At 59.3% G+C, this 68,593-nt stretch overlaps 2 protein-coding genes across 2 annotated transcripts; both read right to left on the bottom strand.

The window, feature by feature from the left end:
• Window positions 1–6,588: 6,588 nt before the first annotated feature.
• Window positions 6,589–21,618, bottom strand: LOC133764114 (solute carrier family 22 member 20). The gene is made up of 10 exons (XM_062197767.1): window positions 21,253–21,618; window positions 21,080–21,183; window positions 19,639–19,793; window positions 16,710–16,878; window positions 15,941–16,064; window positions 14,669–14,784; window positions 12,494–12,708; window positions 10,922–11,030; window positions 10,612–10,818; window positions 6,589–6,685 (listed from the first exon to the last, which is right to left on the bottom strand). The coding sequence occupies exons 1-10, from the start codon at window positions 21,616–21,618 to the stop codon at window positions 6,589–6,591; spliced, it is 1,662 nt and encodes a 553-aa protein (XP_062053751.1).
• Window positions 21,619–22,911: 1,293 nt separating this feature from the next.
• On the bottom strand, window positions 22,912–45,995 carry CAPN1 (calpain 1). The gene is made up of 22 exons (XM_062195859.1): window positions 45,877–45,995; window positions 45,069–45,336; window positions 44,874–44,943; window positions 44,476–44,594; window positions 42,228–42,361; window positions 41,985–42,153; window positions 41,322–41,405; window positions 40,965–41,050; window positions 40,684–40,758; window positions 40,435–40,595; window positions 27,655–27,830; window positions 27,063–27,074; window positions 26,288–26,499; window positions 26,158–26,197; window positions 25,727–25,792; window positions 25,564–25,621; window positions 25,257–25,321; window positions 24,899–24,967; window positions 24,583–24,661; window positions 24,078–24,194; window positions 23,741–23,799; window positions 22,912–23,518 (listed from the first exon to the last, which is right to left on the bottom strand). The coding sequence occupies exons 2-22, from the start codon at window positions 45,333–45,335 to the stop codon at window positions 23,492–23,494; spliced, it is 2,145 nt and encodes a 714-aa protein (XP_062051843.1). The 5' UTR covers window position 45,336; window positions 45,877–45,995; the 3' UTR covers window positions 22,912–23,491.
• Between the last annotated feature and the right edge of the window lie 22,598 nt (window positions 45,996–68,593).

Below are 68,593 nucleotides of genomic sequence, written 5' to 3' on the forward strand. Positions count from 1 at the left end.
GAAAGAGATCTTCCATCTGCTGGTTCACTCCCCAAATGGCTGGGACTTTGCCAAGCCAAAGCCAGGAGCCAGGAGCTTGTTCCAGGTCTCCCACACAGGTGCAGGGGCCCAAGGACTTGAGCCACCTTCTGCTGTTTTCCCAGACCATGGCAGAGAGCTGGATCGGAAGTGGAGCAGCCGGGACTCAAAGCGGTACCCATATGGGATGCTGGCACTGCTGGCGGTGGCTTTACCTGCTACGTCACAGCGCTGTTCCCTGGCTCTGTCATTTTGAGCAAGCTCCTGCATTGGTTAGTGCTCAGATTGAGGGTATTCTGAGCTAGACGGGCCAGATGTCCCATGGACAGGGCCTGAGAGCCTAAGGCCAGAGGTCCCTGTCTCCCCGGCCTCCCCGGGCTAGGGCGCGGCCTTGCCTTCAGCCCTGGCTGCTGCTGTCTTTCCACAGCCAGCATCCTCCTGCCACTTCCGACAGTTCTGCCCCCTCCCTAGTCCTCCCCGTGTCTTCCCCGCACCGTTTGCCTGGACTTGTCCCTGGGAGGCACAGCAGCTTCTTCCTTTAACACCTGCTGCCCAGTCCACCTTAGGAGCTGCCCTAGAGTGTGTTCATTATCATCAAAATGCATCACTGCCCAGTCCAGCCAGCAAAGCCCAGCAAAAGAAGCCCGGGTTAGATCCCCTGCACTCCCTCTCCCCACTCTGCTTTGCAACATAGAATCAGGTTAGCTGAGTTTCCTGGGCCAGACAGGAAATGAAACAATGCAGGGATCCGGGTTAATTACAAAGTTTCATCTCTTGCAGCTGGTCAGGGCCTCCTCACCCCTCCCAACCTCATCATTAAATTCGGTTTGCGTGGGATACTCTGGGGGCACTGGAAATGTGTGCTGAGCTGAGCCCTAAGCCCTGCCGCCCAGTTGTCTTCCTGGCTCCCTACGCCTGGCCACCCAGCCTGACCCCCTACGTCTGACCGCCCAGCCTGATCCCCATGATTGTGTTTTGTTTTGTTTTTTGAAAGATGGAGTCACACACAGAGAGAGATCTTCCACCTGCTGGTTCACTCCCCAAATGGCTAGGACTTTGCCAAGCCAAAGCCAGGAGGCTGGAGCTTCATCTGGGTCTCCGATGTGCGTGCAGGGTCCTAAGCACTTGGGCCATCTTCCGCTGCTCTCCCAGGCACATCAGCAGGGAGCTGGATCGGAAATGGGGCAGCCGGGACTTGAACCAGCATCGTTACGGGATGTGGCTTTGTAGGTGGTGGCTTTACCCACGGAGCCACAATGCCGACCCCACGCATGATTGTTGTAGGACTCAACACAGGCTGCTCGTGACTTGCAGAGTGAGCCGATCACTGGCGGGGGTGGTGGAGGAAAACAGGTGTTTACTTGCAAAGTGCAGATTGAGGAGGAGCTGGCAAATCACTGCTTAAGTCCCAGGCTCTGCACGGGGTTGGGGTAAATGTTCCTCTCTACAACTCTGATTTTCAAATAAATTAATAAATGTTTAAAAAAAAAAGACAAAAGCAAACATCAAGATGTTATCGATTGAGGAGATAAGATGACCTCATGGGCCTCGGGATCAGCGCGGGGCCAACTGCGCCACTCCGGGGCTACTTCTAGGAAGAAGGAACTCTAAGCCACGGGAGGAAGAGACTGCGGGAGTCCAGCGCCCACAGCAAAGGCACCAAGGGCTCCGATTCCCTGCCACGGGCAGTGGAGACTCACGGGATGCCTTCCTGGAACTGTGGTCCGGGGCGAGCGCCGCAGCCTGCATTCAGCAGGGTTCCCTTTTCCGTCACCGTTGTCAGCAAGTCCCTGTGGGGTTCCACAGGACAGCCCAGGACAGCGCCAGCTGTTCATTTAGCTGATCTGCCCGAGAGCCAGGCGCAGGCCCTGGGTGGTTCACCGGAACCCCAGCCCTGTGGCCCCACCCTTAACAGACGCTTGCTGTCCCCGGACCTCTTGAAAATGAAACACCCCGGCTAGCCGATGCCTTTCGGGGACCGTGTCCCTGTCACCACCAGCGGGGTGAGGGCACCAGCTGAGGGGTCCGTCCACGGCGTCTATGGCTCGGCAGAGGGCGCTCCTCTTCACTGGTGAGCTCCTGGCCAGGGTCTTGCTAGAAGCACCATGGCGGTCAGAAGCTTTTGTTGTACCTGAGCGAGTGCAAACAAAGGAGCTCCACACATTGATAAAATTTGATGGTCCTTTATTGCCGGCGGTGGAGAGTGGGCTCATGCCCTAAAGAACTCTCGACCCTGAAGCCCAAAGCAACAGGGTTTATGAAGGCAAAAACCACAAAATCGGGCGGGGAATTCATGGTTGCTAGGAACAGGGGGAATACATGGTTACCGGGGTCAAGCTGACCTAAAACCTATGCAAAACTAGTATCAATTATAATCTTGACAATACCAGTTACAATTTTAACAATTTTAATTATAATCTTGACATTAATTCAGGTATTGGCTTTAATATGTAGGACATAGAAAAATTACATTTTTGTTATTAACCCAGGTGTAGCCTATCCACTTCCAAGCTTGAGCGATCATGCTAGGGGGTTTCTATGCTCTGCCAAGTGTGATGTAGTGGGCTGCTATTGTCTGACTGCTTTAGATCATAGTTTCAGACCAGACTCTCACGGTGTGTGTGGGGGGGCACCTTCCCAGAATGGAGTCTCAAGTGCTCCGAAATGGAGCCCCTACTGTCAAGGTGTTACTTCACTTTATGCTTTACCCGGTGGCCTGCAAAGTCTAACCTCAAGATTGTTTACTTGGGGCCAGCATTGTGGCACAGCAGGTCTTGTTGAGGCCGGCAACGCCGCTTCCTGTGTCTGAGTGCCGATTCCAGTCCCAGCCACTCTGCTTGCAACCCAGCTCCCTGCTAATGCACCTGGGAAGGCAGCGGAGGACGCCCAAGTCCTGGGGCCCTGCAGCCACATGGGAGACCCACATGGAGTTCTGGGCTCCTGGCTTCAGTCTGACCCAGCTCCAGCTGTTGCTGGAATTTGGGAGTGAACCAGTGAATGGATGATTTCTCTCTCTCTCTGCCACTCTGCCCTTCAAATAAATAAATCTTTAAAAAATCTGAATGGTGTTTGTAACAGATTTGTTTTTTAAAAAACAAATGAAGAGTCTTCAAAAAGTTCATAGAAAATGCATATTATGGAAAACTGCAGGGATTTCCAAATTTTTTGTACCAAAATAAACATATATTTTTTTTGACAGGCAGAGTGGACAGTGAGAGAGAGAGAGACAGAGAGAAAGGTCTTCCTTTGCTGTTGGTTCACCCTCCAATGGCCGCCGCCGCCGGCGCGCTGCGGCCAGCACACCGCGCTGATCCGATGGCAGGAGCCAGATGCTTCTCCAGGTCTCCCATGGGGTGCAGGGCCCAAGCACTTGGGCCATCCTCCACTGCACTCCCGCGCCACAGCAGAGAGCTGGCCTGAAAGAGGGGCAACTGGGACAGAATCGATGCCCCGACCGGGACTAGAACCCAGTGTGCCGGCGCCGCAAGGTGGAGGATTAGCCTATTGAGCCGCGGCGCCGGCCCAAAATAAACATATTTTTTTTAAAAAGATTTATTTATTTACTTGAGAGGCAGAGTTACAGACAGAGAGAGGGATAAAATGTTTATTTATGAGAGGCAGAGAGAAAGAGAGACAGACAGACAGACAGAGCCCATGACAGCAAGAACTCCCATCTGCTGGTTTATGCCCAAATTTCCAGAACAGCCAGGAGCTGGGGACTTCCTCCAGGTCTCTCATGTGGGTGGCAAGAACTCAACCCCTCGAGCCATTATCTCAGCAGCAAGCTGGAACCGGGAGCTCTGGCCAGGGACTGAGCCCCGCGCCCCACCGTGGGATGCGTGCTTGCCAACTGGTGACTTAACCACAGGTCCAACTCCCAGCGAGCTGCCCTGCCCCCTCCCAGGCAATCGGCAGGTCCAGGTCTTTTTCTCCCCTGACTGCTTCATTCCTGAGCGCCTACTAAGTGCCAAGGTGTGCCCACCCACCCTGCCTTGAGGAGGCACCAGTGAGATCCGTGTGCAAACAGAACCCTTTACAACCCACTGGCGAAAGGGCAACGGGACGGTGTGCAGAGGGCCTCATGGGAGCCCAGAGGCCAGCAGGCGAGGTTGGGGGGTGCTGTCTGGACGAGGCAACCCCAAGGCGAATCATGAAGCATGGCCAGGCACGGCAGCCTTTTAGGGTCACGGGTTTGCTGAGGGCGGTGGAGTGAGAATAACTCAACGACGAAAGCTCAGGCAGAGGACTGGGGGCATTTGGTGCAGTGCTAAGATGTCGCTTGGGATGACAGCCAGGGTCGCATATTGGAGGGCCTGGGTTCGAGTCCTGGCTTTACTTTTTTTTTTTTTTTAAGGATTTATTTATTTATTTGAAAGTCAGAGTTACAGAGAGAAAGAGAGGGAGAGGGAAAGACAGAGAGAGAGAGAGAGGGAGAGAGAGGGAGAGCGGTCTTCCATCTGCTGGTTCACTCCCCAATTGGCTGCAACGGCCGGAGCTAAGCTGATCTGAAGTCAGGAGCCAGGAGCTTCTTCTGGGTCTTCCATGTGGGTGCAGGGGCCCAAGGATTTGGGCCATCTTCTACTGCTCTCCCAGGGCATTAGGAGGGAGCTGGATCTGAAGTGGAGCAGCCGGGACTCGAAGCAGTGCCCATATGGGATGCCGGCACTGCAGGCGGTGGCTTTACCTGCTACGCCACAGTGCCGGCCCCTGGCTTTACTTCTAATTCCAGCTCCCTGCTAGTGGACACCCAGGGGGGCAGCAGGGGGTGGTCCCTGCCACGCATGTGGAGTCCCCAGTCCCTGGTTTTGGCCTGGCTAAGGAAAATATCCATTGGTTTCTCTGCATTTCAAATAAAATAAACAAAAATTGAAGATCCACATGGTGGATTGCCGGGGTACGTTCCCCACGAGCTCAGCCAGGGAGGGCAAACCCCTGGGGGCACTGAGGATTTGGTGCCGCAAAGCTGGGCCTGGGAGAACTCGGGGAGACACCCCCCCAGCTCTGGTCCAGAGTCCAAGCTGCTGGGAAACTGATCTGGGCAACACGGCTCCCCCCCAGCTGGGACTCCCACGTCTTCCCTATTCTGTGCTCCTCTGTGGGCAGTCGGGCACCGAGTAGTGATGACATGGGATTCTCCAGCAACCCCAGGAGGAAGGAATCAGACGAGAAGATTTGGCCGAGGCCACGCAGCAGGCCAAGATTTGAAGCCCCTGGGAACTGAATCTGAACTCTGGCGAAGGTCAAGGTCAGGGGCGCAGGCACACGACGAACAGCCGGGCTGGGCTGTAGCTGCGGTCAGAGGGGCATTGTTCACACCAGGGTTCTCCCCTGGGAAGGCCCCTGGGGGACGGAGCCAGATCCCATGTCTGCAAAGTGGCACTGCTGGGAAGGAGGAGGGCGGGCAAGGTCTCCACCCGGTCCCAAGTGGGGCTGCGTTATTACTCATCAACTCCTTACGAGCTTGTGCCGCCTAAGGCTGGATCAGGGGCTGCCGGGCCACACAGCAGGCAAGAAGGCAGGGAAGGGGCGTCTCCCACAGGCCAGGAGCCAGTACTTGCTCGCTCTCTCTCTCTCTTTCAGATTTATACATTTACTTGAAAGGCAGAGTTAGACAGACAGAGAGACAGAGCGATCTTCCATCCACTGTTTCACTCCCCAACTGGTCACAGTGGCCCAGGCAGGGCCAGGATGAAGCCAGGAGCCAAGAGCTCCATCCAGTTTCCCACGCAGGTGCAGGGGCCCAAACCCTTGGGCCGTCTTCCACCGCTCTCCCAAGTGCATTAGCAGGGAGCTGGATCAGAAGTGGAGCAGCGGGGACTGGCCCACACTCCGATATGGGATGCCGGCATAGCAGATGGCAGCGGACGCCACTGTGCCACAGCACCCGCCCGACATTCACTCTTTCAAACGGGGTGGAGCAGAATGAGTTCTAGAAGTTTCTCAAGGACACAGGGAGCTATCCAGCGACAACTGCCGGCAGATGTGTCAGGTGAGCAAGCACAAACACAAGTGTTCCGGGCCAGATCCAGAGATGGAAAAGAAAAACTACTTAAAAAAAAACAAAAAACCACAAATATTTCTTTTTCTTTTTTTAATGTGAGAGGGAGAGACAGAGAGAGCTCTCCCACCTGCTGGCTCATCCCCAGACGTCCACAATGACTGGGCCTGGGCCAGGGCTGGAGCCAGGAGCCAGGAACTTAATCCAGGTCTCCCACGCAGGTGGCAGGAACCCAATCACTCAGGCCATCCGTGCAGTCTCCCAAGGCCTGCATGGGCAGAGAGCTGGAATCTGCAGCTGGAGCCAGGAATCCGGGTCAGGCTCTCTGAGAGGGGGCACGGGGGTCTCGGCCAGCATCTTAACCACGAGGCCCAACGCCCGTCTGGCAGCCCTTTTACTGCGGGCGAACCAGTCTGCCCTGGGCCCCTCTGGGAACGTCTGCGAGGTGGATCGGCTGTTGCTGGCTGGGGCTGCCCCGCAGGTGGACGGCTCACGGTGTCCTCTGGCTGACCTGGCCCCAGGTGTCCCCAGGAGCAGGGTGGACGCGGGCTGAGGGCCGGGCCCTTGGCAGCTCAGATTGTTTCTCTGAGGGGAGACGTGCCCAGCGGCTGAAGGGTGACGTCCTCACCCTTCTCCTCCACCTCTTTCTTGGGAGCGCCTTCTTTGCCTCTGTTGAAATAAAAAGGTCAATGGAAAGACCGGCGGCTGGCAGGTGGTGTGCGTGCCTTGGCGACGGTGTTGCCATGGGTGAGACGGCTGTGTCCAATGCCCAATGGGAGGCGGCTGGCGGAGTTGTCTCAGGGCACCCCCTGGGCACCCTCACGCCAGCCCTCGAGCTGCCCTCCACTCTGCTCCACCCCTGAGGTCTGACAGCGGCAGAGGCTGGCCTGGTGCTCGTGGCCTTGGAAAGGCTACAGGTTCACCAGGTCCAACCCACGATGAGGACCTCGAGGCCCACACAGCCTAGCTTGGCTGGTGACAGGCGCTGGGGCTCGGATGCGCTGGCCTGTGGACCAGGGGCACCAGCGGAGACACCCGGGCTGCTTGCAAGGAGGCAGTGGGGGGGGGGGGATGGAGGACAGCAGGGGTCCCTGGGGGGCCCTGGCCCCGGCCCACTATGCCTGTTTCTCCTGTAGTCCTCCAGTGTCGGGAATGCTGAGTGTTCCAGCCACACCCAGATTGCTTCCCATGCATTCTCTCAGTCTGTCACCTCCTGGCTTCAACCCTTTGCATATCTTTTATTTGAAAAGCAGAGTTACAGAGAGAGATTGTCCATCTGTTGGTTCACTCCCCAAATGGTCAGAGCTGGGCCAATCTGAAGCCAGGAGTCTGGAGCCAGAAGCTCCTTCCAGGTCTCCCATGTGGTACAGGGGCCCAACGACTTGGGCCATCTTCCACTGCTTTCCCAGGCCATAGCAGAGAGCTGGATGGGAAGTGGAGCAGCTGGGACTTGAACCAGCACCCATACAGGATGCTGGCACCGCAGGCAGCAGCTTTACCCACTATGCCATGGTGCTGGCCCCCTCCTTTGCATATCTTGCCCAGGCCTCTTGTCTCCTTATTTATTTATTTTATTTTAAGGTTTAGTTATTTGAAAGACAGAGTTACGGAGAGAGAGAGATCTCCACTCGTTGGTTCACGCCCCCAAACAGCCACAATGGCCGAGTCTGGGCCAGCCAGAAGCCAGAAGCCAGGAACTTCAGCCTGCTTGGCCATGTGCATGGCAGGGGCCCAAGGACTCGGGTCATCTTTCACCGCTGGACCGCCCGGAGCTGGACCGGCACTCCGATATAGATGCCAGTGTCGCAGGCAGCTTAACCCACTGTGTCAGCACCCCGGTCCCTAAATCTCTTTTTCTTAAGTTTAAAAAATGAAAATTTTGTTACTGCTCACGACCTGTGATACCGAGGAAGTTCCCAGACAGACCGCGAGAGCTTCCTCCCCCATCCCCGCAGGTGCTCCTGCACCAACGTGACTGTTCCAGTCTCGGCGGCTGGGAACAGGAAAACGGCACCGGCGTGCTCGGCTGCGGGTGCTTGGGGAGCACCGTCAGCTGCTGTGCCTTCACTCTGCTGCCCCAGTCACGGGGACATCACCCTAACTGGGTCGCCTGGAGAGGGGTTGACACACGCGGTCCTAGAGCCACTGCCTGGAGGACCAGGGCCCCGGCAGGCTGAGCAGCACTGACGCTAAGGAGACGGAGAGAGTTCATTTTTTTATTCATTTCCTGTCGCTTGAAAGACAGACAGACATTTTCCATTCACTTGCTAACTCCCCAGATGCCTGCAACAGCCAGGGCTGGGCTAGGCCAAAGCCAAGAGCCTAGGACGTCATTCAGGTCTCTCTGGACGTGGCAGGGACCCAGCCATCTGTGCCATCCCATGCTGCCTCCCAGCGTGTGCATGAGCAGGGGGCTGGATCAGGTTGCAGCTGGAACTTGAACCCAGGCACTCCTGCGTAGGATGCGAGCACCTGCAGACGTGTGTCAGCAGCCACACCAGCATCCGCCCCAGTGGACTGCACCGTAGCCCGGGGAGTTACGCTGTCACCTGCGACACTGGCATCGCACGTGGGTGCTGGTTCAAGTCCTGGCTGCCTCGCTTCCAATCCAGCTCCCTGTTAATGCACCTGGGAAAGCAGCAGAAGATGGCCCAAGTGCTTGGGCCCCTGCACCTGCGTGGGAAGTCCCAGATTCCTGGCTTCACCAGGGCTGGACCAGGCTATTGTAGCCGTTTGGGGAGTGAACCAGCAGATGGAAGATCTCTCTATCTATCTCCCTTTCTCTATAAGTCTCCCCTTCAAATAAATCAAATAAATCTTTTTTTTAAAATCTGCCCCATAAAGATCTCTTTAAAAGTCAGACCACACCAATCCTTTTTTTTTTTTTTACAGGCAGAGTGGACAGTGAGAGAGAGACAGACAGAAAGGTCTTTCTTTGCCATTGGTTCACCCTCCAATGGCTGTCGCAGCCAGTGCACTGCGCTGATCCAAAGCCAGGAGCCAGGAGCTTCTCCTGGTCTCCCATGGGGTGCAGGGCCTAAGCACTTGGGCCATCCTCCACTGCCTTCCCGGGCCACAGCAGAGAGCTGGCCTGGAAGAGGGGCAACCGGGACAGAATCCGGCACCCTGACCGGGACTAGAACCTGGGGTGCCGGCGCCACAGGCAGAGGATTAGCCTAGTGAGCCGCGGCGCCGGCCTAATCCCTTCTTCTGAGGCCTGGAGTGGTTCCTGCCTGACCTCTCCCTGCCTTCCTGCCTGGCTGGGACCTCAGGGGGGTTCACACCTGTTCCTCCATCCAGGGACCCACTTCTCCCCCTCCCAAGCTAACTCCTCCTCCATGGAGTGTAGACTGAGTCCAAGGCAGTGCCAGCCGCCCACCCATTCCCTCTTCCTTCCACTGAGGTGTGTGCGTGTTTTCCTGATGTGGCCTCTTATTCTGTGAGCTCCGAGAGAGCAGAGGTCGCGTCTTTGTTCACTCTTCCCTACACTGTTAGCACTGGCGCTGGCACACAGTGGAACCTCAAGGAATAGGAAACAAACAAACTAGTGTTCAGAAAGCCTGAGTCAAACCCCAGGTAAAATCCACGGCCCCTCCTGGCCAGTGGTGACCCGTCTTCCTCTGCAGAGGCTCCCCCTGGGCTCTGCTTTCTCAATGCCCTGGGGTAGCCATTTGGTTGGAAGGTCAGACACCTGTTACGACCTGCAAGTGCCCCGTACTGGAGCGCCTGGGTCCCGGTCCCGGCTCTGCTCCTGATTCTGGCTTCAAGCTAATGCACACCGTGGGGAAGCAGCAGTGACGGCTCCGAGAGCTGGGTCCCTGCCCCCCACGTGGGAGACTGGGAGGACGTTCCTGGTTCTGGGCGTCAGCACAGCCCATGCCCAGCTACTGTGGGAATTTGAGGGAGGACTCAGTGGATGGGAGACCTCTGCTCTTGCCTCCCAAATAAATAAATTACATAAAATTAAAAAAAAAATAGTAGGGGAGGACATTTCTCCCTATGTACAAGGAGACTTCAAATGGTAAGTTGATCTGGGTGCAAAAATTTAGAAAACCATGCGTAGTTTTCATAACACACATTTCCCATGAAAATTTTGAAGATTCTACATATGCATGGATTTCAAAATGCTTTGCACCCAAATAAACTTCTCTTTTAGTTCAGTTTTCTGTATTTCAGAGGTCCAACAGGGAGGCTCCAGAGTGAGTTACAGGCAAAAGTTCCCCCAGCATCAGGAGTGCCTGCACCTGTTACGCATGGGATGCGCAAGGGTCAAAGGGACAAGGAGCAAGCGGGAGAGGATTCTGGGCAGCAGGAGCAGGCTCTGGGGCAGCAGGCTGACCACGGTGACAAACGCGGGGGCCACAGGAGGAGAGCCTTGTAAACTTTCGGATTTCATCCTCAGAGCAAAAGGGAGCCTCTGAGGGGTTCTGGAGAAGGCGGTGCCAGGATCCTGCACAGGAGAGAGGATGGCGGCCTGGAGGAGGGTGAGCCCGCCGCGTCGCAGACGGGCGCACAGCTGCCCAATACTTCTGGGGACCCATCCTTCATCCCTGGGGCTCCACGCCCTTCCCCGCGCCGCGCCAGGGGCTCCGCACCTTCTCTCCATCGCGGCGATCGTCTCCACCAGCGGCGCGTTGCGGGTCTCGGTCAGGAAGCACAGGACGGCCAGTCCGGCCAGGATGGAGGCGGCCCCGAAGCTCACGGGCGGCAGGAAGGCGCTGACCTCCCCGAGGGTGGTGAGCAGGGGCGCTGCGAGGCCCCCGAGGCGAGCGCTGACCGATGCAAAGCCCATCCCCATCTGCCTGCGGGAGACGTGCGCGTGGGTCGGGCAGGGCCGGCCGCCGGCCAGGGACACCAAGAGGGCGGAGAGGGTACACGCCCCGCGCACTCCCGCCCTGCGCGCACCTGATCTCCGTGGGGTACAGCTCGCCCGTGAACAGGTACACGCAGATGAAGGAGCTGGCCAGGCAGCCTTTGCCCAGCGCCGCCTGCGCCGTGCGCACGGTCTGCATGGCTAGGGTGGAGGGGGGCAGAGCTGAGGGTGGGCGCCTCAGGACAGGAGGGGGCAAGAGAGGGTGACGCTCAGGGGCACAAGGGTGGGGGTCAGAGGCAGAGCCACGTGGGAGGGGGCAGGGGCGGGCAGAACCGCGAAGACAGCCTGGGTTTGTTTCCACCTGGGACACAGAGGTCCCAAAACTGCGCCCACTTCTGCCTCCTTCCGGGCTCGGTGCCCCTTCGCCCTAAGTCTCCGGGGAGGGGGGAGGCAGGACAAAGCTTTGGAGTCAGGCCTGAGTCCAGGTCGGAGCCCAGCTTCGCCCCTGCTGGGTGACCTTGGCCGCTGGTGCTCACCTTCTGTGAGCCTCTCCGTGCGTGGGGGCGGCCGTGGGGGGCTCGTTACACTCTGCGGTTACCTTCATTGTTAGCGCGTGCGCCCGTTCTGCGGCTGCGCATGGCTAACAGGTCCCTGTGCGGCTGTGCCTCATCACCGCCACGGTCAAGGGGGTCACGGAATCAGGTGGGGAGACTTTACAAAACACATTCACCTGGGCCTACCCCATCCAGCTGAGCAAAGCTCAAGGTCAGGTACTTTTTTAAAGGTCCCCCAGGAATTTTAAAATGTAGCCAGAGTTAAGAAACACCAAACTAGACAAAATATAGGGGTAGGACATCAGGCATGCAACCTGCTACAAGCATGTGTGGGTTACAATGTATAACGAAAAAGGGGGTATCCATGTATCCACTCACTCCCATATGGTCCTGATTATATTATATATACACACACGTATCAAAAATATTACCTCAACGCCAAAATCTATGCATAAGAAAAAATACTTGAAAAATATTTCAAAGTATCATAACATCTGTTCTTTGTACAGGTGAGAAACTTGAGTCCAGAGAAGTTAGCTGGACAGCCCGGCTGAGGCCGTGGTGGCCAAGCCGGGTTCACACCAGGGTGGCAAAGCTGGGGTCTCACGTGGGCACATGGGTCAGCACACACTCGAGGTCACTGATCCGGAGCCCCGGCTTCTTGCTGGAATCCCCGGATGGTGTTGAAAACACCGGCGGGGTGGGCCCAGCTCCTGGAGATTCCTATTGTATTGGCACGGACGCCTGGGCACTGGAGTTTTCCAAGGGGTCCAGGAGAAGGGAGCTCCATCCATCCAGGTTTGCAAGCCCCTGTTCCAGGGCCGGTCTGGCAGAGGTTCAGACCCTCGCCTCTCCACCCTTGCACCTGCTGCCTGGCCAGACTCCAGGTCGACGCACATAGTCTGGCCGCCCAGAGACGGCCTGTGGCTTTGTGTGGTCTCACGTCCTCGGCACAGCCTCCCTGGGAACTTAGCGCTTAAACTCTGCTCACTGCCAGTCTCTTTCCAGACCCAGAAACGTGCCCGTGAGGGCCCAGGCACCTGCCTCTCCTGGAGCCCTGTGTCAGGGAGCCTCGGCGCACGGTGAGGGCAGGAGCAGAGGATGGCTCACCTTCAGGCACAAACATGTTGGCGATCACCGTGAGCCCGGCCACGATGAGGAAGGAGGCCACAGTGGCCCGGCGGCCCACGTAAATCATGGTGATGGTGGCCAGCAGCATGGCCGGGATGTCGATGATCCCAAACAGCGCCTGTACCAGGTAGAGGTTGAGCCCAAACTTGTGCAGGTCCATGGCCAGGCCGTAGTAAGCCACGGAGTTGGAGAACCTGGGAGAGGTGGCAGAACGGGTCTGTTTGTCCCACTGTTCACGTAGTGGGCCGGAGGCAGGAGCCACAGGAATGGGGGACCGGAACACCTATTCTCTGGGACTTACAGTTCCCCTGACTTCCCACGACCTCTCTCCTGGTCTCCAAGATGCCCGACTTTGGCCTTGGTGCCCAGGCCCATCCCTTTCCAACCACCCACTGCCCCAAGCCCAGTCTGCAGACCCTGCCCTGGGCTTGGTTTTCTGTGTCAGCACCATTTTAGCACTAAACAGTGTTAAACAATACAAATGGAAGGAGGTTGGGGACATGTTGAAGGGCACGGAGCCAGCTGGAAGCACCCCCACTGGCCACGGCCAGGACCATCTGAGAAACAGTCATAATGTAACAGGTACTAAATAAAGAATGTTCCGGAAGGATAAGCCACAGGCCAAACCACCTGCGTCCACACAAATAAGTGATTTCATAAATTAATCCAGAAGACACACAGCCAGCCCTCCTTAGCCAAAGGTTCTACACCCAAGGATTCAACTCACCCCAGATCAAAAATACTACAAAAAAAGCAGTATCTGTACTGGACAGGTACTTTTTTTCCTTGTCATTATTCCCTGAACAGCACAGTATAACAGCTGTTCACAGAGCGGTGGCCACTGAGAGGGCTCAGGGACACTCTGTCGAAAGCTCCCTGGGCTCCATTCACGGTCTTCCCTTGACGAAGTGTCTGCCCAGCTGGTGGGGGGCGGATGAGGGGCAGCCTGTGAGCATCCAGCTCCACACGACATGGAGTCGACCCAGAGAGGCAGCAGGATGAGCTGGGAGCCAGGGAGGTGAGGCTGGCGTGGGCAGGGGCAATGGACCAGGTGTTCTAGGCTGTAAGCTTCCCCTCCATCTCACAGTTCTGTGGTTCAGAATATTCCAAAACGGGGCGGCGGGGGGGGGCATTTGGCCTCATGGTTATGCTGCCAGCCGAGACACCTGCGTCCCACATCAGACCTCCAGGGTTTGAGGCCCGGCTCCCACTCCTGGCTCCAGCTTCCTGCAGGTGCACACCCTGGGAGGCAGCCTGATGGCCGAGTGCTTGGGCCCCGACCACCACATGAGATACCTGCCTGCGGTGAGCTCCTGTCTCCTGGGACCGGCCCAGGGCCCCCAGCTGTTGTGGGCATTTGGGGAGTGAACAAGCAGATGGGAGCTTTCTCTCGCGCCCTCTCTTTCTCTCTCTGACTCTCAGATTAAACAATTAAATAAACAAATAGATCTCCCCTATGTGCCATCTCCTCCAGGAAGCGCTCACCAGCCCCACCCAGGAAAACTCTGCCGGGGTTCATGGAAAGTATTGTTTCCCTGCCTGTCCCATCTGGATCCAGAAGTGGTTTTCTTTTCTTTTTTTAAAAGATTTTCTTTTATTTATTTGAAAGGCAGTTATATAGAGAGAGACAGAGACAGAGAGATCTTCCATCTGCTGGTTCATTCCCCAAATGGCCACAACAGCCAGGGCTGGCCCAGGCCGAACCCAGGAGACAGGAGCTTCATCTGCATCTCCCACTTGGGTGCAAGGGCCCCAAGACTTGGGCCATCTTCTGCTGCTTTCCCAGGTGCATTAGCAGGGAGCTGGATCAGAAGTGGAGCAGCCAAGACTTGAACCAGTGCCTGTTTGGGATACTGGCGTTGCAAGTGGCAGCTTAACCCACTGTGCCACAACGCCAGCCCCATATGTGGTTTTTCTAGAGTGGGATGCTTCCCAGAATTCCCGGGAGAGCCCCAAGCACATATCAGGATGGGACAAGGTGCATTCTGGGGGATTCCCAGAGCCCCTCCCAGAGTGTCCAGGGCTCAGCACCCAGCAGAGCAGGGTCTGGGGTGAGACTGAGTTCCCAGGAGTATTTCAACACAGCCCGTTGGTGGGAGGCAAGAGCACATTCCTGCCTTGGTCCAAAGAGGTAGCCACGAGCCCATCACCTACCAGACCCCCACGAGACAGCACGTGACCTTGCGGATGGCCGGGGTTCGGAATAGATCCAGGACCGAACTGGAGGTGCGCACGCTTGCAAACTCACTCTGGATGTAGGCGCTCACCGCCTGTTAGGAAACTGGTGCAGTTTTAGCCAGGTGGCCACATGGCCCAGCTACCTGAGCCAGGCTCCACCCCCATCCTAATGGGATTCGCTGCTCCTGCTTCCCTGCCCGCCCTCAGGCAAAGTTTTAAAAGGGTCTGTTCCTGAACACGTACTCTCTTGGTCCTTCTCTCCTGCACTCTCTTGGCCTCTCTTGGCTCCTCTCCTCCTCTCCTCTCTCTTCTCCCTCCTCTCTGTCTCTCTCTCTTATAGTCTCCTCTTTTTCCTTCGCCGCCCCTCCACTCCGGTCTGTAGGGTGTTCCCCAATAAACCCTTTCCCTTACTCCGGTGTTCGGTGTGTTTTGCGACGGCTAACATTAATACATAACACCGCCTGGGCCAGGAACATCTGGTCAGGGACAGCCAAGGCTCTGGGGCCTCGTGTCCCTGCTGGGAGGACAGCGGGGCTGGGGCTGGCCGCAGGGTCCTCTTCATCCCGCCCTGATGGCCCTCGCGGGCAGCTGCCAGGGCTTTGAGATGAAGCCGAGGCTCCGAGGGCAGCCCCTGTGCTCCTGAGGGTCTGGAGGCCCCCTCACCCCACTGCAGGTGGAGACTTGGAGAGACTGTCACACAGCGCTTTGAAGCAGGTGTCCCCAGGGCTTCTGCCGCTTTTGTCCAAGCATTAGTGCCCTCGTTAGCAAATCGGAGGCATCCCATGGGATTATAAATGTAAAGCTCTTAGCACAGTTAGCTGTGCGGCACTTGGGACTTCCGATGCTGAACGGTGTCTGTCTTAGAAGGGGGCGGGCGTGGGCACAGCGCTGGGGACGCCGTTTGAGACGTCTGCATCCCACACTGGAGAGTCCCAGGGACTATCTTACAATAAACGGCCTTTACTATAATTGTCCTTTATTTCCATTGATCCTCCAGTAATTTTGTCTTTTCCTAATCCTTTCATTAACATTTTGAGCAGGTACCCATACGAGTGGAGTCACTTTCTCACTGCTTAGACGCACAGACTGATGACCCTGGTCACACAGCCCCGACCCAGAACAGAGCTCTGCCCGCTGTCTCTATTGCCAGCCCCTGCACCTGGCTGCCAGCCCCCATTGCCTAGCATAAGGGGAGGCAGCCGGCGGCCCGAAGCCTGCTCCCACCCTGCCTTCCGCTCACCCACTCACCTCCATGGTCAGCCTCTCGCTCTCCTCCTCTCTCCCGTTCAGGGCGGCCACCTTGCGCAGGTTCTGCACGGCCTGCTGGGACTTGCCATGCAGGAGGAGCCACCGGGATGACTCTGGCAGCCACCTGGGACCCAGAGAAAGAGGGAGAAGGACCAGGGCCGGTGCAGCTCATGCCAGTCCCTAAACCCAGGCGCACCTTCAGCCACATTTGTTCAGACCCGAAAACAGCGAAATGCCCTCCTGGTGCAGAGTGCAGCAGGAAGATGGGGCTGGGGTGGGGGGAAGGGGAGACGGGGGTATGGGGGGGGAGGACAGGGGGATGGGGGTGGAGAGGACAGGGGGATGGGGACGGGGGGCAGGGGGGGACCTGCCAGATTCCCTTTCCTTTGAGGCTCAGAAATACGGAAGGGTCCTGAGGACCACAAAGGACTTCAGACTCGGACGGACCCAGTTCTGCTGCTGGTTCCGACTTCAGCTGTGCGGCGGAGCCTCTCTGGGCTGTGCCCAAGTTCCCCGTTACCAGTGCCACGGGGTTGTGAGGCAGAGAGGAGTTGGCAAAGGCAGGAGCGCTCGGCGCGCCCTGGAGCACCCCCCTAGAGGAAGGGATTGTCCCAGAGCTGTCCTGGCCTCCACAGTCGCCTCCAGTCCTTTATGTACCACCCCCCCCCCCCCCCCCGCAAGGCCAGCAGGTCGCAGGCAGTGCACACTCCAGCCGCTCCCAGGGCCCGACAGGTGCACCCTCCCCCACCCTGCCCTGCTGAAGACCTACCAAGAATAGAAGAAAAAGATGAGGAAGGGAGCCGAGACGGCAAACTGCAGCCAGCGCCAGGGCCGGATCAGGTAGGCCACTCCGGCCAGGACGAGCTGCCCCAGCGTGAAGGAGACGCCCAGGAGGATGCCCGCCACGGTCCGGCCCCGCGCGGGCATCCACTCCACGACTGCAGAGGGAACAGTGGTGCTCAGTGCCCCCCCCCCCCCCCCGCCTGGGTGTCGACCTCACCCCAGCCCCTGCACGGCTCCTCCCCACCTCACTCCTGTTGCCCGGGGAAATTGCACGTGGCTGAATACAATGATGCCACAGAAAGGTTAGAAGAAATCATGGTAGATTTAAAAAAAAAAACAATCTTAGAGGAGGGAAGGCTAATCCGAAAATGCCACAGACCCCAGGAGCAGGCGCGGGCGCTGGGGCAGGAGCAGGCGTGGGCGCTGGGGCTCAGCAGGGTAAGCCGCCGTGGCGACGCCCGTATCCCATTTCCGAGTGCCTTGGCTGAGTCCCATTTACTCTTCTGACCAGCTTCCTGTAATCACATCCCAGGGGCAGCAGGTGACAGTTCAAGTCCCTGCCTCCCAGGTGGGAGACCCGGCGGAGCTCCCGGCTCCTGGCTTTGGCCTGACCCAGCCCTGGCTGTCGCAGCCTTTTGGGAGTGAATCAGCAGATGGAAGACTCTCTCTTCCTCTCTGCCTCTCTCTCCCTCTCCCTCTGTCCCTCTGTCCCTCTGTCCCTCTGTCCCTCTCCCTCTCTCCCTCTCTCCCTCTGTCCCTCTCTCCCTGTCTCCCTGTCCCCCTGTTCCCCTCTCCCCCTCTCCTTCTCTCTCTGTAACAAATAACACGTAAAGGGCTAATTTTCCTAATATTGGATGAGTTCTTATGAATCAACAGAAAATGATCAGCCAGCCGAAAGGAAAAGGGCAGTTCCCTGCCGCGCGTCTGATTGATGGGTCTCCATCAGATGCAGGGATGCTCATATTCACGCAAAGATAAAAAGTGCAGGATTGGCCGGCGCCGCGGCTCACTAGGCTAATCCTCTGCCTGCGGCGCCGGCACTCCGGGTTCTAGTCCCGGTCGGGGCGCCGGATTCTGTCCCAGTTGCCCCTCTTCCAGGCCAGCTCTCTGCTGTGGCCCGGGAAGGCAGTGGAGGATGGCCCAAGTGCTTGGGCCCTGCACCCTCATGGGAGACCAGAAGGAAGCACCTGGCTCCTGGCTTCGGATCAGCGTGGTGCGCCGGCCACCGGCCGCAGCGGCCATTTGGGGGGTGTCTCCGTCTCTGTCTCTCTTTCTGTCTAACTCTGCCTTGTCAAAAAAAAAAAAAAAAAAAAAAAAAGCAGGATTTTTTTTTTTTTTTTTTTTTTTTTGTAAATAGCAAAACTTGACACAAACTGTCGACCTAAAGAACAGGCACAAAGGAAACCCTCTAAGGAATAAAGGAATTTAATTGGGAGTGGGCGTGGCGATGGGAATATAACGATTTAGGGAACCTTGGGCCTATTAGAGGTGGGGGAGGAAGTTTTCAAAGGCAAAATGAGGAGGATTGTGTAAGTTATCTGAAACCACAATCCCTGGCCACCAGGACTGATAGCAAGGGTGGCGCTGGCCCAGGGTTAAAGAGGCGGCTGGCGGCTGTGGGGCACCTGTGCTTGGAGGGCTGTCTGGGTCAGGTTGCGGCTCTGAGGGTGCGGGAAGCTCTAGTCACCAGGCGTGTGCGTGAGGGCCCCTCCTTCCTAACTTCCTGTCTGTCTGACTTGCTTGCTTTGGTGAGGGCTTGACACAAGCACCTCCATGTTGACGCTGACGGCTTGCACAAACCTGAACGTCCATGGGCAGGGGCCTGGTTTCGCCAACCAGTGATGAGCCCTGAGCTGGGGGGTGGGGGGCAAACCCTGGGGCTTCTGCTTCCAGCTGGAGCCTGCCTCGGGCTCCACCTGCCCTTACTGCTGTCCTCCCCCCGGCCCGGCTCAGGCCCGTCTCGCTGGGGTGACGGCGGAGGCCCCGTACCGGGCCTCCCTGCCTCTGTTCGGTGCCACCTGGCAGCCTCACGGGTCTCGTGAGATCAGAATTCCCCAGTGGCTCTCGTCTCACTTAGCGTCCAAGGCAAGTCCTTAAACTGACCACGAGGCCCCATGGAGCTGCACCCCCTCCCCGACCTCATCTCTCACCACCTGCGCCCTCACCAGCCAGGCTCCGCCTACAGGGACCCCTTGGCCTTGGCCTTGGGCGCGCCCCCCACTCAGGGTCTTCACGCCGAGTGCTGTGTCGCCTGCCAGACTCGCTCTCTCAGCTCCACCAAGTTTGGTTCAAAATGACGTCTTTTCAGCAAAGCCGTTCAAATCGCAGTCCTGCCCCTGCGCCCGGCGCTAACCGCCATCCAGCGTCCTACACAGTCCCTTCGTCTCAGCGGCCACGGCCCGCCTCTCCCTCACTGGGACCCAGACTCCAGGGAGCAGGGGCTGCTCCGCCCTCTGCTGCATCTCTGGTACCCAGAACGGCGCCTGGCTCGAGGCGGCCCCGGATGGATGGTGAAGCAGGGGCAGCATTGTCCAGGGGAGGAATCACCTTTGCAGCCTGGGTAAGCCCTGCCCTCTGGGGAACCACAGGAGTTGGGGGCCGTCTGTGGCTGTAGGGGCCGCCGAGTCTCACTGCTCCCTTGTCCTGGTCCCCTCAGTATCCCCTCACCAAGACTGGCCCGCCATGGGGTTAGTAAGCGGCTAGCGTCCATTAACTGGCAAGCGGAGTGCACCTATCCCCTTCCACTCACAGGCGAGTGAACAACAACCCGAGCCAGGGCCACTGCCAGCTGCCGTGGGGTCCCTGTCCCAGAGCCCGGCTCCCTCAAGCCCAGAACCGCGGTGGGAGGTCGTGAGCAGAGGTCGCCCCCGAGAGTCCCAGCCAACCTTGCGGGTGAGGCTGACAGCGGGCCTTACCCAGCGAGAGGGAGTTGAGGATGATGCCGGAGAAGGTCATGCCCATGAGGAAGCGGAAGACGCAGTAGGCGCTGAAGGAGCTGACGTACGCCGTGGCGGCCCCCGAGACCGCCAGCTGCAGGTACGACCAGACCAGCGGCGCCTTGCGGCCCAGCCTGAGCCCAAGGAACGACACGGCCATCAGGGATCCAGCAGGTGGCAGTGGCAACGTCCAAAAGGGGCAGAGTGGCAGCCGAGGGGAAGTGGGGTACCCGGGGAAGCCACCCTCAAATCAGGCCTCGAACCGGAACTCAGAACAGGGGAACCGTGGCTGGTCCTGGCCAGGGGAGCAGGACCCAGGGTCAAGGCCGTGTGGGGGAGGCTGGGGCCAGGGTTGCTCCACCACAGAGGGGTTGGAGGCCAGGCTGGCAGGGCAGCCTGCTCTGGCCTTGGCGCTGCCCCACTTGCCAATGAGGGTCCAGGGCCAGAGTGCACAGCCCCGGCCTCGCCAGGAGGGCAGAGGCATGGGGGAGAGCAGAAGCCGTGGTTCCTCCCTGTGCCAGGACTCACTGGTACACAGGCGTCCACTGTTTACCTCCAGGTGACAGGCCTGAGCTGAGGGCCCACAGGTGGAAAAGAGGGGGAGGCCTCGTGACATGTGCTGACGGCCATGACCCAGCCCCACGTGGAACCCGGGGCACGCGGGCAGCACGGGAAGCTGTCCTCACCCCGGACCCACCTGGGCTGGGAGAGGAGGTGGGGGGAGGGGAAAGAGGGGCCAAGAAGGGGCCTGGGAGCCAAGCGCCAGGCTGTGCGTCTGGGTTCCGGCTCGTCAGTGCCGCTGGATGCAGGGGAGACATGGAGCACAGGAGAGCTCCAACGTGAAGACAAAGGCCCAGGTCACGCGTGGGGTGCGCCACCATCTGCGGAAGAGCCTTGGGGACGGCGTCCCTCTGGGCACCTCCGGAGGGCAGGGCAGGAGGGGGGTGCGTCCCCACGCCCCCTCGGCACCTGCTGTCCTCGCTGACCTTGTGAGTATTGCGGTGGGGAGTGCCCCCAACCCAGAATGCCTGGGCCCAGGAGCGTTGCAGACCGAGGCATCTTCCGGGTTTGGGAATGTTGGCATAGACCTGCCGAGATGTCCTGGGACAGGACCCAGAACCAATGTCAGCACTGATTTCCGATTCGCAGACGCCGCGCCGGCCGGCGTGGGCTGGAGGCAGCCGCACACACTACCCTGACTGCCGCTCTCACCTGGGCTCAGGTGTGGCTCAGGGCGGTGCTCCGTTCCAGCTTGTGGAGCATTTGGGGTTTGGATTTTCTGACTAGCGATATTCCACTACATATGCATTAGAAAATATGTTTAAAAAAAACTCTCATAAGAGAAAAAATGAAAGCTCGGACCCTGGGCTTTCGCCTGTGCTGGGCGGCTGGGCCCCTCCTCCCCACCCCCAGGGCTCACCTGTCTGCCAGGCTGCCAAACACAGCAGCCCCCAGCAGCACCCCGGCCATGTAGATGGACTGGGCCAGGTCGCGCAGCGTGCGGGCCTCACACACCAGGTCCCACTGCAAGGAGACGGGGACTCAGCCCGGGCCTCGGGCAGCAGCCCCCACGCCGCCTGGCCCCCCGCTAACCTCCGTCACGATGGTGGACGGGAAGACGCTGTGGTCATACTCCCAGCCGTCCACGCAGCCCTCCGTGGCGGCCCCGTGGCCGGAGGAGGCGTTGGGGAGCAGGAGGACCCACTGAGGCTCTGTGAAGCGCCGGCACGAGTCGGGGGCCCCAAGCTGGTCCAGGGGCATGGCGGCCCTCAGCCAGGCCCCCGAGGTGTTGGTGAGGTTGGCGGGCCCCCGGCAGTGGTGGGGAGGCATGGCGGCTGTGAAGTTCTGCAGGAAGTTGTGGCAGGCCAGCAGGCCGCAGGGCAGCAGCAGCAGGGCTGTGTAGATGAGCTGGAAGCGGCCCACGCCACCCAGGGCGTCCAGCAGGTCGGTGAAGGCCATGGCCACAAGCCTGATCCGGGGCCCAGCCTGCCCGGGGCCTTAAGTAGACGGGCTAGGCGGGGCTCCCGGAGGTGGAAGAACGGGGCGGGGGTCAGGACCTCAGATAGCCGGTGGCCGCAGCTCAGAGGGGTCCAGTTACACCTCGCCAGGCCCCCGGTGGCCCCTCCTCTGCAGGGCTCCCCACCCCCAGGCCCTTTCTCCATCTTTCACCTCCCAGAGGACGCTACAGTTCCTAGAGGGACCGATATGCCAGCCCAGCCACCCCAGCCACCCTGCCCGCTGCCCTCGGTGGCAGGCCCCAGCAGGGACAGGGAGCCGTCACCCCCTCCCCAGCAGGGGTGTGGAGGCCAGAGCCCCGGGGTGCCAGGAACCACGGTGACCTTCCCTGCCCACTGCAGGAGTCAGGGAGACTCTGAAGGAAGCTTGGGGACCCCCAAGGGGGGCAGCCTTGCTCTCCCTTCCCCCACCCCAGCCGTCTTCAGCCTCAGCACTGGGGTGTGTGAGGGTCCAGGCCTCAGAGAGCACCGGGACCCATGGGGCTCCCACCCCTCCCTCAAATAAAACTCACAGCAGAGGACGGGGAGGGGCCCGGGACACCCACCTACCCCTTCTCACTGAGGATCTGAGACCCCGCGGAATCCAGCCAGGGGCTCCCAGTGAGGAGGCGGCAGGGGCAAAATGCCGGCTCCGGATGGCCGCAGAGCCCAGGCAGCCTGCCACTCTGGCACCAGGCGTCCAGATCCATCTCCCAACACCAGAGCAGCCAGGGGGCAGCCCCCCAGCTCCACCCCCCCCAGTTCCTGCAGCGGCTGTCCCAGTTAGTATCTGCCCCGCCCCTCTGCACCCCTCTCCTGCCCCTGGCCCACTCTTATCTCAGGAAAGCAGGAACCTGGGAGGGTTACATAAACTGCAGGTGTCTGGGCTACAGGGGCAGCACCCCCCCAAGGGGGGAACCTGAAGGAGGCTCCCTGGGGGGTCGGGTCTGCGCTAAGTAGGGGTTTGGGTTTCAGCTGGTGGCACGAGCCTCACCCACCACGTGGGAGCCGGCAGCAAGACAAGGAGGGCATTTGGGACCAGCAGGGCCACGTGGGCCCCAGCTGTGTGACCCAGTCCCTGTAGCTGGGCCTTGGACCCATCCATCCAGAGAAGCCCCCCCAGGGCGCCGCACACTGGGGTGGGGGGAGGAGCCAGAGGGCTGCAGGTGCAGGCCATTTCCCTGTCCCCACAGGCAGAGAATCCAGGAGCCCTGTAGCAGCAGGTTTGGGAAAAACACTCCAGACGCCGACGTGGGGCCTTTTCTTTTATTATCTGGGGTTCCCCTGCATGGAGACATGGGCCTCCCACACCCCAGTGCCTCTGGCACCCCTTCCCAGTACCGTAAGAGTCCCCTTTAAAATCATCAATATATAAAAAAAGGAGGCGAGAGGGGAGAGAGGGCGGGGGCTGGGCTGGGCTGGGCTGGGCAGGGGGCATTGGCTTCTCCACAGAAGGCACAGGCGACCCCAGCCCCACCTGCGCTGTGCGGAGCTAGTGGTTAAAGTCTGCAGGTGAGGCCAGGTGGGCGGGGCAGCCTCTGCGGGGACAGCAGGGGACACGAGGACGCTGGGGGCCTGGGGTGTCCGTTTCTCTGGGGCCCCAGCCCGAGGCAGGAACCGGGGAGCGGAAGCTGCCTTCCCTGACCGGCCCACATGTGAAGGAGGCAGGGGGCGCCACACAGCTCTGCTGAGGGGGCGGAGGGCGCAGCCGCTGGGGAGGCGGGGACAGGCTCCAAGGAAGGCACTTGTAGCTGGCGTGGCCCGGCCTGGCGTGGCCTAGCGTGGCGGGAAGGCGTGGCGGGAAGGTGTGGCGGGAACAGGGTGGGCAGAGGCCCGCCTCAGGCAAACATGGTCAGCTGCAGCCACTGCGGGGAGAGGCAGGGTCAGCCTCTGCACCAGGGCAGCCCCCAGCCCCACGCGGGGAGCCACCGCCTTCACTGCCTGGGAGACCCCTCCCAGTGGGGGCTGCTGTCTCAGGTGCCCCGCCCCGCGATCTGGCCTCCCTGCCCGGGAAAGGACAGGAGAACCTGGGACAGGTAAGGGGACCCTAGACTCCTGACCAGCGGGGGCCCCCAGGAGGCTCCCACCTTGAATAGGTCAAAGGTCACGACTCCATCCAGATCAGTGTCCAGAGTTTTGAAAAATCCTGTGTGTGCAAGCAAAGACGACACGTGGCTCAGACTGGGTGGGACAATCACCCAGGGCAGGGCCTGCGTGCCCACTGCTGGGGCACCCCAAGCTCTGTCCCCCGCCAGAAGTCCAAGACACCTGCTGCCCGAGACACCCCCTACCCGACCCCCACCCCCGCCTCCAGCCCCGCTCTTCCTCCTCCCCCCAGCACACAGCCCACCTGGCCCACCGGGCCCACCACACCTGCCACTCACAGTCTGCACAGGGACAGCGCGGGCGGCTGGGGACACTCACGGAACATGGTCTCCAGTCGCACCAGGCAGCACACGAAGTTGTCGAAGTCCACGGCCAGGTCGGGCTCCGAGTAGCGGGTGATGATGAGCTCGTACAACTTCTTGTTGAGCTTGAAGCCTGGCGGGGAGAGCGGGTGATGCTGGGGAGGCTCAGCCTCGGCCTGGGGTTTGGGGCTGGCGCCAGGGACGCGGGAGCTGGCCAGGGGCGCCTGGGGGGCTGGGCCGACACCTCTCCCCAGGGCAGCCTGGCCCAGGCGCTCCCTGCTGGGCGGCCCGGGTCAGTCACTCTCCCCCCACTGAGCCTCCTTTCCCACGTGCACAGTGGGGATAATAAATGGCCCCACCCTCACCGGCAGGCTGCAGTGAGCCGGCTGCGGAACTGGGCAGAAGGCAGAGGGCGGCACCACCATCCCCGCGGCTCCCCAGGGCCAGGGCTGCTGCCCAGTGCAGCTGTCAGGGAAGCAGCCGGGGGGTGGGGTGGGGGTGTAGGAGCAGCGGGGTCTCACCTGCAGACTCGATGGCCATGCGCATCTCATAGGCACTCATGCTGCCCGACTTGTCCAGGTCAAACTTCCGGAAGATGGCCTGGGGCAGGGGCGAGGCGAGGGCCGGGATGAGCCATCCAGCTCTCCCTGTCCCCCTTCCCCCAGGTTGACCCACGGGGAAGGAGGAGGCCCGGGAGGTGGGCACTGGCTGGGAGGAAGGCTTCCCCACCCCGGGGGTAGGTGGGTGCCAAGTCACACATGGCGGGGGGCGGGGGGGGGCTGCTGTGACTCGGGGAGCAGGGCTGCGCGTGCTGGGCGTGGCCAGCGGGGCACCCACCAGGTAATTCCGGATGCGGTTCCACAGGATGTTGAACTCCACCAGGCCCAGCTTGCCGTTGCCATCACGCTGGGCGGGCGTTAAGAAGCAAGACCACGTGGAGCGGCAGCCCCCAGCCAGGCTGCCCCCCCCCAGCCCCAGAACTGATGGGCTGGGAGGGGGTATGGAGGACCCAGGCCTCGCTCCATTCTTCACTCGATGGAGTCCTGACCTCGTTGGCCAGAAAATGCCCAGAGGGCGTGCGTCCCATCCTCTGCACTCTTCCTGGGACAGCTCACCGAGCGCCACCCCGAGCCCTGCGCCCGGAGCCCCCAGCCGGCCCTGAGCCACTCGGAGACGAAAGCCGCGGAAAGGATACGTCCATGAGGTTCACCATGCTGCGGCACGACTCCATGCTGAAGCCCTTGGTGCGCAGGTCTTTGTCTGTAAGAAAAGCCGGTTCCCGCAGCTCAGCCAGGGCCGACACTCCCGCCAGCGCACGAGGGTAGGGGCCCAGGTGGTCGGATGCAAATGGCAGTGAGGCGGGCTTGGGAAGACTGCAGAGGGTCCCCCCCACACACAGACCAAGGGGCCGGCCCCAGCCCGCGCAGGAGCAGCAGCCCGGGTGTGACACCTGGAGGCGGCGGGGGCAGGACTGGGCACGGAGATGGCGCCTGGACACTCACGTTTGCTGATGATCCTGTTGAGGATGGTCTGTAGCTCCCTGACGCTGATCTCCAGGTCCTGGGGGAGGATGGACGGAGGATGGCACTGGCTCCCGGGGGTGCCAGCTGTGCCCTGAGCCACCTCCCGCCCCCGCCGCCCCCCCCCCCCCCCCCCCCCGCCTACCTCCCCTGCCAGTTGTCTGAAGAGAGCCTTGAAGTTTTCATCAATCTCTTCTGCGGAGAGCACTTGCTGCACGGGGGAAAAGGAGCAGGTGAGGGGAGCTGCAGCCCTGCCCACCGACAGCAGCCGGAGGTGGGCAGGGACGGCGCCTGGGCTGCCAAGTGCCTCCCAGCTCAGCCCTCCGTCTTCCTGCCTGCGAAGTGGTGCTGCCCCGGCCCCTGCCAGGACTCCCAGTTTCGCTCAGCGCTGACCCCTGCTGTAGACCCTTGGGAAACTTCCCTGATTTCTGCAAAGTTCTGAAATTTGAAGCCTTTCTGGTCCCAAGCATTCCGGGTGAGGGACGCACAACCTTCTCTCGCATGGTTGCTGTGAGGGGCGGGGCCTGCCCAGGGGACAGCACCCCAGGGCCCCGTCAGCAGAGGGGGGCCACGCACCTCGTCAGGGAGATTGGCCTGGATCTGGTCGTCCAGCTCCCTGCGGACAGGGGAGGAAGAGGGGCCGGTTGGCGGGTTGGGGCCAGGTGGGGAGAGGTGGGGGTGGGGGAGCGCCCAGGCCGTGACTCACTGGGTCCCTGCCCTCTTCTCCGAGAAGAAGCGCAGCACGAAGTCGCCCTCCTTGTTGGGCTCGAAGGTCGAGGGCACCACCACGTACTCCCCGGGCGGCAGGCGGAAGCGGGTGCTGACCTCTCGCAGGTTGATGAACTGCTCCGAGCGCGCCCGAGACGCGTTGGCCAGGAAGAAGTCACGCTTCAGGTGCAGGGCGGGCTGGCCCACCAGCTGGCGGGAGGCAGGGGGAGCGGGGCTGCAGCTGCCACCCGGCCCAACCCCCCCCCCCCCCCGACTCAGCCCGGACCCACCCAGAGCTGCAGAGCTGGGTCACTCACAGCCTGTGGGACCCAACCAGTCACCTGGCCTCCGCAGAGGGTGGGTGCAGATGGCGCCCATGACCACCTCGGACCCCTTCTCAACAACATTCTCTTTCTGACTAGGGGCCTCCCTGGGCACCACACCAAGGGCACCTTACAGGCGGCCCCTCTGAATGCTCATCATGGCCCCATGGGGGAACAGTGGGAGTCAAGGGTGCAGACCACTCAGCCCAGCCAACGCCCCGCCCCCAGCAGGTGCACTTTAAACACCAGGAAAGGAAGCGCCTCCCCCGTGCACCTGTCAGGATGGGGCTCTGGGGTCCTGAGTTCAAATCCGGCCCCGTGGGGAGTGTACTGCCCGCTGAACGAGGAAATGAGACAAGGCGGAGTTCCCAGCCTGGCCGGGCGGCTGCCCTCTGGGCCATGTGTGCACTCAGGGGCAGGAAATCCAGGTGAGTCAGGAGCCACACCTACCTCCCGAGGGACCTGCAAGAGAGACCAGGGCAGGGAGAGATGTGAGTGTCCGGGGGAGAGCTCGAGAGAGCAGCAGGACGAGCAGTCGGGGGCCAGCGGTGACCCAGACCCCTCCTCCTGCCAGACTGGCCCCAGGACAGAGGGTCCAGCTGGGCTCTCTGTGACAGAGGACCAGGACAGTGCCAAGGTGGCCAGCAGCTCTGGCCGTGGGCTACGGTGCCGTCTTTCTGTGCCCCCCCTCCCCCGCCGCCGCCAGAAAAGTCCGGAAGTTTCTGTCCCTGCTTGAACACAGTGCATGAGCCAGGACAGGCCAGGGCCAGAGTCAGGAGTCGCCCCAGAGCCGCCAGCCCTGCCTCTCTGCTAGCGCACACTCTTGCAAAGCTGGGAACTCGCTGCTCCCGCTGGCGCTCAGCCTAGCGCCGGCCCCAGACGTCACTCCCAGGTGTTCGCCAAGCCAACTCCCTCACGGCACCCCACCCTCTGGGCAAATTCCAGGACCCTCCCTTCCCCGAGCAGCCTCCAGATGAACCCGGGTGCCCCAGGGCCAAGTGGCGCGCAGCGGCGCCCCCTGGAGGAAGCCGGCGGCGCTCACCTCGTACACCGCGAAGCCGATGGTCTCCATGTCGCGGCCGAAGCGGCGCTCGCGCCGGCGGTGTTTCTGCATCAGGGCCAGCACGAAGCTGCAGCCCGACTCGCGGCTGCTGTAATCGTCTTCGTCGTCCACCTCCTCCAGCCGGATCTTGAACTGGGGGTTCACCCAGAAGGTGGCTGCCGAAGGCGGGGAGGGCGTCAGAGGCAGGGCCACACTGCCCAGGCGTGTCCACTCACTCACTCAACAGCCCTTGCTCGGCGTCCATCCTGTGCAGGTGGCCGGCAGCTCACAGGGACTGCCCCTCCCCTCCAGAAAGGAAGGTGCAGGCTGGCACCGGCCAGGGACAGGCAGCCGAGACCAGCAGGGGCAGGCGGCCAGCCAGAGGCCGCCCGGGAGGGACAGCAAGTGTCTGGCGAGGGAGGCTCAGGGGACGTGGGCAGAGGTGAGCAGGACTCGCTGGGGCTAAAGCAGTGGACCGAATCGAAGAGCCAAGTGGCCGCTGGGACCAGCTGCCCGGGGAGGCTGGATCTGCCCGTGGGCTGTGACTTAGAAGAAGCGGGGTGGACAGGAGGCCACTGGGAGCCAGCAAGGGGTGACGGCACCTGCCCTTCTGGCTTAGCTACCTGCACCACCCCGGGCCTGCAGCCAGCAAGCTCACATAGAACACGCGCAGCTTCCTTCTTAAGGCACTGAAAAGCCGCGGCATCTCCCCCACCCCCACCCCTGCAACAATAATCCAGAAGTGACCGGTGTCACCGTGAGGACCCGGGGCGATCACGGCCTCAGGGGCTGCCGGGGGGAGAGGCAAGGGGTAGGGTCTCTGCCAGGGGACCCCGGGTTCCACTGCTGGGCACACAGCGGAGACAGGGAAACGCGTGTCCACACAAACACGGGGCACGAAGGCTCACACAGCCCTGTTCCTCACAGCCGGGGGCCCCACCCAATCGTCACCGGCGACTGCTGAGGGGTACGCAGCAGGACAGCAACAGCGCACTGCTATTCAGCAATAAAAAGGAACAAAGTACGGATGCTGGCATGGACGTGGAGGCACCCTGAAGGCTGCTCACTGAGAGGGGCGGGTCACGGGGACCACAGGCCATGGGGGCACAGGCCATGGGGGCCACAGGCCACAGGGGACCACAGGTCATGGGGACCACAGGCCATGGGGGCACAGGCCATGGGGGCCACAGGTCATGGGGGCCACAGGCCACAGGGGACCACAGGTCACGGGGACCACAGGTCACGGGGACCACAGGCCATGGGGCCACAGGTCATGGGGGCCACAGGCCACAGGGGACCACAGGTCACGGGGACCACAGGCCATGGGGACCACAGGCCACAACTCCACTCACAGGCCACAGGGACCACAGGGCACAGGGACCACAGGCCATGAGGACCACAGGTCATGGGGGCCACAGGCCACAGGGGACCACAGGTCATGGGGACCACAGGCCACAGGGACCACAGGTCATGGGGACCACAGGCCACAACTCCACTCAAAGGCCACGGGGGACCACAGGCCACAACTCCACTCACAGGTCACAGGGACCACAGGCCACAGGGGACCACAGGCCACAGGGGACCACAGGCCACGGGGGACCACAGGCCATGGGGACCACAGGCCATGGGGACCACAAGCCACAACTCCACTCACAGGTCATGGGGACCACAGGCCACGGGGAGCACAGGCCACAACTCTAACCACAGGTCATGGAGACCACAGGCCATGAGGGACCACAGGCTACAACTTCACTCACAGGCCACGGGGACCACAGGCCACGGGGACCACAGGCCACAACTCCACTCACAGGCCACGGGGAGCACAGGCCACAACTCTAACCACAGGTCATGGAGACCACAGGCCATGAGGGACCACAGGCCACAACTCCATTCACAGGTCACAGGCCATGACTCTAACCACAGTTCATGGAGACCACAGGCCACGGGGGACCACAAGCCACTACTCCACTCACAGGCCATGGGGGACCACAGGCCACGACTCCACTCACAGGCCATGGGGACCACAGGCCACGAGGACCACAGGCCACGACTCCACTCACAGGCCATGGGCACCACAGGCCACGACTCCACTCACAGGCCACGGGGGACCACAGGACATGACTCCACTCACAGGCCATGGGGACCACAGGCCACGAGGACCACAGGACATGACTCCACTCACAGGCCATGGGGACCACAGGACATGACTCCACTCACAGGCCATGGGGACCACCTGTCGGGAGACTCCACTCACAGGCACCGTCCAGAAAAGGCATGTCCTTGGAGGCAGAACACCCGTTAGTGGTTGCCAGAGGCTGGGCTGGGCGGGTGGGCTCAGGGTTGCTTCTGGGATAACAACGTGATCCAAGATTGCCGTGGGGGTGGGCGTGGGGACAGTGGGTAAGCTGTCACCTGGGATGCCCATGTCAGTGCCAGCTCCATCTCCACTGTCAACCCCAGCTTCCAACCAATGTGCACCTGGCAGGAAGCAGGCGATGGGTCAAGTAGTTGGGTCCCTTGCACCCACGTCGGAGGCCCAAATGGAGTTCCCAGCTCCTGGTTCTGGCCCAGCCCAGCCCTGGCTGTCACAGGTACTGGGGGAGGGAGCTCGTGGATGGGCGCCCTCTCTGTCTCGGCCTTTCAAATAAATGAAAATAAAAATAAGCGGCTGTGGCGATGGTCGTACAGCTCCGTAAACGTTCCCACTGAGCATCTCTAACTGGAAACGCTCCCGAGCCAATTCCGAAGCCAGCAGGATGCCGAGGGAACTCCCACAGCTGAGCACACCCTGACCTGTGTGGCGGTTTGCAGCCAAAACACAGGCACACTACAAACACTGCACACAGTTACCTTCAGGCCACGTGTACAAGAAACATAAGTGAACTTCACGTGAGACCTGGTCATCCCCAAGATACTCCATTATGTATATTCAAATATTCCAACATCTGAAAAAACCCAAATCTAAGATATTTCAGTAAAGGGCTATTCAACCCATAGTAAAGTCTCAAATTGCACACTCTAAATGGGTAAATGCTGTGTGCATTAAATCCCAACAAAGGGTTTTTTAAAAGATGTATTTATTTATTTGAAAGGCAGAGTTACAGAGAAAGAGAGAGAGAGAGAGAGAGAGGTCTTCCATCCACTGGTTCACTCCCCAAATGGCCACAACAGCTGGAGATGCACCAATCCGAAGCCAGGAGCTAGGAGCCTCCTTCGGGTCTTCCACTCAGGTTCAGGGGCTTGGGCCATATTCTACTGCTTTCCTAGGCTACAGCAGAGAGCTGGATTGGAAGTGGAGCAGCTGGGACTCGAACTGGCACCCATATGGGATGCCGGCACTGCAGGTGGTGGCTTTACCCGCTAGGCGACAGCGCTGGCCCCAAAGCAGTTTTTAAAAGATAGAAACTATAGCGCCAGAGATGTGAGGCAGCAGATTAAGCCACCACCTCCCACGCAGGCATCCCAAATCCCGAACTGCTTCAAGTCCTGGCTGCTGCACTTCCAATCCAGCTCCCTGCTGCACTTCCGGACTTGGGAAAGTACCGGAAGATGGCCCAAGTCCTTGGGCCCCTGCCACCCACATGGGAGATCCTGGTTAAGTTCCTGGCTCCGGGCTTCAATCTGGCCCAGCTCTGGCTGTTGTGGCTATTTGGGGAATAAAACAGCAGATGAGAGATCTCTCTTTCTATCTCTCTATCACTTTGCCTTTCACATAAATAAAATAAATCTATAAAGAGAGCGAGAAACTAGGAGCCCTGCGAGGTAAGTAATATATTCACTTTTGCCAACCCCTACAGGCCCTGGGCACAGAGCCAGAGAGGAGAACAGGGGATTCCTGCCCTTAAACTGGGAACATCAGCAGATACGTGAGACAGGGACAGGGAAAAAACAAACACGGACAGTGGGGACCCCGGCCAGCGCCCATGTGGTCTTCAGTCGGCTTCACTTGAGTTCTACCAAACACTGAAAGAGGATTCACACCAACCCTCACTCTTCCAAACACTGCCGATAAGGAATACTGCCTAACTCACCCCAGGAGGTCAGCAAGGCCAGAGGAAGACATCAGCAGAGAGGAAATGATGGTCAGTACGCACAGATGCAAAAATCCTCAACAAAACACTAGCCAGCCTCGTCCAGGGGCGTAGCAAAAGGACTAGACACCACGGCGAAGCAGGGTTTGTCTCAGGAAGGCAGGGAGAACTCAGCAGAGGAAATGCCATGGATGTAACACCGTGTTCACAGAACAAAGGGAAACACACATCATCACAACCGAAAGGTACCAAATCCACACTCTTTCATGATTAAAAAAACAACTGAGAAAATTAGAATAGAATGGAACTTCAGCATGAGAAAGAGCACCTGTTATGGTTCAGAAAGTAACCTGGGAGGCTCCCAAAATCCAGCTGTTGAGGTTTTTGTTCCCTGGAGTCGTATGTTAACGGACTAGGATGGAGTTTAACTGAATTACGGTGTCCAAAGTGCAGTCTTAGGTGATCAGACTGGATTAGGGCGCTAGGACGGAGCCCACGATGGAGTCGCTGTGGTTCTACAAAGAGGGGCACACGGATGGGAAGCCAGTGCGAGTCTCTGCCCGCCAGGCTGCCCTCCCCCTGTGCGTGCCCAGCCATCACCGTCCTCGTCACTCGCCAGGCAGGGGGCTGCCCACCCTGGCTCTGTGAGCCTCCAAGCCTGTAAGCTGAAATAAACCTTTTCCTTCCCGTGTGGAGCCTCTCAGCCATTGCAGATAAAGTAATGAAAACAGACTAATACTCATGAACAGAGCGAAGTTTCAGGTTATCAGATCAAGACACAAAAACCAGCTCTGGGGGCCGGCGCTGTGGTGTGGCGGGTAAAACCACACCTGCAGTGCCAGCATCCTTTACAGGCGCTGGTTCAAGTCCCGGCTGTTCCACTTCTGACCAGCTCTCTGCTGTGGCCTGGGAAGGCAGTGGAAGATGGCCCAAGTACTTTGACCCCTACACCCGCGTGGGAGACCCGGCAGAAGCTCCTGGCTTTGGATCAGCACATCTGAGGAGTGAACCAGTGGATGGAAGACTCTCTCTCTCTCTCTCTCTCTCTCTCTGCCTCTGCTCTCTGTAACTCTGCCTTCAAAAAAAAATAAATAAATCTTAAAAAAAAAAAAGTTATGTTCCTATATACCAACAATGAAGAACCCAAAAAGAAAACAACTCCCCTATAATACCACCAAAAGGGCCGGTGCTGCGGCTCAATAGGCTAATCCTCCGCCTGCGGCGCCAGCATCCCAGGTTCTAGTCCCGGTCAGGGCGCCGATTCTGTCCCGGTTGCCCCTCTTCCAGTCCAGCTCTCTGCTGTGGCCTGGGAGTGCAGTGGAGGATGGCCCAAGTCCTTGGGCCCTGCACCCCATGGGAGACCAGGAGAGGCACCTGGCTCCTGGCTTCGGATCAGCGCTATGCGCTGGCTGCAGTGTGCTGGCTGCGGTGGCCATTGGAGGGTGAACCAACGAAGGAAGACCTTTCTCTCTGTCTCTCTCTCTCTCACTGTCCACTCTGCCTGTCTCAAAAAAAAAAAAAAAGCACTCTTGACAAAGGACCAAGTTGGAGGACGCATACTTCCTAGTTTTAAAGCTTGCTACAAAGCTGTTGTTATCAAAGCAGTGTGGCAATTACATACAGAGACATACAACCAAAGGAGTAGAGCAGAGTGTCCAAAAGTAAGCTCATGCATCTGCAAACAATTGATTTTTGACACAGATGTCAGCTCATTCAATGGGAAAAGAGTAGCCTCTTCAAAAGATGATGCTAAGACAACTGAATTTCCACATGCCAAAGAGTTAAGTCAGACCCTTACCTCATACCGTAAATACAAATTAAGTCAGAAAGCATCTGTGACCTCGAGACAGGAGCTAAATCCATAATACTCAGGGAAACACAGGGGGTGAACTTTATGACAATGGATTCTTAGCTAAGACACCAAAGTTACCAGCAACTGGGATACTGTATCTGAATGGATACTCCAAAGAGCTACAAATGGCAATAAAAAGGTACCATTAGTCACTAGGGAAATGCAAATCAGAACTTCAGCAGAATAGAGCTTCAAGCTCCCCAGGTTAAGCTGCTGGGGTGCCCAGCGGGCCGATTAGAGTCCCACCTCCTCTGCCTCCCATCCAGCTCCCTGCAAAACTGCCTGTTCCCCTGCTACCCCCGTGGGAGACCAGGATGGAAACAAAGTCCTGGCTCCTGCTTTGGCCTGGCTGTTGGGGCCACTTGGGGAGTGAACCAGCAGATGAAAGACCTCTCACTGTCACCCTGCCTTTCAAATAAATTATTAAATAAGTCAATATCTATTAAAAGACACCGGAAGGGCTATAATGAAAAACGATGGACAGTCACAAGTGCTGGAGAGGACGTGGAGAAATCGGAACCCTCACAGGTGCAAAGCAGCGGGAAGTTCCCCAACAAGTCTAACAGGGAACTACCCCGCGGCCCAGCGGCTCCCCTCCTGGTGACTGGTCCAGGAGAACGCACACTCAGAGCCACTTGTCCAGGGGCGCTCATAGCAACATCGCTCACAACAGCCCCAAGCTGGAAGCAACCAGACACGCCCAGCAGCCGGCGACGGCACAAGCAAAATGTGCCACCTCCCTCCACCGCGGAACACCACGCAGCCCAAGGTGTGATACCGCCACAGGAAAGCAGCAGGCACCAACGGCCACGTACGATTCCACGTGATCTGGAGACCCGTGGCTGCCTGGGGCAGGCAGGGACTCTGCTGGTGGGACACGGGACTTCTTCCAGGGCTGAAGAAAACGTTCTGGAGTTGGGCAACAGCAATACTTGCAGAGTGCTCAGGAAACACTAAAAACCATGACCTTGGGGCAGCGCTGGGGAGCAGGTGCAGTGGGTTAAACCCCTGCTCGGGACACTGGCGTCCCCTACCAGAGTGTCGGGTTCAAGTCCTGGCTCCTCCACTTGTATTTTTTTATTATTATTTTATTTTTTATTTTTTTAAAGAAGGCGTCTAGAGACTTTTTTTTTTTTTTAATTTGACAGACAGTGAGAGAGAGACAGACAGAAAGGTCTTCCTTCTATTGGTTCACCCTCCAAATGGCCACTATGGTCAGAGCCACGCTGATCTGGAGTCACGCCAATCCCAAGCCAGGAGCCAGGAGCCAGGAGCTTCCTCCTGGTCTCCCATGGGGTGCAGGGCCCAAGCACTTGGGCCATCTTCTACTGCTATCCCAGGCCACAGCAGAGAGCTGGACTGGAAGAGGAGCAGCTGGGACTAGAACCGGTGCCCATATGGGGTGCCGGCACCGCAGGTGGAGGATTAACCAAGTGAGCCACAGCGCCGGCCCCTCCTCCACTTGTGATCCAGCTCCCTGCTCATGTGTTGCAGAGGATGGTTCAAGTGCTCGGGAGCCCTGGATTGAGCTCTGGCCTTAACCAAGACCTGGATTGAGCTCTGGCCTTAACCAAGACCTGGACTGAGCTCTGGCCTTGTCACCTCCCCAGCTGTCGCAGGCACACTAGGAGTGGATCAATGGGTGGAAGCTTTCTCTCTCTCCCTCTTCTCTCTCTGTTGCTCTGCCTTTCAAGAAGATGTAAAGATATAAACTTAAAAAAAAAATTGTCAGCCGGCGCCGTGGCTCACTAGGCTAATCCTCCACCTGCGGCGCCGGCACCCCGGGTTCTAGTCCTGGTTGGGGCGCCCGTTCTGTCCCGGTTGCCCCTCTTCCAGGCCAGCTCTCTGCTGTGGCCAGGGAGTGCAGTGGAGGATGGCCCAAGTGCTTGGGCCCTGCACCCCATGGGAGACCAGGAGAAGCACCTGGCTCCTGGCTTCAGATCGGCACAGTGTGCCGGCTGTAGTGGCCATTTGGGGGGTGAACCAACGGAAGGAAGACCTTTCTCTCTGTCTCTCTCTCACTGTCCACTCTGCCTGTCCAAAAAAAAAAAAAAAAAAATTGTCTACGGAAAACCTAGCATAAAAAGGCATTGGGCGGGTATTTAGCTCCGCAGTTGAAACGCCCGCGTCCTGTGTCAGAGAACCCGGGCCCAGCTCCCACTCCCACTGCTGCGAACAAGGACCCTGGGGGCAGCAGGTGATGGCTCAACAACAGGGCCCCTGCCACCCCCACGGGAGACTTGGGTTACATTCCTGGCTCCCACCTCTGGCCAGGCTTAGTCCCGTCTGTCGAGGGAATCTGAGGAGTGAACCAGACAGGAGCTCACGTTCTCTCTGCCTCTCAAACAAATAAGCAAAAATTTTAAAAGCCAACTAGTGATGAAACCTACAGTAAACATCTATTAGTGACAAGTTTTCCTTCTAGGGAGGGGCAGTTCTAAACAAGAAAAAGTAACAAAGGCTGTAAGAAATGGAGAAGAAAATGTGTCATTACTTTCCAATACTATGGATTAGAGAGCCAGAAAGAATCTATGAATAAAGCAGTAAGATTGGTTACAGTTTAACAAGTTTGCCGATAAAAAGCACCTTTAAAGGGCCTTCTGCCCGCTATTGTATTAGCAGCTGTCACTTGAGAAATGTAATCTTTTTTTTTTTTTTTTTAAATTTTTGACAGGCAGAGTGGACAGTGAGAGAGAGAGACAGAGAGAAAGGTCTTCCTTTTTGCCATTGGTTCACCCTCCAATGGCCGTTGCGGCCGGCGCACCGCGCTGATCCAAACGCAGGAGCCAGGTGCTTCTCCTGGTCTCCCATGGGGTGCAGGGCCCAAGCACTTGGGCCATCCTCCACTGCACTCCTGGGCCACAGCAGAGAGCTGGCCTGGAAGAGGGGCAACCGGGACAGAATCCAGCGCCCCAACCGGGACTAGAACCCGGAGTGCTGGCGCCGCTAGGTGGAGGATTAGCTTGTTGAGCCATGGCACCGGCCGAGAAATGTAATCTTAAGGGAGATACTGCAGGCTGAGCATCGCTAATCCAAAAATGCAAAATCTGAAATGCTTCTGTTTCTAAAACTTTTGGAGCACCAACAAAGTGGAAAATTCTAGGGGCCGGTGCTGTGGCTTAGTGGATAAAGCCATCATCTGTGACGCCAGCATCCCATATGGGCACAGATTCATGACCCAGCTGCTCCACTTCCAATCCAGTCAAGGACAGGAAGAGCTGAGAGAAGACGCTAACAGCCTGGGGAAAGCAGTGGAAGACGGCCCAAGTGTTTAGGCCTCTGCACCTGTGCAGGAGACCAGGAAGAAGCTGCTGGCTCCTGGCTTTGGCCTGGCCCAGCCCGGGCTGTTGTGGCCATGGAGGAGTGAACCAATGGATGGAAGGTCTCTCTCTCTCTCTTTCTTTCTCTCTCTCTCTCTCTGTAACTTTGACTTTCAAGTAAATAAGTAACTCTTTTAAAAATGTATAAAATTCTATTCAAAAATACTAAAAACTGGCCGGTGCCGTGGCTCAATAGGCTAATCCTCTGTCTGCGGCGCTGGCACACCGGGTTCTAGTCCCTGTTGGGGCGCCGGATTCTGTCCCGATTGCTCCTCTTCCAGGCCAGCTCTCTGCTGTGGCCCGGGAGTGCAGTGGAGGATGGCCCAAGTGCTTGGGCCCTGCACCCCATAGGAGACCAGGAGAAGCACCTGGCTTTGGATCAGCGCGGTGCGCCGGCCACAGCACGCTGGCCGCAGCGGCCATTGGAGGGTGAATCAACAGTAAAGGAAGACCTTTCTCTCTGTCTCTCTCTCACTGTCCACTCTGCCTGAAAACTGAAAACTAAAACAAATAAAGAAGGGCAAGCATCTGCCCTAGCAGTTAAGACGCCAGAGAAGACAAGGACATCCCATAATAGTAGGCACCTGGGGTTAACTCCCAGCAGTGGCTCCTGACTGCAGCTTCCTGCTAATGCAGACCCTGGGAGGAAGCAGGGATGGCTGCAGACACAGGGCTCCTGCCAGCAGCGTGGGAGACCCCGAGGGAGTGCCGGCTCCCAGCTTCAGCCCCAGCCAGCCTAGGCCACCATGGGCATTTAGGAAGTGAACCAGGAAATGGTAGCCCTCTCTGTCTGCCTTTCTCTCTCTCTTTGCTTCGCAAATAAATAAATAAATAAAAATTTAAAACAATGATATGGGGCTGGTGCTGTGGCCACCGCCTGCAGTGCCAGCATCCCTTATGGGCACTAGTTTGAGTCCCGGCTGCTCCACTTCTGATCCAGCTCTCTGCTATGGCCTGGGAAAGCAGTGGAGGATGGCCCAAGTCCTTGGACCCCTGCACCCGTGGGGAGACCTGGAAGAAGCTCCTGGCTTCGGATTGGCACAGCTCCTGCCGTTGCAGCCAATTGGGGAGTGAACCAGCAGATGGAAGACCTCTCTCTCTCTGCCTCTCTGTATCTCTGCCTTACAAATAAATAAATAAACCTTAAAAAAAAAAATGAAATGCCACATTTGCAGTTAGGAAGTCTCCAAGTTGCCAAACATGTCAACTCTTCCCAAATCAGTCTATAGAATTAATGCAATTCCAAACTAAAACCTCAAAATGGTTTTCCTAGGACTTAGAGCAATGATTCTAAAATTCACAGGGAAAAGCCAAGGACAAGAACAGCGGAGAGGCTCCCGCAGAAGGAATTCGCCCTGACAGCAGACCTGGTTACAAATCTACAGGAAGGAGGCCGGCGCCGCAGTTCAATAGGCTAATCCTCTGCCTTGCAGCACCGGCACACCGGGTTCTAGTCCCGGTCGGGCCTCCAGATTCTGTCCCGGTTGCTCCTCTTCCAGTCCAGCTCTCTGCTGTGGCCCGAGAGTGCAGTGGAGGAGGCCCAAGTGCTTGGGGCCTTCACCCCATGGGAGACCAGGAGAAGCACCTGGCTCCTGGCCTCGGATCAGCGCGGTGCGCCGGCTGCAGCGCGCTAGCCGCGGCGGCCATTGGAGGGTGAACCAATGGCAAAGGAAGACCTTTCTCTCTGTCTCTCTCTCACTGTCCACTCTGCCTGTCAAAAAAAATAATAATAATAAAAAAATAAAAAAGAAAGAAAGAAAGAAAGAAAGAAACAAATCTACAGGAAGGAAATCAATGTGCTGGCAGAGACCCAGGGCGGGGCCTGTGCCCTAAGCAGCCCGGCCCGAGCACGGCTCTGTGGCTGTGGCTGGGGTCCCGGGGACACTTTAGGGAAAAACTGAAACCGGATCCAACAAGAGGAGAAGAATGCGTCAAGACAGGGCGGTGAGCCACGCTCACTGCTGGAGGGGAACAGAGCAAAGCCTGGCAGTGACCTTGCAGAGAGCAGGTTCAACGGCGTGGGGTGGAAAATGAAACCACAGAAACAACCATTTCTTCTAAATGTCAACCTGGCACTTGGAGGACAAATATAAGGAAAAAATACTCACAAAACGATACCCTAAAAAAAAAAAAAAACATCACTGATTCTTAATTAGGCAAGGACCCAGCGCGAGTGAGCCAGCTGCTGGATCTGAGTCTTGGGCCACTTTACAAAGCGGCTGACTCTCTGCCTTTTAAAGGCTACAAACCGAAACGTGTGGTAGAGCTAGCATTTTGCTTTTACAGACTGGGTGTCCATAGACATTGCAGAGGAAATGAGGTGTCTCAGAGGTGGCCACTTTGATCTGAGGTGCCCCACCAGAGCCTGCATGGCTTGCTTTCCAAATTAGTGTTTAAAGTTCATCGGAGATAAGAACTGCCCTTTGACTTCCTGAAAAACTTCGGCGCGATCCAGGGCGTATCTGTATGGTACAAAGGCAAATGCCGGGGGCGGGCACTGGCCAGTGGTTCGGACGCCCGTGTCTCGCATCAGGGGAGCTGGGTTCCATGCCTGCCTCCAGCTCCTGAGCCCAGCTTTCTGCAGGGGCAGACCTGGGAGGGGCGGCGCCGATGGCTCAAGCGGTTGGGATCTCGGTACCCACGCGGGAGACCCGGACTGAGTTTCCAGTTCTCGGGTTTGGTCTGGCCCAGTGCCAGCCATCGCAGGCACTTGGGGACTAAACCAGCAGGTAGGAACTCACTCTCTGTTCTCTGTCTCAAATCGACAACAACTTTAGAAAAATACACATAAATTTTCACGAGTTAAGTCATAACAAAAAGACCGGGAGGGAGGAAGGAAACCGGGCATGGGGCTCTGCTGGTGGAGGGGGTCAGGCGGCACAAGGAATTTTCCACCAGGACACAGCATGAGAAGTGGGGAGGGTGGGACCCGGAGCAGAGGGGGAGGCCCCAGGTGCAGGGAGTGTTCTGCCACGGTCACATGCGGGGGGCAATGAGGACAGGCACCGAGAGACAGGCTGGGGAAGCAAAGGCCAGCTCAGGGTGGCAGCAGCGGCTGAGGGAGGTTTGAGGACAGCGTGGGGACCTGGCAAAGCGCTCACTGGACGCTCGTGAGTGTGAACTCAAGGGAGACACTCGGCCTCCGTGATGTGGCTTCGCTACAGCCACATTCAACAGCTCCTAAGCCAGTGCGGAGCTGGGTCCAGCCAGGACCACGGATGTGTCATGTGGCACGGGGCGGGGGGGCGAGCCAGTGGCAGGAGACGTTTGCAGGGACAAGATCAGAATGATGACCCCAACCCGGGGAAGGAGGGCAGGCAAGATGGGAGAAGAGGGGTGGCGCCCGGACGAAGGAGCCCGAGGATTGCAGCGAACAGGTGCAGGTCAGAGAGTGGGAGGGGCCGGGTGCCCCTGCAAGGGAGCAGCCTGGGGCGGCCCCGAGGCCACAGCTGAGCCGAGCTAGGGCAGAGGTTGCTCAACTGAGCAGGAGGACTCACGCAGGGACCCGGGGCCACAGAGAGGGACAAGGGAGAGGTGGCCACAGCTACCTCTGCGGTGCGAGGGAGGAGGCGCCCACCTGGATAGTTGCGGCAGCCGCCCGCGGTGCTGCCCCGCCGCCAGGTGCCCTCGTAGAGCGTGGTGTTCCACTTGCGGATGGTCCGGCTCTTGAGCGCGTCGGGCGTCAGGTTACAGATCTCCAGGCGGGTGAACTCCCGCATGAAGTCGCGGAAGGACATCCTGGGGGCCGAGGGGGGGCGGCGCGGGCTGGGTTGGTGGGGACAGGGAGTGGGGGGGGGAGCACAGGGCTGAGGAGGGGGCTGCTCACCAGAACTCGCCGTCCTCCATCTTGATCCGGAGCTGTTCCCGCTCGTACGGGTCCACGTAGTTCCACTCCGGGGAGCTGTGTGCGGGCAGTGGGCGTTGCCAGGGCTGCGGGGCACTGCCCTGCCTGGCTCAGGCCCTGGGGCTCGTCCACCCGGCCCGGGGCAGGAGGTCTCTTCAAGGTGAAGCCCCAAGTCCCTTGTCCCAAAGCTGGTCTAATCAGACACTGCCTGCAGGCCCAGTGCCCCAGTGCCCCAGTGTCCCCCCGGGCCCTCTGCCCCTCACCTGTCACTCCAGGCTCCCGTCCACTCCACCTCGCCCCAAGGGTTCCGCATCCGGATCAGGTTCACCATCTGGCCCTGGTAGTTCACCTGTTCCGGGAGCTCCCATCAGCACGGCTTCGGGCACACCTGTGAGTGCCCCTTCCCGGCCCAGCTCCCAGGCCACGGCGGCACTTGGCGCTGGGGCAGGCACATGGACCGCAGCAGCCAGGCGGCACAGGCAGCATCAGGACGGGAGTGCCCAGGGAAGCAGATAATGTGTTGCAGGAGGCCCACACACCAGAGAGGCAGGGCAGGTGAAGGGGCAGGGAGAGCCCTTCGGGGGAAGCTCCACCCAGGGGAGCCCCACCCCGGGCAATACCTGCTTGGCGCCAGTCACAGAGTAGGCGTGGCCCTTCACCAGCTTCTTGAAGGTGACAGCCTCCATGTCGAGAACGCTGGAGATCTGCAGGAAGACAGGAGCACCGGGGTGGGGGTGGGGTGGGGGCCGCGGGCGCCCTGAGCACGCGCAGTCTCCGACATTTCCGACTGTGCACACCGCAGCTGCCCGGAGCAGCGCATGGGGATCCTGACCCGCCCAGTCCTTCACCCTCACAGACAGACACAGGTCTGGGGCTGAGGGTGCTCCTGGTCAGGGCTGGCCAGCCTCTGAGGGAACGCTCAGGGTTGGGGGGACGCACGTGCAGAGCTGTGCACAGCGCCTAGCGCCACACGGCCCTCAGGGGCAGGGAAGAGGGCCATGTTGCAGAGATGTAGGAATGAGGCCTGAGATCTGGGGTGCGCATGGGGCATGCAGCCGGGACTGGGATGCAACGAGGGCTGGGTGGGGAGCAGGGCCCAGGGGAGAGATGCAAGCGGAGGCAGTGGCAATGGCGGGAAGGTGGCAGAGCCGGGTGGGCACCCCAGTCTGCAGGGAGCTGAGGTTAGACACTGGCCAAGGGGCGGCAGGTGGAGCAGAAGCGGGGAGGAGGTGGTGCTGCAGCCAAGCCTGGGCGAGGGGAGGCCAGGGTGCAGCCCCACTCACGTCGATGGAGCAGCCCAGCAGGGAGCCCCGCTCCAGCGCCTTGAGGATGATCTGGTAGAGGTCACTGGGGGCCTTGCGCAGCTCGTACCACTCGGTGACGCCGCCTGTGAAGTCCTCGAAGCCCTCGGACGTGCTGCCCCCGGACAGAGCCTCGTAGCTGCCGTTCACCCTGCAGGCAGGTCCGGGTCAGCGCGGGGGCACCAGGCGGGGCCCGGGGCCCTCCCCCTCGGGGCCCCTACTCACTTGGCGTAGGCCTTCTCCAGCAGGGCGCTCCAGAACTCGTTGCCCTGGGCGGAGTGCACGAACACCAGCTTCCCGTCCTTGGTGGGCAGCAGGTCGTCCACGACCACATCCACCCACTCCCCGAACTGCCACAGCTGTGGGGGAGGGGCGCAGTGAGTCCCCACCCTCAGCCCTGCCACTTGCCGGATGCTCGATCCTGGATCGGGTACCCGGACCTGCACCGGGTGCGTGTGTTCCAGAGCACGGAGCTAGAAGCTGCTACATGCGTGTATTCCAGATCCCAGGTGCAAGACACATGCCGGGGGCAGCTATGAAGGCCCCCCCATTACCCAGGGTTTCACTCACTTGAGGTAACTCAGGGTGTTGGACGGAACACTCCAGAAATAGACAATTCGTACCTTTTAAGCCGCATGCCGCTCTGATCGCCCCAGACATGAACCGCCCCCCGACCACCACACCATACACGGTTCCCGCCCGCTGGTCAGTAACTGCCTCAGAGTCAGAGCAGCTGTGGGCACTCCGCTTGCCCAGGGCGCTCGGCACTGCCCGCGGCCTTGGGCATCCACTGGGGGTCTTCTCCTGTATGCCCCTCGGATAAGGACTCGGTCACGTGCCGGGGGACTTGCACAGCTTGTGGGAAGTGGGCACAAAGCTCGACAGCCAGGCATACACGGGAGCCTTATAGTTCCTGGCAGCGGCGGGCACTGTGGCTCAGTGGGTTAAGCCGCCGCTTGGGACACCCTCATCCCACACTGGCGTGCCTGGTTCAAGTCCAGGCTACTCCGCCCTCTGTCCTGGCTTCCTGCCGCCCTGGGAGGCAACAGGTGACACAGATCCCTGCCTCCCACGTGGGAGACCTGTGTGCAGTTCCTGGCTCCCGGCTTTGGACTGGCTCAGCCCTGACCACTGCAGGCATTGGAGATGTGAGCCAGTGCATGGAAGACCCCCGTCTCTCTCTCCCCCTTTCAAATAAACATCCTTTTAAAAATTCATGAAAATTCACATTATGCCAAAAAAAAAAACCCCTATGGATTTCTATTATTTCTGCACCAAGATAAACTTTTAATTCCATTTCCCACAAACTTCTTGAAGTACCCTCGTGTAACAGACCACACCATTGGGCTATGTACTTGGAGCATCCTAGCTGCACGGAGAGCTTCCACACACACTAGGGACGTGTGTACGGGGTATACGATCCGGGCTGCCCAGCCTCCCCCAGCCCCAGCCTCCTCAGCTATGGACGCGTTGGAGAGCCCTCGGCCTTTTACTTCTCGCTCCATCTGGGCTTGGGGGTGGGGGCAGGGGATCCATTAGGGAGGGACCGAAAACCTGGCCCGCAGACCCTGCAGCCTCCAGACGGCGGGGTTGGCTCTGGCAAACGCTGGGTGTGCTGCGGGGACGGCATTTGCAGGCCAGGAGCAGGGCTCAGGGGCCCAGGCTCACAGCCCCGCGGGGGCCGGGGCCACCCAGCGCTCCCAGCACCATGGGAGGGGCTGGGGCCAGAACAATGCGGGAAAGTGCGGAGGCGGGCCCAAGGAGCAGGGTTTGCGGAGGGAGTGTTGAAAGCGCCAATCGGAGGCTGGGGAGAACTGGATTGGAGGAGCCGGGAAAGGGGGCGGGGAGAGGGGCGGGGAGGCCAGGCCCCTGCGGACCAGACACCGGCAGGTGCGGCTCTCCGCTCCGTGGGTCTGTGAGCCCCCTCCTCCTGCGCAAGGCGGGTGAGGACAGCTCGGGTGAGGGGGTCGCTAACCAAGCGGAAGCAGGGGACGCCCAAGAGTCTTCCGAGCAGAGCAAGGGCCAGCAGGGCCCCAAGATGTCACCCAGGGTCGCTGGGTGTGTTGTCTGCCAACATCAAGAAGCCATTAACATGACGCCAAAACTGTGAGCAAACAGCTCAGGAAAAGCTGGACCGAGCCCTTCTTCCCGGCTGGGCTCTGGCTGAGGGTGCCAGAGCGCACGAGGGGTCTTGTGGGACGGGCGATGGCCAGGTGGACACGGCCTCACGGCTTCCGGAAAGAACGTCCCTTTCTCTAGCGGGGAAGCTGAGGCCCCGGGGAAGACAAGGCTTCTACCCTTCCGAGCACCCTGGAGACCTGCCCGCCCAGCGCCCGCCCAGCTGCCTCACCTGAGATGGCACCCAGAGGTCACATACCTGTGAGAGGGAGGGCTGCGCCCGCGGGGAGGGCCCTCAGCCGCCGGAACTTCCCAGCGTCTCCCCCAAAACCCGGTCTCCCCCCGGGCCCCTCACCTGGAAGTGGAAGATGCCGGCGTAGCCGTCCTGGAAGCTCTGGCCGTGTGGGACCACTCGGTGCAGGAGGGTGTCATTGAGGGTGAGGGAGGCGATGGCAGCCAGGAGCCAGCAGTCCCCTGGGAGCGGAGGGAGCCTCGTCAGGCCAGCTCTACCACTCCACCCCAGGAGAGCGCCCCAGGGTGCCCATGCTGGGGAGAACCAGGGACTCCCTGGGTGGGGTCCCCCTTGGCTCACAGAAAATACCCAGGAATCTGGGCCAACCAGCCGCAGCACCGATAGCCAGAGCCTGTCCCGGCTTGTGGAAGGGAGGGGCTGGGGCAGAGCCCAGAGGAGCGGAAAGGGGATGGGGACTCTCGTGGACAAAACACCCAGAAGCCCAGTCCCCGGGGGCCTACCCAGCGCTCCCTGGCAGATGTCTGTGCGGGTGGCTCCGTCCACGATGAACCGCGGGTTTGACAGCAGCTCCTGCGAGACCAGAGGCTTGTCTCCCACCCCGGAGCCCACTCCCCACCAGGGGCCTGCAGTCCCCACCCTGCTCTTCACCCTGGAAGGGGGGTCGGCCAGGGCCTGCCAGGGGAGGGGGCTCTCACCGTGGGGCGCTTCCACTTGATGCCGTAGGTCTTGGAGGAGTTGGGCCCCAGCTCCTTGTAGCCCAGGCTCTGGGGCACCGGGGGGAAGGCCTCGTCGCGGAACAGGGCCCCGCTCTGCAGGCAGTGCATCCGTAGCTGCTCGTAGTCCTGGCCCAGGTACTTGATGGCGTTCTCGTGCCGGCCCAGGCCCAGCTCCTTGGCCCGCTGCTTCTGCACTTGGGCCGACACCCCGGTGCAGTACACCGGCGTGATGATCTCTTCGGCCATCCTGCAGGGCAGAACCGGGGCTCGGAAGCCAGGCCTCCCCAGCACCAGACGCAGGCTCCCGCCCCTGGCCACCGTCAGGGAGCTGGGCGGTCCCCCTGTGCTCCCAGGATCCGGGAAGGGGGCTCCCTGGCTCCCAAGTGTGCTGCCCAGCGCCAGTCATTCTCCCCACTCCCATTGTCTTGAGCCTCCTGCCTGCGGTCAGCCAGGTCAGGTGCGGCAGGGCGGAGCCCTCCTCCAGGGCACTGGGCCGTTGGGAGACCCCCGTTAGGCCTCCCTGACCCTGTGTGCCCGCCTGTACCCCCCTCCCCAAACTGCCCAAGCTCCTGGACACCGCCCCCCTCTCTGGCTTGGGGACGCAAAACAGCAGGCAGTCGGGGTCCCTGAGATGGGCTGGGAGATCAGGGCTGGCCCCAGCCCAGCCCCACGGACGGTGGTGAGCGCAGGCTGGGGTTGGGCGGCTGGGCTGTGCCGCGTCCGGAGCCCCCGACTCGGTCCCAGGCTTGGCGAGGGGCAGCCCGGGTCAGGAAGTGCCGCTCCTTACCTGGGGGAGGGGAGGTGGGGGTCGCCGCAGTCCCTGGGGCTGGCTTCCCGGTGGCAGCTCCGAGCAGGGCCCAACCAGGAAGAGCGCTCCTCCCAGTCCTCCTCCCGCCGCCCCTCTGCGCGGTCCCTCCCTCCTTCCCTCCTCCTCCTCCTCCTCGGCCCCCAACCTGGCTTCCCACCCCCGGCCTCGCTTATCTCCCGGCCGCCCCTAGCTCTCGCCGGTTCCCCGCCCCTCCCTCCCGGCCCTGGGCCAGCTCCGCGAGAGGACAAATTAGTCCAAGGCAGGGTTGTCCCCGGGGAGGGGCCAGCGCAGCTCGGGCGGGGCGGCCTGGGCCGGGGCGGAAGGGCACGAGGAGGGGGTGCGGGTGGGGCAGGGCAGGGCCCGGGTATTTTTAACCGGGGCCAGTAGCTCGGGTTGCAGGGTATTCCCGGCCGGCGATGGGCCGCGCCCCTCTCCCCGCGGGCCCGCAGCCTGCGCGCACCCCTGCCCTGCAGGCCCCGCCGCCCCCAGAGCGGGGCCGAGATTCCCGCCGCCGAGCAGCCAGCAACCGCAGCCCAGTCCTCACTCCCGCGCCGCCCTGGGTCCCGGGAGCTGCGGGCTCCCGGGCGCGGCGCGGGAGGCGGCCCCCCACCCCGGCCCGGGCTCTTGGCGTGACCCTGGGTAAGTCTCCGTCCCGCTCGGCCTTAGCGCTCCTGTTCGTGTCGCGAGTGGGGTGGACGTGAGCCACGGTGGGACCCCACCTTGCTGGAGCTTCTTGAACCGGGAATCGGGGAGAGGCGGCCACCCCTGTCCTGGGTGTCCCCCGAACCCTCGGCCCGCCCGCCCGCGGGCGCCGTGTGCGGCCGGCTCGCCCACCAGAGGGCGACAGAGGCCGCGAGCGGGACCGCGGGCCCACCCGGGACCCGCAGATCCTGCCGTGCGGGCTGCAAGAAATTGGAGTAGGGGAAGGGGGCTGCGAGGGGCCCCTGCTCCTGGCTGGTGGGTGTGGGGACCGTGGGCTTACACGCAAGCCGCGGGGACAGTGCCCAGGTCTCCTGGGATTCCGGACCTCCCAAAGCCAATGGATCAGGTCTAGGAGGAGGACTGCAGCCAGGGAGGGCAGGGCCTGCCTGAGCCCCTCACGGGTGTCAGGGCCAGGATCCGCTCCGGCCGCAGCCCCCATACCGCTGGCCCGTGTTTGCAGAGCAGAGACCCCCGGCTAAGGCGGAGCCTCCCCTGCTCAGGCTCCAGTGGGGAGGGGGGTGATTAAGGAGGCCGAGTTGGGTGTAGAGGAATAGGAGTTAGCTGTGTAGTCAGGGCTGGGCAGGATTCTCTGCAGAAGGGACAAGAGCAGAGATAGGGGCTGGGGACACTATCGGTGAGGGGAACCCCAAGAAACCTTGGGGTTAGGTCACAGGAGGCAGCAAAAGCCATCCTCCCCTCGGAGCCCTGGCTCGGCCTGTGAGCCCACCGGCCCCACCGCCACTCGCCCGCACCTTGTGTTTGCTGCTGGCTGCGCGGGCCCGGGCCAGGCGCTGTGTGTGCAGACGGACGTGAGTGCCCAAGGCCTTGGCTCCCCTGAAGGACGCAGGCATCCCGGGGGCAACTGGACCACGCAGGGCCAGTGCAGGCGACAGGGTAGGTACAGAGGGCAGGGCCACGAAGGAAGGCAGGGGCTGCAGGCGGGGGCAGACGGGAAGCAGAGGGTCAGGGTGAAACACTCCACGAGTCTAGGCTTCGGCCGGGCAGTTCCCGAGACACTGACCAGGATGGCCACGCCCACGCCTGCCTGGGTTCGAATCCGGCTCCAGCTTCCTGCTCATGCAGACCCCGGGAGGCAGCGGCGACGGCGCAAGTAACTGCGCCCCTTTGCCCTTGCGCCCCTGCCGTCCACGCCAGAGGCCTGCATGAAGCTGCCCGCTGGGGCCCAGCCCGGTTCCAGCTCCTGGGAGGGGGAGTGAAGTAGCGGGGAGGAGCTCACGCTCACTCTCTTCCTGCCTCTTAAAGCAAGAAAAAGCAAAGCAAAACCAACCAACCGAGTGGCTGTCGTGGGTATCCACGGACAGAGGGTGGGGGTGCCGACCAGGGGTGCCTGGGAGCCGGCGGTAGATGAAACTGACAACTGCAGTCAGGTGTCGCTTATCCATGGGGACGCCTGAGAAATGCGTCACTGTGCGGCCATCACAGGGGCAGCGTCCACACGGCTACAAGGTGTAGGTCAGCCACCCCACGTGGCCTCTGGATGCCACCAAGGGATGTGGTAGGGACGGGCACCGTGGCACAGCAGTTAGGTCACTACCTGGGACGCCCACGTGCTATATCAGAGCCTTGAGCTTCTTCCCGGTCTCCCATGTGGGTGCAGGGGCCCAAGCACTTGGGCCGTCCTCCACGGCTTTCCCAGGCGCATTAGCAGGGGGCTGGATCGGAAGTGGAGCAGCCGGGATTTGAACCTTTGTTAGTAGAAGGAGGACACCCCAAAATAGCAATAAGAGGCATATGACACTAAATGCAAGCCCCGCCCCCGGTTGTTCAGCATCAAGATCGATTTTTCTGCAGTGTGCAACAAGTGTGGACGCCTGGGCGCCCCAGGCTTGTTCCTGCAGCGTCACCATGGAGACGTTGTGTGATGACGACACAGCAGCCACCGTGTTGTCAGGAAGACAGCTGTGACCCTGGGACAGCTCCAGCGTCACCGTGGTGGTTCTCCAGCTCCGTCCTGGTCATGCGGCGTCACTGCTGTGTCAGCTTGGTCTCTCCTTGGCTGGCCGGCCCTGATGCTGTGCCTAGGACGCCCCAGACCAAAACCTAACTCAGACGGGACCGCGCACCTAGATGTAACCCCCCAAGCCCTAAAATTCCTAACAACAACACCGGAGAAAATCCTAAGCTTGAGTTTGACAAATGTTTATTAAGTGTGACATGGAAAGCATAAACAAAAAAGAATCAATAAATCGAACATCAAAATAAAACATTTGGGGGGTGGATGTGTGGCCTAACGGTTAAGACAGCGGTGGGTACACCCACTTCCCATTTCAGAGGGCCTCGTTTCTTTTTTTTTTTTTTTAAGATTTATTTATTTATTTGAAAGTCGGAGTTACACTGAAAGAGAAGAGGCAGAGAGAGCAAGAGCGAGAGAGAGAGGTCTTCCATCCGCTGGTTCACTCCCCAAATGGCCGTAACATTTGAGGCTGGGCCAGGCCAAAGCCAGGAGTCAGGAGCTCCATCCAGGTCTCCCGCGTGGGTGCAGGGGCCCGAGCACTTGGGCCATCTTCTGCTGCCTCCTCAGGTGCACCAGCAGGGAGCTGGATCAGAAGCAGAGCAGCCAGGACTTGAACCCGGTGCTCCAACACGGGATATCAGTGTGGCAGGCAGTGGCTTAACTCACTGCACCACAATGCTGGTCCCCCAAATACATTTTAAACATAACGGGGCTGGCATGGTGGTGTAGCCGGGGAAGCTGTTGCCTGCGATGCCAGCATCCCATATGGGTGCCAATTCAGTCCCAGCTGCTCCATTTCCAATCCAGCTCCCTGCTAATGCGCCTGGGAAAAGCAGCAGAAGACGGCCCAAGTGCTTGGGTCCCTGCCACCCATGTGGGAGACGAGGAAGAAGCTCCTGGCTCGACTTCCGCCTGCCCCAGTGCTGGCCGTGGCAGCCATTTGGGGAGTGAACCAGAGGACTGGAAAATCTCTCTGTCTCTCCCTGTCTCTCTGTAACTCTGACTTTCAAAATAAATAAATCTTGGCTGGTGCCGTGGCTCACTAGGCTAATCTTCCTGTGGCGTCGGCACCCCGGGTTCTAGTCTTGGTTGGGGCCCTGATTCTGTCCCGGTTGCTCCAGGCCAGCTCTCTGCTGTGGCCCGGGAGGGCAGTGGAGGATGGCCCAAGGCTTGGGCCCTGCACCCGCATGGGAGACCAGGAGAAGCACCTGGCTCCTGGCTTCAGATCAGCGCAGCGCTGGCCATAGAGGCTATTTGGGGGGTGAACCAACGGAAGGAAGACCTCTCTCTGTCTCTCTCTCTCTCGCTAACTCTGCCTGTTTAAAAAAAAAATTAATAAATCTTTAAAAAAAGTTTTAAAGTCAATTTTGTTTGTCAAAACATGATTAAATAGAAATGAAAAATAGGCCATAGGCCAGGAGGAGATATTTGAAGAAACTATTTCTGATGTAGGGCTTTGTACTTAGAACTTCCACAAAGAACTGTTAGGCCTTTAAAAAAATCCAATAAAGCAATAAAGTGGGTCAAACATTAGAACACATTTCATCCCACGAGATACATGGATTGCACATAAGCACATGAGAAAACGCTCGGCACACTACTCGTTGGGGAAATACAGACTAAAACTCCTGCTAGAGAGACTAACACATCAAAAACTGGCCACACGAAGCGTCAGGGATGTGGAGGCCTGGAGCGCTCCTACGCTGGTGTGTGTGTGTGTGTGTGTGTGTGAGATGAAGCCACCACTTTGGATACGGGTCAGAAGTTTCTTTAAAATTCAGCAATAAAAAGAAATGAAAAGACACGGTGCAACCTTCGATGCTCCTGCGTGAAACGCTACCTCGTGTGTGATTCCGGAGCTGTGGCACTCTGGAGGAAGCACACGTGGAGGCCACGGGGACCAGGGCTGGGAGGAGGAGGGGAGAGGCGGCGCTGGAGGCGTTTTTAGGCAGTGGGCTCGCCCGGTGTGGTGCTGCCCACCGGACACCTTGCATGTGTCAAAACGCCCAGGCTTCGGTTAGTAACAATGTATCAGTGTGGGTAACATCGCCGCAGGATTGGTGCTGGCTTGTAACCAGGATACCAAACCGGTGCAAGAGCTGCCTATGACGACCCTTTGTACTTTCGGAGAAGTTTTTCCATTAACCTAAAACTGCTCTAAAAAAAGCGTATTTTAGAAAAAAGAATGAAACAGACACGTGGGAAGCGCCAGTGCAGCCTTGGCTTCTCCGGTGCCAGGGAACGCCCTGCAGTTCCGACAGCTGCCTGAAGGCGGCGGCAGATCCCACAAGTTGAGCGCTCAGCCTCCGAGCCGGCCCCCACTCCCCGAACTCGGGGAAGCGCTTGCAGCCACCCGTGTCACACAGAGGGAACAGGGCTGCAGGGGAGGGGACAGGGGTGGGGAAGGGGCGTGGAGCCTCCAGGCCCTCCCCCAGCGGGTCACCCTCCAGGAGCCCCCAGCCCTGTGCTTTGGGGGCGGGATGGAGTGCTCATCGCAGAGCGGGGGTCTAGCTCTGCCGGATGCTGGGAAGTGGATGGGGTGGCCGGCGGGGGCCGCCACTCTCCCGGCCCTGTCTGCGCCGCAGCCCTCTGCCGGGAGGAAGGGCTTAGGCCCTGCTCTCTAAGGCAGGCTGCAGAAATTCTAGATTCCGAGGCTGGCCTTGGGCCGGGGGTGGGGAGCTGTGGATCAGGAACCAGGAACAAGGTCAAAGTGCAGGCGCCCTGGGATGCCCGCTGCTGCAGGACCCAGCCTTCCTGTGCTAAACAGTTACTGAATGGCCGGCGTCGCGGCTCACTAGGCTAATCCTCCGCCTGCGGCGCCGGCACACCGGGTTCTAATCCCAGCCGGGGCGCCGGATTCTATCCCGGTTGCCCCTCTTCCAGTCCAGCTCTCTGCTGTGGCCCGGGAGTGCAGTGGAGGATGGCCCAAGTGCTTGGGCCCTGCACCCCATGGGAGACCAGGAGAAGCACCTGGCTTTGGATCAGCGGGGTGCGCCGGCCGCGGCGGCCATTGGAGGGTGAACCAATGGCAAAGGAAGACCTTTCTCTCTGTCTCTCTCTCTCACTGTCCACTCTACCTGTCAAAAAATAAATAAAATTAAAAAAAAAAACACAGTTACTGAAGACAAGCGAAGGCATGAAGGGCTGGTGCGGAGGCGTTCACGGCCTGGTCCTGGTTCCTGGGGGCGAGGAGCCCCAAACTAGAAATGACCAAGGGGCCTCCGCCGGGGGCGGGTACGCAGCAAAACACCGCGGCAGGTAGCAGGCGTTACACAGCACCCCAGGGCATCCTGAGCTCTACGTGAGTCTCGAGCACAAGACAGATGTGAGTGCGCTCCTTGGAACATTCTGGAAAGTGCACACTAATCTAGCACGCACGCAGGTCAGCGGTTGCCTGGGGGGTCGTGGCAGGTGGGAGAGAGAAGTTAGGGGTGAGGAGCGTGCATGTGGCCTGGTGGTTAAGACAACTACACCGGGGGCTGGGGTCGTGGTGTAACGGATTAAGTCGCCTCCTGCAGCTCCAGCATCCCGTATGGGCGCTGGTTCGAGACCCAGCTCTGTCTCAACCCCAGCTGTTGCGGTATCTCAGGACTGCTCTCTCTTCTGTATCTTGCCCTCTAAAATAAATATTTAAAACAAAACAAAAGCTTGGGGCATAGTGGATAAAGTTGCACCCTACAGCTCCCTACTAATGCACCTGGGAAAGCAGCAGAAGATGGCCCAAGTGCTCGGTCCCCTGCACCCCTGTGGGAGGCCCAGATGAAGTTCCAGGCCTCTGGCTTCAGCCTGGCTCAGCCTCGGCTGTCGCAGCCATTTGGGGAGTGAACCAAAGGATGGAAGGTCTCTCTCTCTCTCTCTCTCTCTCTCTCTCTCTCTCTCTCTTTGTATTTCTGCCTTGCAAATAAATAAACAAATCTTTAAAAAAAAAAAAAAAAAAGCCCATAATCCTCCCATTCATAGGACAATGGGACCTGTGGAGCTGACTGGAGTTGGGTGAGGTCATGATGGTGATGCCCACAAGGCCATTAGTGGTTTTGTAAGAAGAGGGAGGAGACGCTGAGCCACGCTGTCCCCGCACAGCCACCCGAGACCCTCCCCAGACACCAGACCCCACTCCCCGAGTTCCTGGCCACCACACAGTGAACCCCCAGCCTTAACAAGTCATGTGGTTTGTGGTATTCGGTTACAGCAACAGAGCATGGTTTTAGACAGGTTTTTTTTTTTTTTAAGATTTATTTATTTATTTGAAAGGCAGAGTTACAGAGAAGCAGAGGCAGAGAGAGAGAGAGAGAGAGAGAGAGAGAGAGGTCTTCCATCTGCTGGTTCCCTCCCCAGATGACCACAGTGGCTGGAGCTGCACCAATCTGAAGCCAGGAGTCAGGAGCTTCTTCCATCTCCCACACAGGTGCAGGGGCCCAAGAACTGGGGCCATCCCTTGCTCCTTTCCCAGGAGCGTCAGCAGGCTGCTGGCTCAGAGCGGAGCAGCCAGGACTCAAGCCAGTGCTGCCGTTCCTGCAGACTGTGGCTTCACCCATCGTGAATCCTCACAAGCAGTTGCCCCACCGTACCCCAGCCCTCCGCACAGCTAAGCACGTTCCTCGACTCGATCCCCAGACAGCTGGGAGATGTTGCCACCATGACTTTGCTGGATGCAGCCATCTGTGGAGACCCCGCGGAAACCCCTGTCCTGCACCTGAGCACCCAGCACTTCTCTCTTATGTCGGCCTCCACCCTGACCGTGCCGAGGACGGCCGGCGGGCGCCACGGCATCCATGTTCAGAGCCCGCTCCAGGTGCTTCTTAGCCAGAGTTTAGACATCCTGTGGAATTCAGAGTCTCAGAGAAACTGTTCATGATGGATACAGTTGTTATTTATTGTTTGGTTACGATAAAACTCTCACTCCTTTGGAAAAAACAAACAAACAAACAAAAACCTCTTAGGGGTGAACAGTGCAGGGCAGTAAGCTGCCATTGTGGCGCGGCCTCCCGTATGGAGCCCTGTCTGCTCCACTTCTGATCCAGCTCCCTGCCAATGCACCTGAGAGAGCAGTGGAGGATGGCCCAAGTGCTTGCGTCCCTGCCACCCACATGAGAGACCCGTATGGAGCTCCTGATTCCTGGCTTTGCCCTGGTCCATGGCTGGCTGCTGTGGACATTTGGAGAGTGAACCAGTGGATACAAGAGCTCGCGCGCTCTGCCTTTCCAATAAATTGAATCTTAAGAAGTGGTCATGGGCCGGCACCGTGGCTCAATAGGCTAATCCTCCGCCTTGTGGCGCCGGCACACCGGGTTCTAGTCCCGGTCGGGGCACCAATCCTGTCCTGGTTGCCCCTCTTCCAGGCCAGCTCTCTGCTGTGGCCAGGGAGTGCAGTGGAGGATGGCCCAAGTCCTTGGGCCCTGCACCCCATGGGAGACCAGGAGAAGCACTTGGCTCCTGGCTTCAGATCAGCGCGGTGCGCCGGCCGCAGCGTGCTACCGCGGCGGCCATTGGAGGGTGAACCAACGGCAAAAGGAAGACCTTTCTCTCTGTCTCTCTCTCTTACTGTCCACTCTGCCTGTCAAAAATTTAAAAAAAAAAAAAAAAGTGGTCATGGATCTTAGGACACAGAGACAAATCCACGTGTTCCTGGTTTCACTAGAGCCACGTTCGGTTGTGTGTGGTCACTGTCATGTTTGCAGAGCAGGGAGCCGGGGGGCTGGCATCACGAACAGGAGGCTGACTTCTGGTCTAGGCAAACCTGCAACTGTGCTTCCCGGTCAGAAATAATCCTCTCTGGGCTGGTGCTGTGGCACAGCAGGTTAACACCCTGGCCTGAGGCACCGGCATCCCATATAGGTGCCGGTTCTAGTCCCATCTGCTCCACTTCCAATCCAGCTCTCTGCTGTGGCCTGGGAAAGCAGTAGAAGATGGCCCAAGTCCTTGAGCCCCTGCGCCCCCGTGGGAGTCCCAGAACGGGCTCCTGGCTCCTGGCTTCAGATAGGTGCAGCTCTGACTGTTGCGGCCATCTGAGGAGTGGACCATTGGACGGAAGACCTCTCTCTCTCTCTCTCTCTCTGCCTCTCCTCTCTGTAACTCTGACTTTCAAATAAATATATATATAAATATATACTCCTCTCTGTCACTCAGACCTGGCAACCTCCATCTCAGCACTACACCCATTCTACAGATGAAGCCCTAGAGGCATAGGACTTCCCCACACAGGGACCTGGAACTTTTAAACCACCGGCTTGGCGCTGGGCCCTCTGCTCTCGGCTGAGCCTCCCGACGGCCTGCCCCCGGTCTGAGCAACTGGGCGCTGTCTCTCTGTGTCTTCCTTTCCCCAATGGATGTCCTTTCCCCAATAAAGCCTTAGCACTTCGCAAATAATAAATAAATGAAATTAAATCACCCGGCTCAAAGACCACATGCAACCACCCCTCTAGGCTGGCTTCTCGGGGTCCCCAGGCCCCATTTCTACCTGCTCTGGAAGGCTTCCCATTTCTGTTCACAAGAAATTCACTCTTGAGTTCTCCCCGTGACTTTTGTGGTTTTTTTTATTTTTTGGGGGGGAGTGGAGAGTTGTATTATAATAATTATATATATACATTTTTTTTTTTTAGACAGGCAGAGTGGACAGTGAGAGAGAGAGAGACAGAGAGAAAGGTCTTCCTTTGCCGTTGGTTCACCCTCCAATGGCCGCCATGGCCGGCGCGCTGCGGCCGGCGTACCGCGCTGATCCAAAGGCAGGAGCCAGGTGCTTCTCCTGGTCTCCCATGGGGTGCAGGGCCCAAGCACTTGGGCCATCCTCCACTGCACTCCCTGGCCACAGCAGAGAGCTGGCCTGGAAGAGGGGCAACCGGGACAGAATCCGGAGCCCCGACCGGGACTAGAACCCGGTGTGCCGGTGCCGCAAGGCGGAGGATTAGCCTGTTGAGCCACGGCGCCGGCCTTATATATACATTTTTAAAGATTTATTTATTTGAGAGTCAGTGATACAGAGAGAAGAGAGACAGAGAGGCAGGGAGAGAGAGAGGTCTTCCATCAGCTGGTTCACTTCCCAACTTGTTGCAACAGCCATAGCTGCGCTGATCCAAAGCCAAAGCTTCTTCCGGGTCTCCCACGTGGGTACAGGAAGCCAAGAACTTGGACCATCTGCTACTGCTTTCCCAGGCCACAGCAGAGACTGGATCCGAAGTGCAGCAGCCGGGACTTGAACCCATGCCCTTTGGGATGCCGGCACTGCAAACAGTGGCTTTACCCGCTAGGCCACAGCTCCGGGCCCAATAATATTTATATTACGCATGCTTGCAGCTCAGGGAAGGGCCCAGGTTTTATCCCAAGCAGACCAAGTCTTGAACCTTTCTGGATTCATTCTAGAGCTGCATCCCAATGTAGGGTTTTCCAGGAAGTTCTTAGACCCTCTCACTTCACCCCATCTTCCCCATGCAGACCCCATCATTCACAGGACAAGGGCTGCAGGTCACGAATGGCCACTGTGCCCATGGGTGAACCCTTCTCCCCCTGCCACCTCCCCCTGCCATCCAAGAATGAGGAACCAGGCCAGGAGCTAACAGAACGCAAGTTTATTAGAGGGGCTATCACCAGCTGAGGACAGGGGCAGGCAGGGAGGAGGAGGCAGGGCTGTGGCTAGTGATGCTGGCCTGAGGTTCGGGAAGGGTGCAGACGGCCGAGTTCCGGTGGGCAGGCAGGCGGCGTTTACCCCAAGGGTAAACTGCCCGGGCCCGGTTGGAGGCATAGGCCATGCTGAAGGAAGGGCAGAGAGGACTGTGAGGGTCGCAGAGGGAGCACAGAGCTCACAGAGCCCCGCTGGTTCCAGCCCTGCCCCCCGGGCTCCCCGTGGCTGCTGTCCCCCACTCACTGTGGAGGGAGCCGGGTCCAGGTTCTGTCTTCAGGTGCTGTGGACAAGACGGCGAGGATCTTCCCCGCAGGGAAACTCCTGACCACCAAGAGGCACTTAAAGCAGGGTGGGCAATCCCAGGTCCAGGGAGGGCTGGACGATTTGGGCGAGCTCAGGAAGGGACACACGGCGCAGCGGCGGTTGGAGCAGAAGGGGCCGCAGTTCGAGCCCCAGGGGTACCAGCTCGGCATCCAGTGGAGGGTGCACCGCTCGCGAGACCAGGCCCAGTGGTTGGGCTCACTGGCCATGACCTGGAGGAGGAGGGGGGCAGTGAGTGGGGTGCAGGCCCGCCCCCCCCCCCCCCCAGCGTGCAGGCCCAGCCGTACCTCCTCACAGCTCTCACGGCTCACGAGGGCCCGGAAGTCCATGCGGGCCAACAGCTTGACTCTCTGGTGCAGGAACTGCCCCTTCTGCGAGACCCAGTCTTCCCCCAGGGCCGATATGACAATCTCAAGCTTGGGGGCCTGCAGGTCCTCGTCTATGTCGTTTGCGAGGAACCTAAACCCAGAGACTCGGGGTCAGGGAACAGAGGCCAGGCCGCTGCCCTCCCATCGTCCAATCCCAGCCCGGCACGCGCCTTCCTGGCCCACCCCCGCCACTCACAGCGCCAGGAAGAAGTTGTCCTGGGTGTACTCGTGAGGCAGCAAGTGGGCGCGCTGGAAGTAGACCAGCACCATGGCCAGCAGGTACTGCAGAGACATGGGCAGTTAGGGTTGGCCCCTGGCCGCTGGCTTCACTCCCGCCCGGAGCGCTTGAGTGCAGGGACGGAGAGGGCCATCGGTGGGGAGGGGCTTCAGTGTGGAAGGTGAGGGGTCCCCCCGTGAAAGAGCAGCGCTCCACCCCGCTACCTCCCCCTCAGGGGACCGCAGCCTCCACCTGCACTCTGCCCGCTCACCTTGTCTGAATACTGGAAGCGTCGGTCTTTGTGGAGGCACTCCCAGATTGTTCTGTTCTCTGGGGTAGAGAGAGAGGAGACACAGGGGACCCGGTTTCCATGGTCGGCCTCAGACACGAGCGGCATCAGACGCACCAAGGCCCAGGCTGCCACGGAGCCCACGTCTTACTGACGGCCTCCGGCCTGCCATCCTGGGGGTGCCCGGGAGGGCGTGGGCAGGGGGAGAGCCCTTTTCTATGCTCACCTTTGGCCCTCCACCCTCCCGTGCCAGCCCCACCACCAAGCCCTCACTGAGACACTCACTTAGCAGGTTGAGGAAAACCCGGAGCTGGCGGCGCTGGAGGATGGGAAGCAACCCAGGGCTCCAGTCTGGAAAGCCCCAGGCCCCCAGCCCCTGCTGAAAAGTCAGCATGGAGGCCGAGGCAGGCACTAGGCTGTCACTCATCTCGAGGGGCGGGAGCAGGGCGACCTGCAGAGAAAACAGCCTCAGGACTCCACACCTTGGCCCCCAGGCCTCGCCCACCTTAAGGAATGGCAAGGCTGGTCCTCCGGAGACCAGGACGGGGAGCGCAGGGTGGGGAGGCAGAAGCTTGGGGACCCAGAGAAGGCAGCTGGGAGGATGCACAGGGGGCCCGGGACGCCAGAAAGAAGCAAAGAGGCGCTGGCGGTTGCGCACCGGTGCACCGAGCCTGGCCCGAGCCCCGCACTGCAGCCGCCGGCGGAGCTTCCTAAGGCCAGGGCTGGGTCTGACCCCACCCGCAGGTGGGGGCAGCAGAAGATGCTTTTTCAAAGGAAGTCACTGAGGTGGGGGCCTCACAAGCAGCCAAAGATGGAGGCCGCCTGCCTCCCAAGGCCCGCACCTCCGCCGCGCCCCTTGGTGGCCCCGCTCTCGCTCCCACAGGCACCCTGGCTTACCTGAGCTCGGAAGGGGTCTGGAGAACTCCAGCAGCCAGCAGCTTTTATAGTCCACGGCCCGCCCCGCCCCTCCCTGCCCCACCCCGCCGCACCCTCGCTCCAACCAATCAGGCCTCTGCTTTGGAAGGGGCGAGGTTTGGTCCCACCTATGGCTTGCTTCTTGTAGATCCCGCAGCCACGCCCAGCGGCCCGTTCCCTCTGCCTCCGTGGCCTGCCCTCCTCGCCCCCCGGACCCCACCAAGAGCCCACTCCTGTTCCATTCCTGGGCTGGTCCCCGGCCTCCCCCAGGAAGGAAGCTGCGGGTCCCGGGGCCTCGGCGCGGGTGCCCAGGGCAGCCCCACGGGCAACAACCACCAGCAGAGAGCTGGGCCGAGCCAAGGTTCCACGGGGGCTCTGGAAAGCCCCACCCGAGAGGATACTCGCTACAGTCGGACGGACCCCCCTAGACCGGCCTGCCCCCAAAAATCAGGCTGGGGTCCGTACTGGGTCCATGGCTTCCTCCCCACCCCCAAGCTGCCTCCACCCCTTCCTTGGGAGCCAGTGACATCTTCACATCATGGAAAAAGAGTTTTAAATTTTTTTTTACTTTGAAAGAACTGAGAATCACATAAATATCACTTAAGGCAATGTGGGTTTGGGGTTGGTCTTGGGGTGCAGTGTGTTCGGCTGCTGTCTGTGACGCTGGATCCCACATGGATACCGGTTCCCATCCCGGCTGCTCTGCTTATGAACCAGCTGCTTGCTAATGTGCCTGGGAGAGCAGCAGAAGATGGCCCTGCACCCACATGGGAGACCCAGAGGAAGCTCCTGGCTCCTGGCTTCAGATCGGCGCAGCTCTGTCCTTTGGGGCCATTTTGGAAGGGAACAATTGGATAGAAGATCTCTCTCTCTCTCTCTCTCTCTCTCTCTCTCTCTCTGCCTTTCTGTAACTGTTCCTTGCAAATAAATGAAAATAAATGAATAAATCTTTTTTAGAGTCTTATACAAAAATTAGCATCATGTTTTAAAACAGCAAAACACAACCGTGGCTCTCCCCCTCCCCTCCTCCTGTGGCGTTACCGTCTTGGTTTGTATTCACAGCACAGATATCTATAAGTACATGGCAGACCTATTTCAGATGTCCCAGTTTTATGGGCATTCAACTTTTTTTTTTTTTTTTTTAGGATTTAATTCATTTATTTGAAAGAAATACAAATAGACAGCGGTATCTTCCACCCAGTTGTCTGCTCCCCAGATGGCTGCAAAGAGCAGAGCTGGGCCGATCTAAAGCCATGATGAAGGTCGTGCACATGGGTGCAGGGGCCCAAGCACGTGGGCCACCTTCTACTGCTTTCCCAGATGCATTAGCAGGGAGCTGGATCGAAAGTGGGGCAGCCAGGACTGAATTGGCAGCTATATGGGGTGCCAGCACTGCAGGCCAGGGCGTTAACCCACTGTGCCACGGCAGCGGCCCCAACATTATCTTTCACAAAGCAAAAGCTTTGCATGGCGGGGTGGGGGGAGTGGAGATGCTGGTGACGAGCGAGCGCCTGCATCCCACGCACCAGTGCCTGGGTTTGAGTGTCAGCTCTGGCCCCTGATTCCAGGCTGCTGATGGCGGAAACTCCTGGGAGGCAGCAACTGACGGCTAAGGAGTTGGATCCCGGGATGGTGTTCCTGGCTCCAGGCTTTGGCCGGGCCCAGTCCCGGCTGCTGCAGCCCTGGGAGAGCATTCTCCCTGCTGGAGGAGCGAGCTCTTCCTTAGATGAGGGCTAGGGAGGACTTCACCCTCTTTCTTTTTTCTTTTTTTTTTTTTTTTTTTTACAGGCAGAGTGGACAGTGAGAGAGAGAGACAGAGAGAAAGGTCTTCCTTTTTGCCGTTGGTTCACCCTCCAATGGCCGCCGCGGTAGGCGCGCTGCGGCCGGCGCACCGCGCTGATCCGATGGCAGGAGCCAGGTGCTTTTCCTGGTCTCCCATGGGGTGCAGGGCCCAAGCACTTGGGCCATCCTCCACTGCACTCCCTGGCCACAGCAGAGAGCTGGCCTGGAAGAGGGGCAACCGGGACAGGATCGGTGCCCCGACCGGGACTAGAACCCGGTGTGCCAGCGCCGCGAGGCGGAGGATTAGCCTGTTGAGCCGCGGCGCCGGCCGACTTCACCCTCTTTCTCACCCCCAGCATTCAGTTCCTCACTAAATCCTTTGGACTGAAGCTCAAAAATATCTCCCAAATGCATGCCCTCCTCCCCTGCCCACAGCCTCCTCCCTGGGCCAAGGCTAGGCCAAGACCACTGCCTGGGCCGTCACAGACCCCTAACCCATCTCCGCACTTCCTTGTGCAATGAGCCCTTGCTGGATCTGGGACCATCTTTAAAAAATAATCCTCTTGGCCGGCGCCGCGGCTCACTAGGCTAATCCTCCGCCTTGCGGCGCCGGCACACCGGGTTCTAGTCCCGGTCGGGGCACCGGTCCTGTCCCAGATGCCCCTCTTCCAGGCCAGCTCTCTGCTGTGGCCAGGGAGTGCAGTGGAGGACGGCCCAAGTACTTGGGTCCTGCACCCTATGGGAGACCAGGATAAGCACCTGGCTCCTGCCATCGGATCAGCGCGGTGCGCCGGCCGCAGCGCGCCAACCGCGGCGGCCATTGGAGGGTGAACCAACGGCCAAGGAAGACCTTTCTCTCTGTCTCTCTCTCTCACTGTCCACTCTGCCTGTCAAAAAAAATAAAAAAAAAATAAAATAAAATAAAATAAAAAATAATCCTCTTTAACGAAGGCGACTCAGCCCGCAGCACCTGTCAGCGCACGTCGGCTCGCTTCCTTGCTTTCCCCAAAGGACATAAGGTAAACACTGAGCAAGCAGACGGGAGCAATTTTGAAATGAAGAAAGGTTGTTCGGCAAAATTTCTGGGCCCAAGCAGAAATTAGCAAGCAGGCATCACAATGAAAGTGCTGTTTGCCGAGGTCGGGGGCTGCAGCTAGCCATTCTCAGGGCGGAATCTGTGGGCTCCAAGGCCCGTGGTAGGAATTCGGGAGGGAGGTGGGCACGGTGGCACAGCGGGTCAGGCCACCGCCTGGGACGCCGGCATCCCGTGTCAGTGTGCCAGCGTGAGTCCTGGCTGCTCTGCTTCTGATCCAGTCCCTGCCAATGCACCCGGAGGGCGGCAGAAGGTGCCACGCACGCGGGAGAGCAGGGTGGAGTTCCTGCATCCTGGCTTCGGCCTGGCCCCGCCCGGGCTCCGCAGTCATTTCGGGACTGAACCAGCAGGTGAAAGATCTCTTTCTCGCTCTGTGTGTTTCTCTGCCTGCCACTCTGCCTTTCAAGTAATAAGATGGAATTTAAAAGAGTGACAGAGCCAGTGTGTCACACTCCAAGGCAGAGACTTCCCACAGAGGGACTTGGGGCAGCTGCGGAGGACAGGGGCTGCCTGGTGCCTGCCCCCAGCGCCCTCCCAGCAGTGCCAGCAATAGCACACGCCCGAGCCACAGCCTCAGCGGACCAGAAAGCAGAGCGTGTCCACGCTTCCAGAGCGCCCCGCGTGAAAAGGAAACACCCAATCCCCAGGCGGCTCTCTGCCCGCAAGCTCTGAGCCAGGAACCGGGAACAAGGACAGAGGGGACGGGGTGGCCACCGGGCCCAAGGCTGATCTAGAACCACCAAGGGCAAGACCAAGTCCTCCTGGAGACTGGAAATGTGCACTCAGAGGTCGGACTGCGGGGGTGGGGGCACGAATGCACCATTTGAAGGGACAGATTTCACAAGCAGAAGAGAGGAAAGTAAACAGAGAGGGGTCGGCGCTGGCGCGTAGCGGGTAAAGCCACTGCCTGCAGTGCCGGCATCCCAGATGGGCGCCGGTTTGAGTCCCGGCTGCTCCACTTCCGATCCAGCTCTCTGCTGTGGCCTGGGAAAGCAGTGGAAGATGGCCCGAGTGCTTGGGCCCTGCACTCTTGTGGGAGACCCGGAGGAAGCTCCTGGCTCCTGGCTTCAGCCAGGCTCAATCCCTGTCATTGCAGCCATTTGGGGAGTGAACCAGCGGATGGAAGAGCGCTCTCTCTCTCTCTCTCTGTAACTCTTCTTTCAAATAAATAGTATAAAAATAAGTCTTAAAAAAATTCTAAAAAGTAACAATAATGACAACAGTGCGGATCAGAATCTGTGGGTTCTACAGGTGTGGAGATCAGAGGAGACTTCACAGCACGCAGCCTTGATGAGTGAAAGAGAAGAGTGACCCGGCTGGCACTGCGGCTCACTAGACTAATCCTCTGCCTGCGGCGCCGGCGCCACAGGTTCTAGTCCCGGTTGGGGCGCTGGTTCTGTCCCAGTTGCTCTCCTCTTCCTGTCTAGCGCCTGGCTCCTGGCTTCAGATCAGCGCGGTACCTTCAGGCCAGGGTGTTTACCTGGCCCCAAGAAAATTCCTTTTTAAAACAAATCTATATCCAATCAAAAAAACAAAACAATAAAGAACATTGTAAAAGAACTACCTCACAACAAAAGCACTGGGCACAGATGGCTTCATAAGGGAAGTCTTTGAAAACCCGGAGACCAGGCCGGCGCTGCGGCTCACTAGGCTAATCCTCTGCCTAGCGGCGCCGGCACACCGGGTTCTAGTCCCGGTCGGGGCACCGATCCTGTCCCGGTTGCCCCTCTTCCAGGCCAGCTCTCTGCTGTGGCCAGGGAGTGCAGTGGAGGATGGCCCAAGTGCTTGGGCCCTGCACCCCATGGGAGACCAGGATAAGTACCTGGCTCCTGCCATCGGATCAGCGCGGTGCGCCGGCCGCAGCGCGCTACCGCGGCGGCCATTGGAGGGTGAATCAACGGCAAAAGGAAGACCTTTCTCTCTGTCTCTCTCTCACTGTCCACTCTGCCTGTCAAAAATTAAAAACAAAACAAAACAAAAAAAACCCGGAGACCAGAAAATCCCAATGATCTGTAAGCTGTTTCAGAACATGGCTGATTTCTCTCCTTAAACGAGACAAACATTGACCCCTACATCTGGATGGCAGCGTGGAGAGAGCTATAGACTCACACTACTCGGGAACACTGATGCAAACATTAAAAAAAAAAAAAAAAGGCAAGTAGAGGGGCCGGTGCTGTGGCAGAGCTGGTAAAGCCGCCACCTGAAGCACCAGCATCCCATAAGGGACTTGGTTCGAGTCCTGTCTGCTCTACTTCCGATCCAGCTCTCTGCTATGGCCTGGGAAATCAATAGAAGATGGCCCATGTCCTTGGCCCCCTGCACCTGGGAGACCAGGAAGAAGCTCCTGGCTTCAGATCGGCACAGCTCCGGCCGTTGCAGCCAATCGAGGTGTGAACCAGTGGATGGAAGACCTTTCTCTCTCTCTCGCCTCTCCTTCTCTCCCTCTCTGTGTAACTCTTTCAAATAAATAAATCTTTAAAAAAAAATTGGCAACTAGAATCCAACATCAAGTGGCATAGCGGGTAAAGTGGCCGCCACCTGCAGTGCCAGCATCCCATATGGACGCGGTTCGAGTCCTGCCTGTTCTTCTGATCCAGCTCTCTGCTGTGGCCTGGGAAAGCGGTGGAAGATGGGTGCTTGGGCCCCTGCCACGTGGGAGACCGGGAAGAAGCTCCTGGTTCCTGGCTTAGAATCAGCGCAGCTCCAGTCGCTGCAGCCAATTGGGGAGTGAACCAGAGGATGGAAGACCTCTCTGTCTCTACCTCTCTCTGTAACTCTTTCAAATAAATAAAATAAATATTAAAAAAAAAAAAAGACTGGAACCCAGACACTCCCGTACGTGGTGTGGGAATCCCAAGCAGCATTTCAATCGCCACGTCAAATGCCCTCCCCAGCACTCCCCCCTGAGACACTGGTCACACTTCTGCTCCTAAAGCCCACCTAAAGCGTCCTTTCTCCGCTGGTCTCGCTGCTCTGCCCACCTGGACATGCTCTGTGCACCCTCTCCCTGCCCTCGCCGGCTGGAACAGCGTCTTGCCTCCCCCAGAGCAGCTGGGTCCTCCCCGGCTCAGCTGCCTCTCCCCTGCGGGTTCTCAAAGTCCTCATCAGTGCTTCAGCGAGTTCACGGGAAATGGAATTCACGGATGCTTTTGTTCCAAAGACCATCGAAGTCCGTGCAGAGGCATCTCACCTGCGTTTCCTAGGAACCGGCTGAGGATCCCACATGCATGAGGGAGTTCAGCTTTTGGTTACAGCAACGCAAACTTACCTTTCTTTAAAAAAACATTTATTTGTTTATATCAATAAAGGTGGAGTTACAGAGAGGCAGAGGCAAAGAGAGAGAGAGAGAGAGAGAGAGAGAGAAAGTCTTCCATCCAGTGGAAGTGGTGCGACCCCAAGTAGTGCAGTGGCCAGGCTTGAGCCAAGCCGAAGCCAGGAGCCAGGAGCTTCTTCTGAGTTACCCACGCCAGTACAGGGGCCCAAAGTCTTGGGCCATCTTCCACTGCTTTCCCAGGCCATTAGCAGGGAGCTTTCTTGGAAGGGGAGCAGCCGGGGCTCGAACCGGCACCCATATGGGATCCCGGCAAAGCAGGAGGCAGCTTTACCCGCTATGCCACAGCGCTGGCCCCACAAACTTACCTTTTAATTCCATTTTCCACACACTTTGCGAAGTCCCCTCCTGTGTGTTTCCTGGGTTGTTTTCAGTGTTTTGTGAACTGTAAGCTCCATGGGGGCAGAGAAGACCTGGCTTATCATGGGCACTCCATGAAGAGTCCTTGGATGACAAACGAGTGAGTGAGTGGGAGGCGGGAAATCCACCCATCTAACAGACAGGAGGGATGAGGGGCAGGAGCGAGGCGCGTCCCTGGGTGTCCTGCGCCAGGCAGAAGGCTCCTGAGGGCGGAGGCGTCGTTGTGCTGGGTGCTGGGGCCCTGCGCCCCTGCCCTGCGCTGGCCTGGGACAGGTCCTGCTGTGTGGCTGACTCACTGGGTGCCAGCCGCTCGCCCCCGCCTGCACTCGGTGCCCCCAGAAGCCTCCTCCGTTCTAGACGTGGGCTGTACGTGCTGCCACCCCGTACCCTACTTCCCTCTCACAGACACCCAGACCAGCGGTCACCTGGCCGTCGGCTGCCGTCCACCCAGTGGAAGGGAGGGACATCAGCTTTCTGTCCCCACTCCACACTCTGAGGACAGCCAGGCCAAGGGTTGTCCAGAGCGGCAGCCTGCCGGGGGCCCAAGGTGGCTGTCCCTGGCTTCCCCCTGACCCTCAGGGGAGTGACAGGGCCTGGGCTGCAGGACGCCCCATGGGCCCTCACCACCAGCGCCTTTGGTGCAGCAAGGTCACTCCCCAGGGGGTGACCACGGCCAAGTTCCTCAGCCTCTCGGAGCATCTGGGTCTCATTACTGAGCTGTCGGGGGTGGGTCCAGTGGACAGACTGCACAGTGCGGGGGAGACAGCGAACCTGACACCGTCTTTCCCGCAGGCCAGCGGTGGTCACCTCGGGCGGGTGCCTCATTCTCCCTGTGCCTCAGCTGCGGGACACTCAGGGAGTGGGCGTGGCTCGTGGGCCTGCTGTGTGCACTGCAAACAGCTGTGTGGTTGTTCGAGGCCAGCCAGAGCTCCACGTGTGAGTGCTCTAACTTCAGTCGGAGCTCACTGTGTGGTTGTTGTAACTACAGTCGGAGCTTGGTGTGGGGTTGCTCTAACGACACTCAGAGCTCTGTGTGTGCTTCTAACGAGAGCCTGCACCCCTCAGTGATGTCCCCGGGAACCCAGAGATCTTATCTTCACACAGGAGTTCAGACGTGAGACAGAAGCAGAGGTGAGGGGGCCAGCCAGACCCCTGACAGCCCGGGGGGCTCTCAGGAAAGGGCCGAGCGCACGCTCCGCACTCAGCCTGGGCTCACAAGAGGGTGGGGTCCAGTTTCTCCTCCCCCTCCTCCCTCTTCCCCTGGACAAAGGGGTCGCCGGCGTGCCACAGGTGAAATTCCTCCCGAGGTCGTGTCACCCACGTTACCAGGCTGAGCAGCCCTGGTGGCGCCGGGCAGGGGTGTCCCGTGGGCGCCGTCGTGGGAGAGGCTGTGGGGGTTGAGCCCCAGTGCTGTCGGGCGCAGTAGCCCCTGGGAACCGGGCAGAGGACGCTCCACGTCTTCCCACCGAAGTTTGTTTTCGTAGGCCCCCCTCTCACACACAGGCTGATTTCCAACTTCCTACCCAGCGATGACGGGGACCCATTCTGTAAAACCACCACTAGGGGGCGGGCGCTGTGCACCGTAGGCTAAGCCTCCGCCTGCCGCCTGCACCCATATGGACCCTGCTTCGTGCCCCACCTATTCCTCTTCTAACCCAGCTCTCTGTTGAGGGTCTGGGAAAGCAGTGGAAGATGGCCCAAGTGCTTGGGCCCCTGCACCCACGTGGGAGACCCGGAAGAAGCTCCTGGCTTCGGATTGGCTCAGCTCTGGCCATTCAGAGAGTGAGTCAGTGGATGGAAGACCTCTCTCTGTGTCTCTCCCTCTCTCTCTGTAACTCTGCCTCTCAAATAAATAAATACATATGTTTAAAATTTTTTAAAGATTTATTTATTTAAAGGCAGAGTTACAGAGAGGCAGACAGAGAGAGAGAGGTCTTCTATCCACTGGTTCACCCCACAAATGGCCACTAAGCCACAGCGCTGGCCCCAATAAATCTTTTTTTAAAAAAGAGAAGCACATCACTAGGAATCTTCTCCCTGTGCAAAGCCCTGGAGTGCACTCTCACAAACTGAGCTACAGAGTCACTGAGGGGTCGCTTGCTTGCTTTATTTAAAAAAAAATTTTTTATTTATTTGACAGACAGCATTACGGGGGAGGGAGGAGATCTTCCATCTGCTGGTTCAGTCCCTAAATGGCCACATGACTGGGGCTGGACCAGGCTGAAACCAGGAGCCAGGAGCTCCATCCAGGTCTCCCACGTGGGTGCAGGGGCCCAAGCACTTGGGCCATCTTCTGCTGCTTTCCCAGGTGCATTAGCAGGGAGCTGGATCAGAAGTGGAGCCACTGGGACCCGAACCTTTGCCCATATGGGACACCTGTGTCCAAGATTAACTCACCACGCCACAACGCTGGCCCCCGAGGGATCTCTTCTGGGGCCACCGTCGTGTATGTGGTCTGCCATTGACCAAGACACGGTCCTGTGACATCTGCCTGATTTCTAGAGTGTGAGTGGCAGAGGTCACGGGCACAGGAAGTGACCAATGGAGTCTCAGGGCCGCGTTTACCTTGGGTCAAATGCCCCGCGCACCAAGAGGAGGGGTTCACGGCTGGGCTAGAAGCGTGCGTGGCTGTGCGCTAGGGCTTTTCTGGGCAGGCAGGAGAGGGGTGGGCACGCTCCCCTGTGGCAAAGAAAAAACCTCTACACTGAAGGGGCAAGCGGGTCTGGGGGCTTGAGCACCGTACGAAGTGCATGATGGGACTGGGGAAGCAGGCCAGAGGCAGGTGTGCAGAGTCCAGAGGCCTTGTGCCCGAGCCGTGGGCAGAGCCTGCCACCGTCTACAGCCTTAGCTCCTTCCAGCTCCTTCCTGGATGGGGAGGCCGGAGCCCCTGTGTTCCTCCCACCGTGTCCATCACGGGAGACGAGCTTTGGGACTGAATGGAACAGGGGAGGCGGGGGCAACCTCAGGCGTCTCCCTAGCAGGCGGGGTCCCGCAGGGCTGGTGTGGTCCCGAGTCATCTTACCGTGGAGGCTCCCAGAAGACAGCCATCAGCGGCCCAGGGGAGCAGCTGAGTGTGGAGTGCCTGGAATGCGAGTTGAGGACAATCCCAGTGTTGACGATTCTCATTCTGCCAGCAGCCACCGGCTCAAGGCTGTCAGGGCCCCAGAGGCGTGGCTCGTCCCACCCTGCACCCACCCACCATCCAATCACTGTGTGTTCTCTCCTCCTCCCTCTGAGCCGGGGCCTGGGGCTGGGATCACCGACAGACTTGACTTTGGCTGTGAAACCACCTGAGGTTTAGAAGCTTCCTCACGACAATACCGATCATTTCTTTCCTTACCCGTTGGCACTATTGGGCAAGGCCTTGGGGGGCGGCGCCTCTCTCCCCGCCCCCACCCCTTGGGCAGCAGCGCCCCGCGGCTGGAGGACCGGCCCCGGGATGGCGCACCGCCCGCGGCCGGCAGGGGGCGCCAGCTTCCACCGGAGCCTGGATCCCCCCGTGTGTGGGCTTCCCCAGCGCGCGGCTGGAGCCCAAGAGAAGCACGTGGAAGCTCCCAGAAATCTCGGTGGGTGAGCCTAGAATCGGTGCAGCTTTGCTCCTCGTGAATTCTCGCCATTCAAGGCAAGTTGCAGGCCAAGCCCAGAACCCAGGAGGTGCAGCAGCCCTGGCTCTCTTGTCGGGACGAGACACAGGCTCCGTGGGGCCGCTGACAGCCTGGTGTAAGCCC

The sequence above is a fragment of the Lepus europaeus genome, chromosome 7, assembly GCF_033115175.1.
Source record: "Lepus europaeus isolate LE1 chromosome 7, mLepTim1.pri, whole genome shotgun sequence".
NCBI classification, from domain to species: domain Eukaryota; kingdom Metazoa; phylum Chordata; class Mammalia; order Lagomorpha; family Leporidae; genus Lepus; species Lepus europaeus.

What these genes read in the sequence shown, in the direction of transcription:
- LOC133764114 (XM_062197767.1), bottom strand. Translation starts at nt 21,618, where the DNA reads ATGGCCTTCACCGACCTGCTGGACGCCCTGGGTGGCGTGGGCCGCTTC. An exon ending in ATCTTTTTCTTCTATTCTTG is followed by an intron (nt 16,065 to 16,709) that starts GTAGGTCTTCAG and finishes TCTGGGTCCCAG; the next exon opens with GTGGCTGCCAGAGTCATCCC. An exon ending in CAACATGTTTGTGCCTGAAG is followed by an intron (nt 11,031 to 12,493) that starts GTGAGCCATCCT and finishes CCTCCACCCTAG; the next exon opens with CCATGCAGACCGTGCGCACG.
- CAPN1 (XM_062195859.1), bottom strand. Translation starts at nt 45,335, where the DNA reads ATGGCCGAAGAGATCATCACGCCGGTGTACTGCACCGGGGTGTCGGCC. An exon ending in CAACAGGATCATCAGCAAAC is followed by an intron (nt 25,322 to 25,563) that starts GTGAGTGTCCAG and finishes CTTTTCTTACAG; the next exon opens with ACAAAGACCTGCGCACCAAG. An exon ending in GCATGGTGAACCTCATGGAC is followed by an intron (nt 24,968 to 25,256) that starts GTATCCTTTCCG and finishes ACGCCCGCCCAG; the next exon opens with CGTGATGGCAACGGCAAGCT.